Source organism: Lagenorhynchus albirostris, chromosome 2 (genome assembly GCF_949774975.1).
Source record: "Lagenorhynchus albirostris chromosome 2, mLagAlb1.1, whole genome shotgun sequence".
Classification (NCBI taxonomy): Eukaryota; Metazoa; Chordata; class Mammalia; order Artiodactyla; family Delphinidae; genus Lagenorhynchus; species Lagenorhynchus albirostris.
The window spans coordinates 67,650,782-67,722,870 of record NC_083096.1 but is presented as its reverse complement, the minus strand read 5'-3'; the positions used below and the strand labels follow the sequence as shown (position 1 = coordinate 67,722,870).

Here is a 72,089-nt window from a genome sequence, read left to right as displayed (position 1 = left end):
TAAACAAGCCTCAACAAAAGAAAGTCAATCTGCCAGCAAATTAGCTACCTGCCAGTAAAATCTCAACACTTTTGAAAAGAAGACAACATAATTCAGAGTATCAAAAATGTAGTATTCACAATGATAAGCAAACACCTAGGCTACAAGTAATGATAAAAAGGAAAAAGAAAAGATAAAGCAATACCATTTGTCCATTTACAGTTTTGCTTGATTAGATAGATTTTTGTATGTTGTGTTCTTTTTTTCTATCCCTTGGCAAATGGTGTGCATCATCTATTTTGTTCCAAGGGTTATCCTGCACTGTTGTTTCTTAATTTCTAAGTAGGTAAGACACTGTTGGTAAGGTTTTCGTAATTTATTTCCAATTTCATTTGATTCATGATAAAAGCATAATGTATCAATATATTTCTTTCTCTTGAATATGTATCATATGTGTGTGTATTCAAGAAAAGATACTTTACGTACAGGAGAACAAAGATAAGGTTGACTGTTGTTTTCTTATAAGAAGTTAAGTAACCAAAAGTCAATGCAAAAAATAATTACAACCTAGAGTTCTCTTTCAAGAGAAAATACCTATCGAAAATAAAGGTTTAGGGCTTCCCTGGTGGCGCAGTGGTTGAGAGTCCGCCTGCCGATGCAGGGGACATGGGTTCCCACATGCCTTGGAGCGGCTGGGACCATGAGCCATGGCCACTGAGTCTGTGTGTCCGGAGCCTGTGCTCTGCAACGGGAGAGGCCACAACGGTGAGAGGCTCACGTACCGCAAAATAAATAAATAAATAAATAAAAATAAAGGTTTAATAGCCATTTTGACCGGCGGCTATTATAACCTTTATTTTTGATAGGTATTTTCTCTTGAAAGAGAACTCTAGGTTGAAATTATTTTTTGCATTGACTTTTGGTTACTTAACTTCTTATAAGAAAACAACAGTCAACCTTATCTTTGTTCTCCTACACACACACACACACACACAGAAAGTTTAAAAAAAGACATTTTAAAACAAAAGCTGACAGACTTATTATTAGCAAATACTTACTACAAGAAATGTAAAAGGAGTTCTTTGGATAACTCTTCTAAATAAAGGAATAAAGAGCATCAAAAATGATAAATATGTGAGCAAATATAAAAGTGACAGGAGGAAATAGAAAACAAAATGCAAACCCTAATCATAAGAAAGCTGGAGTGGATATGATACACAGTATATTTCAAGACAAAGAATATTAGTAGCTATAAAGAGGGACATTTCATAATGATAAAAAGGTCAAGTTTTCAAGAAGACATAGCAATCCTAAATATGTGTATACCTAATAATAAAGATTCAAATCATGAAGCGAACAATAACAGACCCAAATGTAGACAAATATAGTTTAATACTCATCACTCAGTGATTAGAATAAGTAGAAAAGAAGTCTGTAAAGGTATAGAAAGTTTAGACAATATTATCAATTAAAAATTTCTTCTCAGAAAAATATATTGTCAATGAAATAAAAGTGCAAGCTATACCCCAGGAGAAAATATTTGAAATAAATATAACTGACAAATGATTTACATATAGAATATATAAAGAACTCCTACATTTCAATAATAAAAAAAACAAACAACTCAATAAAAACAAGCAAAAGATGGACAGACATGGTGCCAAGGAATATATGCAAATGGATAATAATTACATGAAAAAAATGCTCATCATTATTAGTCATCAGCTAAATACATAAAATCACAATACATCCATTAGAATGGCTAAAATTTAAAAATAATAATACTAATTATTGCTGAGAATCTGGAGGAATGGATTCTCTCATACATTTCTGATGCACATCTTAGAACATTTAGTGAGAGTAAGGATTATTATGGGGTTAGATTTTTGCTTTTAACTACTGTGCAAGAGAATCCGGGAAAAGAAAATGATGAGCTCAGGGTTTTCAATTCCTAGCTAAATATACATATGCAAGATCTAAAAATTATGACTTCCCTGAAAGAGACCTTTACCTCCTATAGTCACAGCGCCCAAAATTCTGAAAATCAAACCTAATCTAACACTGCAGCTGGTTGAATTACAATGCAAATTGAATTTTCAACTTCACAAGTCTTTGTTGTTAAAGCTAAGGCATTTATTGGGAAGGAATGGGATTCTGAGAATTGGGATTGGAACATGAGCAGATCCTGATGAAGCCACAGACGCTGAGCATCAAAATTTCCCTGAGCCTTCTTGCTAGTAGAAACAGCTCTTCCACCCCTGCTTGAAGAATTTACTCTCTCTCTCTTAAAGAAACTGTAATTAATTATTACCTTTCAAAAGCCCATTAAAAGTGGTAAAAAAATGTTTTTAAACCTTCCTTTAGTGGTGACCTAGTGTTAAGACCTAAAAAGCCCAAAAGGAATATTTTTAATTGAGTAGAGTTGACATATAATATTATGTTACAGGTGTATAATACAGTGATTCACAATTTTTAAAGGGAATACTCCTTTTATAGTTATTAAAAAATATTTGCTACATTCCCCATGGTGTACAATATATCCTTGTAGCTTATTGTATGCCTAATAGCTTGTATCTCTTAATTCTCTAACGTAATATTGCCCCTTCTCCTTCCCCTCTTCCCACTGGTAACAACTAGTTTCTTCTCTATATCTGTGAGTCTGCTTCTTTTTTGTTATATTCACTAGTTGGTTGTATTTTTTAGTGTCCATCAACAGATGGATGGATAAAGAAGATGTGATATATATATATGTATATATGAATGCTAACAACTATCTCATGTTTATTTCTTGAGGTTATTATGATAATGGACAGAAAGCTGTCTAGCAAATAATTATTTTATTATTATTAATATTTTTGAAAGGAAATGCTAAGCAAAAGGAATTTATCTTACTTTGTAAGGGGTATGGTCATAATATCTCCATTAATAATTGGCCCTCAAGCTGAGTCTTTTAAAAATGGCTCAGTTGGGTAAAGATGGGGAAAGGTCATGCAGGTAAAGAGAAGACATACCACTAGGAGTGAAGAGGATGGATGTGGTTGTCTGCAGTGTAGCACCTGAGGTTTGATTACCTCATTCAGGTAGGAGATAAAAGATGCCGACAGTGTGGTGTGAATATTCACCCACTGTGCTCTACCATACAAAGGTGGAGGCTCCTTCCTCTAGGATTCTACGTTCGTTCGTGAGCTATATCATGTCACTTGTCACCTCCTTTGGGAACTCTGTGTATGCATATATCCCCTCAACTAGATTCCAGGCCCTTTGGAGGGCAGGGGCTGGGTTTAATTCACTTTTTTTTTTTCTGAGTCTACAACTCAGACCCATTTCCTGAGTTTTGAGTGGGGTCCAGGGAGGGGCCAGCTCTGCAGCGGGCTCAGGCTGCAGTACAAATGGCTCCATCACTTGGGCCTTTTATGATCCAACCATAGAAGCCCTGATAAAGAGTCACAGCACACGCACGTAAGCTCTTGGAGGAATTCTATGCTGTGTTCTGCAGAGAACGACTTTTCCTTCTGATTTAGCTGCAAGCTTGCTTCTAGGACCTGGTAGAGACCGAACGTTTGGCCATGGGCCTTCGAGTGGCCATGTGATCTGGCAGTCTGTATTCCTAACTAGCATATTACCTGGCACATAGGATTCAATAAATAAGTGTATATTAAACAACAGTAGTGAGTGCTGTAATCAAGTTCAGAGCAACGTTAATGTGCAGAGAGGCAGGGAGCTGCTGACTCTGCTGAGAGTGCTGCCAAAGGCTTCATAAACAGGAATGTCCATAAGCATTTTACCAGGATTTTTGTGTTTATGCTACTAGATCACCATTCTCAAAGAGAAAGTTTCTTAGACAGTATGTGACTTGTTTCAGTGATCCCTCAGGATCTAGAAATTTTAACTGTTTGTCCCTCGAAGTTTAGGAATGAATGTTTCTACAGCTGCTGATTTATTAACATTACTAAGGTTATACAAACCTGGTGTGTCTGGGCTGAATTGCAGCTTATCTCGACTAAATATATTTTCTAACCCCAAAACCAGAACACATAGTCTGACAAGTAAACTTTTGGGAAAAACAGAATACGATATTTGAAATGGCAACTGTCTTGGAAAATCTCTGTAATCTCTGGTTGCTGTTAGCATAGCCTGTTACTTCCTCGCGCATAAAGAATGTGTGAACTACTGAGGGACCCATAGGTGACGGTCTGTGGTTGATAAAGAGAACTGGATGTGAGTAGAATTCAGTGGGATTCTACAGAAGTGTGGGGCATCCACAAAAAGTGGACGTGGTAGGAAGAGGAAATGGAAGATGCACTCTGCACTTAGAATTAGATGCCTCTGAAGAAGTCAAACAGAAAATCCAGGCTTTCTACAACCTGGTTTGTAGTTAAAAGGAGGGAAAAGAAAACGAAAGAGGGAAGGAAAAGGAAAACACCAAGCTCAGTATTGATAGATACCATGTATTCCAACATGTCACCTTTCTAGCTGTGTGGCCACGAGCTCATCACTGACTCCCTTTGAGTGTTAGCTCCTCATAGAATATAATGGAGTAAAAGTTCTGGTATCATAAAATCATGTGTGTATCCACCAAGAATATAAGCAAATTAAATTTGGAGTAAGAAGGAAGCTGTATTATATTGTATTTTTAAAATATTTTTATTGAAATATAGTTGATTTACAATGTTAAGTTTCAGGTGCACAGCAATGTGATTTAGTTATATTCTTTTCCATTACATGTTATTGCAAAAAACTGAGTAGAGTTTAGTTTAGAGTTTTCTTTTCCATTACAGGTTATTGAAAAAAAACTGAGTGGAGTTTAGTTTAGAGTTTAGTACTGTATAGTTCCCTGTACTATACAGTAGGTCCCTGTTGGTTATCTATTTTATATATAGTAGCATGTATGTGTTAATTCCAACCTCCTAATTTATCCCTCCCCCACCCCTTTCCCCTTTGGTAACCATAAGTTTGTTTTCTATGTCTGTGGATCTATTTCTGTTTTGTAAATAAGTTCATTTGTACCGTTTTTTTTTTTTTAGGTTCCACAAATAAATGATATTTGTCTTTGTCTGTCTGGCTTACTTCACTTAGTATGATAACCTCTAAGTCCATCCTTGTTGCTGCAAAAGGCATTATTTCACTTTTTTACAGCTGAGTAATATTCCACAGTGTATATATACATTGTGTATATATCGTATATATTGATATATATACCACATCTTCTTATCCATTCATCTGTCAATGGACATTTAGGTTGGAAAGCTGCATTGTAGAAATTAAAAAGAAGTAGTAGAAAGGAGTCAAAGATGAGAAAAAAAGAGCAAGTTCAGAAAAAGATAGGAAGAAATTAATCCCAAGAATGTATGATATAATCTTACTCCAAAACAGAATTTTGTAACACCAGAGACTCTGAGGGAAGAGAAACTAGAAGTGGGAAGCTAATATAATCTCATATGTAGAAATTATTTGAAAAGTTAAAGAAAACATCCAGATGTGAGGAGTCACTAAATACTAAAGCAATGTAACCATGAGCCAATATCAGGCTTTCACAAGTGGTCATAAAAGTATAACATCAGATATCAGTCCAGAGTTCCAGATTTGGCGGAATGTGACAGATGGCCCAGCTGGCTGAAATCCGAGACCAAATACCTTTTTAAACAAAGGAACCAGGCAGACGCTTTATAAACAAGCCTGACCACAGACTACAAGAAAATATTCATGTGTGCACTCCTGTATCCTTCCCTTTTTCTTACTCACTTAGATAAACTATGACTTTATTAGTGTTAACCTCCAAAGAGAAGGATTTAAAAAGAAAAATTATATTTTTATATGCATATACTTTCATCCATGGATCTTCAATAAAGAACACAGACATTATTCAAGATTTTCACTCTATTACCAACCTCAAAAATACGCTTTAATGTAGAGTTTGTTAACAGCACACTGTAGAGTCTGGCATAAAAGAAAATGAGCTCCAAGACTAGAACCAGAAGATCCCCACTCTAGCTCAGCTGTGATGATGCTAACTGTGTGACCTTGCCAAGTTGTTCTATGTAATGTGACCATTTTAATCCTACCTACTATGACCACTTCACAGAGTTATGAAGACAGTCAAGTGAAATAAGGTTGAGAAAAGCTGTACAAACAGCAGTTATTATTAGGTCATTGAGTAGACTACCATACTAAAGAGGCCAAAATATCTCATGTAGATATCTGGTAGACCAATTAACTGTTCATGATTCTGTATCAACTGGGTTAATTTATATTCCAGACTCTCGGGACACAGATACTAAGGAATAAGATATGGCTCCAGGGCTTCCCTGGTGGCGCAGTGGTTGAGAGTCCGCCTGCCGATGCAGGGGACACGGGTTCATGCCCGGGTCTGGGAAGATCCCACATGCCGCGGAGCGGCTGGGCCCGTGAGACATGGCCACTGAGCCTGCGCGTCCGGAGCCTGTGCTCTGCAACGCGAGAGGCCGCAACAGTGAGAGGCCCGCATACCGCAAAAAAAAAAAAAAAAAAAAAAGAAAAGATATGACTCCAGCCTTTATTCAGCTCACAGTTAGGAACTGGCTGGAAGAAGGGAGCAATGCAATGGAGATTAGCACATATTATTGCTCTTTCTTCCGGTGATACCTAAAGAAGTGCTTAGTTTCTCTGCTCATGCCTCTGATGATTGACATTAGCAAGATATAACAGGGAGCAAACTGACCTGAATGATGGGAGAAAAAAGCCTTATTTTGCAGGTTACAAAATCTCTTCATACATATTATTTTATTTATTCCTCATCACCTCTTTGTGTTACAGAAAATATAGGTAGCCCCCTACTTTTGCAGACAGGAGTCTCAGGGAGTTACTACTTCTGCTGCCCAAGATGGTATAAAGGAAGATCTAGCCTACTACTCAGATTTTGTGATTCTAAACCACATATATTGGGCCAACAGGAGAGAAGTGATGGTTGTAACTAGAAAAGCCATTTTTTTCATCTCTAAAGCCTAATATTATCTACACATGATTTTCTGGAGTCTGCACTTACAGTTCAAAAAGACATTGATTTAGTTTTTACCAAAATATGCCACCTGTACCTTTAAAACCTCTTGCACATCTGTTGGCTGTCTTGAGGAACTAAGATCTGAGTAAATACTTTCATTTGGATTTCAAACGCCTTTATCTTCATGATGCAGACACTCGAGAGGTGGACGATAAATAAAATGGAAGGTCCCTCACACAAGCTAAAAATATACACTCTTTTGCTTCTTCTACCTATTCTTATTCATTCTAGAAGGAAAATTTCTCATTCTAGCCTGGGAAATTTTGTCAAGATAAGAAACATGCAATCCCCAAATACCACTAAACTTTTTTAGAGGAATAAAGTGTACTTTTAAAGGGGTAAGATTAGCTCCCTATTCCTGCTTACTTCCTAAAGTGAAAGAAATGCCATTAGAATGAAAAGTCACAATAGCTACCCACCGGAAAAAATCAATAATTATATCTTTTCTCTATTTTTTTAATGGTTAGCAAGTTGTCTGGAATTGTGCAGGGATAAAGAACCTGAGAGTTGTCTGACCTACTTATACAGAAAATGAGCAAAACCAAAGAGTCAAGGAAATTCAGTGCACAGCTACTTTGAAGGAGGTGAGTAAGTGGCTACCTGCCTGGAGGAGTCTGAGATGACTGAGGTCCCTCAAGCCTCCTGATTGGTGCCAGACTCCCCTCCTCTCAGGAATGGTATTTATCACATTGGACAGCAAAAGTGGTGGGTTGTGGGAAGGATATTTTTTCCTGAGGGCATAGTTAAAAGCCACAATAATTTCCTTTCATGGCCTGTCCTAGGAACTTGGGAAGAAAGGGGTATCTGGAATTTTTCATGTCCAGACTTCTTCAGAAGTTAAAATACCAGACCTTTGTTTTTCTAACACTTGTCAAAGAAGTGAATTCCTTAACTGTTCCACATAATTATCCTATCCAATGGGCAGGGACATGTCTTTAGTGAAAACATACCAGAGGAGAGGAATGTCACCCACGTTAGTTAGGTGGAGTCTGATGGGTGTAAAGGAAGTCCCCCAGGGAAGATGATATCTCTGCCCTAATTTTGTAAAAATGTGTAGGTGTTAGCTAGGTGATAAAGAGGGAATGTAGTGAAAAGAACTACCTCATGCAAGGCCTACAGCATGAGGAAGCATGGCACATTGGAGTTCTGCAAGATGTCACCTAAGGCTGGCTGGTATAGAGAATTTTGCATATAGGGATTCAGGGTGCTATTCTCTAGGAGAGTGGCAAACCAAATTTTAGAGTTAAAACAAATTTTTAAGAGTAATTTTGAGGTCATCCATATGAGAGTAGATGTAATATCACTGCATATTAATAGAAAATATTTGAAATGATAAGCTAATAAAAATTCAGGAATGTTTTTAAGTGAATTTGTATTTGCTTTTAAAACTTGAATATTTAAAATAGTACATGGATTTGGAGGTGTTATTCAATCAATGGGTAGTGAACAGTGTCTATGTGTCTTTACAACTCTACAAGACTCCCTTTGTAACCTGGGACAGGAACCTATCAAGACCATGGAAACTCATCAAAGGGTTTTAAAGAGGGGAATAGCATGATCAGATAAGTCACGAGAGAAGTAACATGATCAGATAAACACTCTAAGCTGTTGAAGATTTTGTGTTACTCCTCCTAGGCGAATTTACGTTTAAGAAAGAACAATGATAGGCAATGCTTAACAAAAATTGAAAGTTGAAAATGGTAGTTTGCAATTGGTAGTTAAGGAATTTAGCATGAGAACTTTTCAAGTTCTTCAAATCCCAGTAAAGAGTAAAACAATACCTAATAGTTGCTAGAATAATATGTAGGATAAAAGACTGTTCTATGTCCATAAATCTTTATTTATTATTCAGTGCTGTCAGGGAATGAGGCCATATATAATGTATACGGATGATCAGTTTTCAAAAAATAAGGTTACAATAGACAGACCACTATTTCCCTCAATGCTATCATCCCCTCAGTCGAAACACCCGCTCCCTCTGGCTGTCTTCAGGAAAGTCTTAAGAATTAAGCAATGTGTATCATCCTGCTAGATTTAGTCACATTAAAGTATGAATAGCTAATAACTTTCTAACAGGATATTTTACTTTTAAATGCATAGTTTGTTAAACATGAAGGATATCTAATTGGGAAAATTATTAGAGGGATAGTGGACAGGAGTACACTTTTGAGAAGCACAGTTTTTCTTGGCCATCCCTACCCTACCATTTCTCTAGTATCTTACATTCTTTGATATCAACTTTCAGAACACCTATTATTATAGATATGTGAATAAGGCATAACACGAATATTGTTCCAAAGAAAAAATACCACAGAATGGGAATCAGATCATTGGTAAGAAGCATGCTGTTATCCAGACATATAACTTTGGACAAATCATTTTGGCTCAATGAGTCCCAATTTCCTTATCTTTAAAATGAAGACAGGGAAGAATAATTTCTAAGGATGGCAGAGTGGGTTTTTGTGTGTGACTGTGTTGCTGGACTGATCAGGGCAGTTTGCTGATCTGACTGGCCAGGCAAGTGGGTGCCTCCTTTGCTCCCACGGCCTCAGGTGTTTTCAACCCCCATACCCCCTAGATGCTGGTATCTCAGCTGAAGAGAACCTTTGCAGAGAGCGAAGGACTGGACTATCATCCTAGGCATATGAGAGCATTTGTGATGTGTATTCCAGCTCTGACATTTTCTGAATCTGGATTTTTCTTATCACCTACTGCCCCATAGACATAACAGAAGCCGGCGGATAACAGGAATTCTTGAGCTCATCTTGCAGAACAACAGATAGGGGAACAGCTTGTTAACACCCCTCTGTCTGTAAACTACCTTTCCTGATTAAGCTCACTTTAGGTTAATTTTTCCTTCTTTCTCCACCCACCCCTTTAATTGTATACCTTCCCAGCTTCCTATAACTTCAGGAACTAGGAGTCAGCTCTTGTCCAGTGTGAGCCACTTAAGGCTGGTTGGGGCCACCGATCCTAAAACTGGGCCTGAACAGCTGTCTAAGCAATGGCATTTTGACATCAGAGGGCTGGAAAACTCCAGCTTCAGATCATGCTAGGTACCTCCATCTTGAACATGCAGACACATGTAAACAAGATGCACCTGTGCAGAACACCGATTCCCTCACCTTTTCTCTACATCCAGCCAACTTTCCCCATGTCTAAGACCACCCTGCTTATCCCATAAATATCCCAACCCCCTCACTTTCAGGGAGATAGATCTGAGACATGTTCTCCCATTTCATCGCTTGGCCGCTTTGAGAATAAACTGTTTCTCTGCCACAAACCTTGGCATGTCAGCCTTTGGCTTACTAAGTGCCAGGCGAACAGACCTGATTCTGTAACAACCCCTGTTCTCGTTGTCAGTAGAAATGTTAGTGAAACCCAAGTAGACATATTATGGCTTTCACTGATAAATTAAAAAGTAGTCAAAATAAATATTCAGTTAACAGAAATACAGGAATATCCGTCTTCATTCATCCTTCTTCATTAATGACCCTGGACTCCAGTTCCTATTTAAATATCTGTGATGTTCCATAAGGATTCTACTTAGAAGCCAAGAGGCTTTGGGCTTTTAGTGACTCAATCTGAGGCAAAGCATCTATTCGTCACAGGTCACAGACAGGTCCTTCTAGCGGCAGACAAGGCACCACTTCTTCAAAACATAACTAAGACTTCCAAAGTCACCTGTGGGAGAGCATACCCACCCCTGTCTGTCTGTCACACACTCTGCATCCTCGCAAGGTGGGAGTGCTTTGGAAATGTGACTTTAACTAAGAGACCCGGCGGCCTGGCCATGAGGCCTGGCTCCCAAGGATTGAGTGAAGACTGCCTCCTCATAAGCTTGGCTTTCTGGTACAATTTCCATCCACATTTCAAATTGTTTTTAATGAGTTTAAACATTGAGAAGGTAGAAATAGACTAAAAAGTGGAAAAGCATGGAATTTGGACCAGGAATTTGCTAGATGACACTAATTTAAATGTAGAATACACTGAGGCATTGGGAAGCCATCTGAAGAGTTAAGGTATTTGGAAAGTGGTTTGTGAACAAAATAATTTTCAAGATACAGCTGATCTAGAAAATGTAAAATTAGCAAAAGACACTTTGTAGATTGGAGAGCTTGGAGAACATGGCTTACATCACTAACATGATAGAATGGACTCCCACTAGGGCAGGGGTGGATTTAACCTGTTTTACTCAAATTAGAACCAGTAATCTTAATATTTGAGGGATCACGTGTGGTTCATTTTTTTTTTTGGCAGTACGCGGGCCTCTCACTGCTGTGGCCTCTCCCGTTGCGGAGCACAGGCTCCGGAAGCGCAGGCTCAGCGGCCATGTCTCACGGGCCCAGCCGCTCCGCGGCCCGTGGGACCTTCCCGGACCGGGGTACGAACCCGCGTCCCGTGCATCTGCAGGCGGACTCTCAACCAATGCACCACCAGGGAAGCCCAGTGTGTGGTTCCTTTGGTTGAATGGATCAACAGCAGTCTGAGAGGCAATCTGACCTGTAAGCTTTATTCTGCCACTGATTCACACAATGACCTCGAGGCATCACTTCTCTGTGGAGGAGATAAAAGTGTTAGTGATCTTTGATTTAATAATGCTTCTTGGTGGAAACTGTCAGAAAATCATCCAAGATAATTCAAATAAAGAGGAGAATAGAATAGATGGTACTGAAATGATCCATGGTGATTGCATCTACATTAAATATACCTAGGCTTCATGGGAACTGTGAATGAGAACTTAGAAACTGTCACAGGCCAAGCAGACATTCTCTAATCTCTCAATTCCTCTCTCCCATTCTCCCTTCACATGGATTCTCATCATTGTTTCTCTCTGTAAACTGATTCTATTCATGCCTCTTTCTGTATCCAAACTTTCCCTTTCATCCAATCCCAACCCCACTAGTTGTATAATCTGAGGCCATTACCTAAGCTCTCTGAGCACCAAATCTAAGGTCGTAGAATTGAGTTGCTTGCAGTGGCACATGGTTTTCAGATCTTTCACGAGTGAAGGAAGAGAAGGGAATAACTATACTCACTGAATATTGCAGGGTCCAAATGGTATAATGTGCTCAGTCAGTGCTAACAGTGAATACCTGCATCAATAAGGTGTTGCCATCTGAATCCAAGGGAAAGTAGTAAACAGAGTGTATGAATATCGGGCACTTTGTATCTCCCTTTCTGAGTGTAGCTTGTCAGGCTGTATTACAGTTGATATTTATTAGGAGAGGGATCCTCCCAATTGATCAAGGGCTCACCTGGTATAAGGAGCGAAGTGAATAACAAGCCTACCTTAAGATAGAGTTTCATATCAAGAATGTTCAGGAGTCAAGAAGGACTCATATGAAGTTATTATATAGATATATATTTAATATAATATATGTGATTGTGGTTACAGATACATATTTGGTGCTTTATCAAGAAGTATGAGTTACATAGTATACAACATATTGGTTACAAAATTAGAAGATAAACACATTGTTTCTAAATGAAAAACTTATAGGATAAATGCTGACAAATGGATTTCCAAACCTTTCATTTCTACACTTTTCTCTGGGCTGGTCTCCTGAAGATGAGTTGCGAGTTGCAGCATTCTTAAAAAATTTAGTCCCCCCAAATTCTAATAACGTATGACATGAAAAGAACTTTTGGCAAAAATTATCCAGATTACTTCTCTCCATTGGAAAAGTTTTCAGCATTTCCCATTGTTTTGTCTATGCCTTAGTTTATACATTTTCCTAGATAGTGAGTTAAATGCTTTTAATTGTATTCATTATTAGATAACAGTGGTTAGACTCAACTATTTAAAATGTATCCTCATACTGGGGGAGAAAAGAAATGGAGATATAGGTGTGAGACAGAAAGGAAAATTGTCTCAGGTGAAAAAACAAGAGGCTTATCAAACTGGTTATAAATGTTGGTTTTGTAGCTTCTCTACTAGAAATGATTATTATTAAACTGTGAGGTGAGGATAATATTCCAAAGTTCGGGTTGTCTGTCTTTTTCCCTTTACTCTCTGCTATGAGTTTCCATTCAAAGCTACAAATGTCTCTGTTGGAAGTCTTGATCTTTTCAGTTCCAGTATGCTGGGGAGAGCCTTTCTTTGGATATCTATTGCTTTGGTCGGCCATATAACCTATTTGAATGAAAATATGTTTAGCACAATGAGTAGTTGCTAAATTGCTAAAGAGCCTTATCCAAGGCAAGAATTGAACACACTCTTATAGAATGGAGAGCCTGGAAAACCCATACACTGAGATGTATCAAGACATCGTGTCCAGAACCTACAGAGAGTTGCCTGGCCCTTGGGTTTGGACATTTGGATGTTAGAAACTGGGTTCTCCGTGCTCTGCTCTCTGGCACATGCAAGCCCACTGGGGAAAGAAAATCTTCCATGTTTCTTCTTTTATCTAATCAAGAATCCCTAGGATATTAAAATGGATTTTCACATCAATCTGCATTGTTAGTCAAGAAAAGCCTTCCTGCAAGTCTTGATGGTGACAGCAGAAACTATTTGATTTTCAATCAAGTGGAGCTGCTCTTAAATGTCTCCTAGTGAATGGTCTCACTTTGTAGGTCTGGGCACTTACTTCTTTACCACTTCCCATCTCTCCTTTCCCCCCTTTCTTTTCTCATGACCCTATTTCTCACAAACTTGCTAAATTACCAGGAAACAAGGAAAATACCCTGCTAGAGAGAATGATTTCAGGGATAAAAATGATTCCTCTGAAATATGATAGCCTTTGAAATGATTCTCAAATTATCAAATTTGTGATGGGATGGATAGCTTGACAGAGCCCTGGCAGAGAATGTTTATTAGTTTACCAATTGATTTACTAATGGTCAAGTTTTTATTGAAACTTCTGGATATCTATTATTCTTTGGGAAATAATAACAAGTCCACCCTGTTGAAAGGGAGTGTATACAGAGAGCACATCAAGCAAGCATAATCCGTGGCTTTGTAGAGGACAAAAGTAAAAACAATTTCTTTAACAACTTCTTCTCTTTATGCACTAAAAACTGAAATCTGCTTAAAGCATAATTTATACCATAGAGAATTAGAGTACATAGGTGGTATGGGGAGTGGGGCACAAAATGTTTTCATAAATTTGATTCTATTGATTTGAAAGCAAAGTTACTGAAACACCTCAGTTCTGCATTTCAGAAGATGTCTATCTGAGAGAAAGAAAATGTGTATGTGTGTGCATGTGGGCGTGTGTGTGTAGGGAGTTGTTCACATAAACAAGCATTGCTTTAGCAGATGAACATGGAACACAGCCTCCTAATTTACTCTGAGAGTCTGTCTCTTTCTTCTGGTCAAGTTTAGATCCTAATCAGACACCAACCACAACCACAGACTATATCAAACCCAGGCAGAAAAACAGGTTATGGTGGTTACCTGACCTACCTGCCAATCTTAGGTTTCTCTCAAGGATGAGAAGCATATACTCCTATTCCCATTGACTACCTCTCTACATTCCAGATTCACTTATGACTGTTACATTTTCACAAGGGAGGAAAATGTCAGCACCACAGGGCTCTCTCCTGCATTGAGTTTCATACTTTCCCAGGCAATTTACTCAAGGGAGAGTGGGGAGGAAGGGGAGGAGGCAAAGGGAGTGATAAACAGATGTTACACATTTTCTTTCCTGGAAAGTTCATCCCAGTTTTCCTAATTTCCCAAAATTTAAAAGAATGTTTATTTTTTTTGTGTTACTATGGCAACTTCTAGCAGCTCAGTTTTTTTTCTAAGTTTAAAAACACCAAAGATTTCAAAGAATTTTCTAGGGCAATTTTTATACATTTGCTTTTTCATTTTGGGCTGTGATATTTGTACTCCTTTTAATTTTATTATTTAGAAGAGTGTGTGTGTGTGTGTGTGTGTGTGTGTGTGTGTGTGTGTGTACTGCTTTAAATTTAAAATCATATTTACATATATATTACATGTCACCGGTTGACTGCAAGGCATTCATGCTTCTTGTAGCCTTTACAGCATTGTCCTCCTGGTGCTTTTCCTGCCCTCTGCCTCCTGGGTTCAGCTTATGAAAAGGTGAAGGTCCTTCTTATCCTCCACTGACAATTCTACCCACTTACATAGGATGTGCAGTCAGTTTGTGAATACAGTCAGTCCGAGTCTTTGTCATATCAACCATCTTGGTGAACTCTGTAATCTCTAGTTAATTCTCTGGGTATTTTCAAACATTTTGTTGTTTCAAATAATATGAATAAAATATTTGAAATATTAATGACATCAAAATTTTTCTTAAAAATGTTTTGGCATTCAAGAAAAACATAACTCACCTAGATTCTTCAGTTCTTAAATTTTCTAGCTGCATTAGCAAGTAAAGGATTGGTGATTTTATACTGATTTGGGGCAGCATAGACAGATGCTGAGGATGGTTGTGCTGGGAATTCTTGTTGTGAGTTGCTTGTCACTCCTACACGAATAGACATGGTGAGAACTTCTTTTTCATGCTCACAATGTTGGTCTGGCCTAGCTGTCGACTGCTTGATGACGGAGTTTCTTTGAAGTGAGCAATACTGACAAATATGAATGAACTCATACCAGACTAGCAAGAGTTGGCAGTAGACCCAGTCACTCCGACCCACTTTCAGAGTTTGAAATGGCAAGTATTCAGGAAGGGCACAGTAGCCTTTGAAATACAAAAAAAAAAAAAAAAAAAAAAAAGGAAAACCCAACAAATACAGTCAGTGTTTACTCAAAGAATACAGTCATATAGTTGCTTTGCTTTCAATACTCTTAGGAATTAAGTGAATAAATGGGCTACAAACATGTGAAACTAGGAGTGTATGAAAGAAAAAAAGAAACAAAAGGAGTAAATACAAGACTAAACAATGTAGTCTTCTATTTAAACATTTCAGATTTTTATTAGTCCTTTAAAAATTACTTGTTTAGTTAACTCTGTGTCCTCACCTTGGTTATATTCATACATAGTTTGACTCTATTACTAGATTATGTAAATCACTGTTTAATCAAATCTACTAAAGATAAGAAAAAAATTCTAGCAAGACTTATAGTAAGGAAATACAGAATTAAAAGTTTAAACCTGCTAAAAGTACCATGGCTTATCAATTGGTTGTGTGTAAGGCATGTTAGGGGTATAAATGTGCATTTTGACTATAAATACAATTCATTAATGCAGGGAGCAAAATAGGGAGGGAAGTGAGGGGTTGCTAAAAGATCAGATTATTTTGCAAAATGCAGGGTACTTTAAAATTTTATCTCACTTAGAACGTCTCTGCCTTTAGTCAAATTAAGTTTTTCAAAGATAATTTGGTGTTTTAAAGATAATCGTCTTTTACTAAACAAACTGATGGCATCATAGAAAAACTAACCATTTTAGGCTTGACGAGATTTTCCCATCTTAGTGTACAGCCCTCTTGATATTGAGGTGGGAGACCACTGCAATGAGTAGCAACTGTTTTATATGATTGGAGTCAGAAATTTTGGAATTTTATACTCACACGAATTTTAAATAATTTGAAAACTGAAACTTTGTGCCTACATACTAGAGGCATAGATACCTGTATAAAGTAGTCCCTTGTCAATCTCAGGTCATTGATTTAATACAGAATTTGGTAACTTTATGCACGGGAAGGTATGAGGGAAGTATAGGGAAAGAAGTTATATGGATGGCGTTCAGATCGATTTTATATAAACACAGCATATTTATGTATCTATATCTCTTGTTTATAATCTCTAGCTAACACAAAGATGCTCTCAGAAGATCAATATTTTTTAACAGCGTATTTGCTTAAAAAATCCAATAGTGGCTCTGCCTCATAAAATTCTTAGCAACTTTTACTAACCAAGTTCAGAAATAATGAGAGGGGTGACCCCCTCATGGATCAGAATTTTTTTAAAAATGAGATCAATTAGTTTCAGTTGAAACTGGTCTTTCCACATCCACATTCTTTTTCATACCAATTTAGGGGGAGATCCATTACCTAAACCAAATGGACCTACATTCAATGATATCATATTCTTATCTTATATTTCCTTTGATAGATTTTTTTCTGTCATTCTGATTGAGTTTCACAACAACATACAAGAGTAGAGCTTAATTAAGAATGGGGGCAGGAAGAGGAAATTGGAAAAGGAAGGCATTTGGGCAATAGATAAACATCCAAAACAATGTGGGCAAAGGAGGAAGCAACACTCTCTGGGGTTTTCCATTTGAGAGTTTTTGAGCAAAAGCTGCTATAGGAAAATATGTGGGTTGCTGGAAAGTGCAGGGTTATTGTGGAGGAAATAACTGTCAGGATGATTCTCACAGACCAACTACATTGCTACTTGATGAACTCCTGATAAAACCCAGAGCGCACAAAGCGAGGCAGTGAATCCTTTTCCATCAGGGCATGGATTCTTTTCTGGGCCACATCAAAGCTGCTTGGGGAAGGTTCCGCCAGGTTCTTCACTGTGATGTCCTTCGTGAAATGATCAATATTCACCTATGAGACAGGAAACAGGGTCACTGAGTCAGCCAGGTTATGGGATTTGAGGAGGGGTTGGGAGAGAAGTGGAATTTCTCACCAGTATAACACACAAGGGGAAGAGAGTCATAGCAAGTGAGAAATATCATTTCTACTTTATACGCAGTGGGGTAAGGCAACTTCAACAAATGCTTCAACAAATGCATGACTCAGATTAAGATCAACCAGTGATAGACACCCACTGTTAGAAACAAGCAGCCAACACATGCAGACCTCATATAATCCTCACAATAACCCTAAGAATGAGTCTTTCCTTTTGTAGGGGAAAGATAGATAGATAGATAGATAGGTAGATAGATTGATAGATAGATATAGATAGAGACTTCTTCAAGATCACAGAACTAATAAATGTATTTGAATGCAGAGACTCTGAATTTGAATCCAAGTATCCTGATGCCTAATCCCACAATCCTCCTACCACAGCATTTTGTTTCACACCTAGTGGGGAGAATGAAGAGAGAGAAAGAACTTCTGACCAGGAATCCAAGAACTTTTGCATGGTTCTCGAAGAATAAAGAAATTTGGTCTTTTCCTGAAACTAAGTGGGAAACAATGGTTCTAGTGCAACAGTAATAACAATAGCAGCTAATACTTCATGAGTGCGGAGAGCTTAAATTTTACAGGCACTGTGCTATGAATTCATTGAATCTTACAACTCTAGGAGGCAATACTGACACCTACATTTGACACCTGAGGGACAGAACTGTTAAGTGACTTGCCCAAGATCATAAGTGGTAGAGAGAAAACTCAAAAGCCCAGCAATGTTGCTTTTACCCGGTAGACTGCAGTGTTGGAAGGCATTATGGCGTATTTGTCCTGAATGCAGGGCTACTACATCGAGCCATTCCCAGGGACACCATTCATGTTAGGGTCCGTGTAAATGGCCCCTGGAGTTGTACAGTGTACAACCTGCCTGGGCTTGTCTGAGTATGATTTGAGAGAAATCACTGTACAACACGTAGTATGTTTCAATGACTCTTAAGGTGTCTGCATGTAAAAGAGAAAGAAACAAATCAACCAATATTTTGAATTGGAACATGAGAAAATGTTTTAGGTCTCTCCTGGCCTGCTAGAAGTTCTTGATACTGAGAAAAGCTATTTGGGCTCAGAGAATTATGAAGCAGCTTTAGGTCAGAGTCAGGGACAAAGACATGATTGGGGAGTACCAGGCCAGAACACACAGGAGTGACTGTGACTGAAGGTCCAGGATGAAGTGAGTTGAGGCTATGACATGTTTTCCACAGGTGAGAGGGGCCTGTGTGCTTTATGCAGGAATGGCGGAAGACTACACAGACAGCACAGGAAACAGCCCCAGAGGTGAGGTAGTCTGACTCCTGCCTTCACAGGTGAAGACTCCGAGACCTAGAGAGGTCATTACAAGCCCACAAACAGCTAGTGAGGGACAGAGGTGAGGCTATCATGTATATTTCTCTATTCTCAGTCTGTTATTCTTCTCACCACACGAAAGCGATATTTCTTCCTGCTTTTAAATATATACGGAGCTAGGTGGCAGCCTTACTCAAATAGTTACATTTCTAAAAATTATAGAATTATCTCCTAATCCTATTTTTTAAAGAAGTGATGTATTTAAAACTTTCTAACACATTGTATGCACCAGCAAAAGCAGCTATTTATCTTATAAGTTTTATGTGCATGGGCTCCTCTAATGAATCATTTTGATATATACTCATCCGTTTACTAGAGAGCCAAGAAAATATTTTTCATTAATTTAAAATATGGACAGTTGACAACCTGCGGTATACGAGTTTTCTACTTATTGAACTACGCAGGGTCACTTCTCTTTTTTTAATCTTAGTTCCAATTTTTTTACAACTGTATCTCTCCTTCAGTTCCTTATCTTAAAGAACTGAGGTGAATATTCAGAGAAAGAAAATTTAGATTACTATTTGCCTGGGTAGATTTGTTTTATAGGTCAATCTGCTGGTCACCAAAATGAAATAGTAAATTTGGGGGTCAAAATACAAGAGTTGGAGAATTTAAAAAATAACAGCTACAATTTATTAAACATCCTCTAGGTACACATACATATATGTGAGAGGATTACAGTTAAGGGAACAGAGAATTAGAGAGCTTTAGTGAGAAACTTGCCCAAAGGTACACATTGAGAAAGGTCTGGGTTGGGACATCTGCACCCATTCATCTCACAAATATTCACTGAATGTTTATTATGTGTCAGGAGTGATCCACATTCCCTCTGATGCCCAGCTCAGAGACTGGAGGCCAAGGCTATTTTATTTTGAGCTCACAGGTCCTCATAATGAGGGCCACCATTTGTGTGTTCTAGTAACACAGCCAGGGTTTTGTTTATTTTGAAACTTCATTTTTTTTTTTTTTTTTTTTGCGGTATGCGGGCCTCTCACTGTTGTGGCCTCTCCCGTTGCGGAGCACAGGCTCCGGACGCACAGGCTCAGCGACCATGACTCACGGGCCCAGCCGCTCCGCGACATGTGGGACCTTCCTGGACTGGGGCACGAACCAGTGACCCCTGCCTCAGCAGGCGGACTCTCAACCACTGCACCACCAGGGAAGCCTTTGAAACTTCATTTTTAATGTCTCATATTTTCATGATAAACACCAATGTTCTAGTAAGGAACCTCGAGAACAAAATTTTCCTGGAGCTCAAAGCAATAGTCCAGATGAGTCTCCACGATGTGCAGATATTGCAACAAATCCTAGACTTCTGTAAATAGGAATGATGTTGGTAGGAAGATAGGCTGGAAATGGGAGATCAGTTGAAGTCAGAAAATGGGTGTCAAATTTAATACTAATCTCCTTGGTAACATCACAAATAGAGATTCCACGTGGATAGAAGAATAATGTCCCAGCACAAAAGGCATCAGAAGTAGGGGAAGTTAACATATATGCATAGGGTGGGAGCCTGAGGAGTAGAACAGGAGATCTGGATAAGATTCCACAGCAAGACTAAGCCCAGTTCCATCTTAGGACTCTCACTTTCTCCACCTTGACCCATGGTGCTCTATACTCTCATGCTCCTGACCTCTACCTCCTGTGTCATGGAGGGAGCTCATCTGTTGGTATTAGGTATATAATTTGTCCATCCATTCAAACATATTTATCTTTCAAAAAGGATCAGTGATGAATAATGCATTACCAAAGGAATAAATATCAAATGGTGGGACCTCAAGAGTCTAGAGCACCTGAGAGAGAAAAAGGGTATTGGGGTTTTCCCCTCTCAAATAATCTTAAGTTAATTACTGCCTACCTAGAGGGTTTGCTCAGATCACCCCTGTGATTGACCCCAAATCTTGATGAAATGTTTGATGTCCAGATTGGATTATGGGGTGCAATGTGAAATTAGTGACCTGACCAAAACATGATGAACAGGTCTTGCTGAGCCCATCCTGAATTCCACAGAAAGCCTTTTCAATTCAGTTTCATAAACAGCAAAGGGCAGATAAACTACCCCAAATCCTCTTTGAAATCAACACACGTCTTGTCTTTAGCAGTCAGTTAATGGTACATTGTCTTCTGACATCTCTAGCACTATTATCTTGTAATCATTTGATTTTTGTAAGTAGAAACCTTGTTTTCCCTGACTAGAGTGTAAATGGAAAAGGCCTGGGGGAAACAACGGGATGGGGGAGAATAGAAGGGAAAAGAGAGAGTTTTCATAAGAAAAGAAAGGGAAGGGAGGAGAAGGGGAAGAGGAAGAGAGAAGAAATTAAGTGGTAGAAACATTCAGTAAGCATTCATTAGTTCAAATGCTGAGATATACATTTTCACGTCCGCTCTTTAATTTCATCCTCACAACAATCCTGCAAAAATAGCCTTCATTACCCTCATTTTTCCCAAAGAAAGAAACTAAGTTCAGACAGACTCAATAATTTATCTAAGATCATACAACTAGTATCATTCTGACTTGCGATCACATACTACTGAAAAGAGACCCATGATTGCTTAGAAAGTAACCTAAACAGAGTTCAAGTTCATACCTGCTCGACTGTATTGCTCTGCCTTTCCACTCAGTAGGCGCTTACGAAAGGTGGCCCACTCTCAAATAGGAATAGCCTGTGGCTGCAAAGTGTACTGCCGTTGGAAATCCTTCCTGGGAAGTTGTTGAGCTGACCACACTCACCCACCTTCCCATCAGGACCAACCTCTTTAGGAGCCTCCGCTTGGATGAATTCTTCATAAATCTTCTTTGCCTTCTCAGCCATCTTGACAGGGGACTTGATCTTCTTGTAATCCTCACAGGCCATCCAGAACTCAAGGTTTTCCTCACTAAATTCAGACCTCAGGAAACTTTTGAAACTGGCAAGTCCGTCTAGCAAGGAAAAAGGTTATTTGAGGAAATGTATTCACCCTATCTATCTATCTATCTATCTAACACTATATCCCACGTTGTAGCCTAGGTTTATTTACTATATATTCCTGTCATTTATGCCATAACCTTACCAAAGTTAACTCATTTGCTCCTCATTACGAATCTATTTTACAAATGAAGTCAGAGAGATCAAGTAACTTGCCCTTAGTTAACCAGCTGGTAAGTGGCAGAGCTGGGATTCAGATCCAGACAGTCTATACTTAGGTGATGAAGGTTTACCTGTATACAACATCCAGGGACACTGTGAACACTAATGCCATTCTGGATACTTATCAATTACCAAAAGGAAAAAAATACATTTAAAACTTGATTTGGTAGGGTAAGCAACATTAATGTTGATTCTCGTGTATGAACTACTTGCAGTCTTTTTGTTTTTCTACAGATGATTTTTGAGCAAATATCATGTTCTGGGAATTATGGTAAGTAAAATAGACATGGTTCCGGCCCTAATGAAGTTTATAGATCCTGGGGGAGGTAGAAAAGAAAATGAAGAAACACACACAAATAAATGTACACAACAAAAGAAAACCATACGAAAGATAGTAAGAGTCACAAAAGGGGTCCTAACCTCGTTTTAGGTTTAGGGAAAGCCTCCATGAGAAAGTGACATTCCATTTGAGACCTGAAGGAGGAGTGGGAAGGGGCCCAATGAAGTCACCACTTGCAGAGTAGTTACTATGCCCGTCAATTATACATCAGTCTATAAACATATTAAATTCAGTATAATTATAACTACTGTGATTCTGTTTTCAGTGCACTGTTGCTCCTGTAGAATATATTTCAGCTTATAATTTAAATATATATACATCTATATACGAATATCTATCTATCTATCTATCTATCTATCTATCTATCTATCTATTAGAGATTCTTGGGCCTGATCCTTTTGTTTTCTTTTTCTTTCCTACCCCTCCAGCTCTAACCTCCAAAGTGGTAGATAAGTAGAAGGCAAGGTCAGGATTTAGGAAGGCACTGGAGAGGAACAAAGGAAAAATCACTCTTTATCTTCAATATTTTCTTCCTTTTAAAGCTGCCTCTCTCTTTCTATCTATCTATCTATCTATCTATATATATGCTTTTTTTTAAACCCAAATTCTAACAAATGCATATGTACTGAGAGAGAATCCATGTCCATTTACTATGTAGGGAAAGTAGATTTCTAAAGGAAGGAGAGAAAATCTAGTGTTCCACAGACTGTATCACAATTACAGACATGCCTGGCATGTCATTTGCCTCTCAGGGCAGAAGGTTGGACTGACTATAACCAGTACATCAGGGTCCACCTTTCTAACTTGTTCCCCATCAGGAGACACTTCTTCAATTCATTAGTTTTACTTGCAGACATATTCATGTACTGAATTCATTTCCTTTGACCTAATTTCTATCTATTTCCCTTTCCCTTGAGTATTTCTCCCTACTCCTTTTTATGGACTCTAAATTTTCATTCATTAGTCATTGCTTAATACATCGATTTCATACAATATGCACAAAATGTGATGATTAAGCCTGAAATATATGGTTGTCTTTTTTCAATTTTCCTTCTGTGCATTTTTATTGTCTTCATACCCCTCACAGTTCCCTGAAACTGTGTTCAGTTCTAAAGAAACAGAATGACTAAGTTATAATTAATTGGATTAGGGTCACCAGTGATTCTGAATCCAAACAAGACACTTTGCATTTTAATCCCCTCTCCCTGTACTTAACCTAAAACCATTTTTTATTGATCAACACCTAAAAATACATTGGGAAGTGATGGTAGGTATGATAAACAATTTTCTCTAGAAACCCAGCTAGAAGAATTACTTTGAAACCACTTGATAATGTTTACCTGGTTAACATCAGATGTATTTTCCCTCTCTCTCTGCCCGTATTTCCCACCATATTTCCGGCACTATTTGTTATCATTTAGTGGCACGGAGTCAATGGTACATGCTGAAAGAAGAAATAACCCCCGAATTCTCTCTCTATCATTCTTAAAGTTTTCATTGTTTCTTAAGCAAAAGGTGTCAGGTAGTCTTTGTTGAAATGAGAAAGTTCCCAGGCACTTTCTAGCTACCGGGAAATGACGATAGGAATGAAGTCTTATGAGCGCCCACACAATCAGGTCTAAGATTGTAGACAAAGCAATAACTTCACAGAATAAGTCTGGGCCAATTTATTCTCATTAGCCCCATGTCCCCACAACATGGTGATTCAGGCACTCTGAATCACCCTCTCCACATCTTTGAAAAAGGTAGAGATAAAATTCTAGTCCTCAGAAACATTGTTATTTATGACCTGAGGATACATTCCAGGATTCCACGGCAATGTTAACATTTACCATACATATACCAAGTCGTCCGATACAGAAAATGCACTTGGAAAATAACTTTCCAGTGTATTGAGTCCATTTCCTGGGTACTGGTTTCATCATTCTCTTGAATCCCATGATGTTATCTCAAGGCTTTTTGTCAATGTACGCACTCTCAATCAAGACTCATAAAGTGGATTTATTATTGGTCTGGGAGATGTTTAAAGCTATTCTTTCTCTCATCTGGATTTTGAGGATTCTCTAGAGGGTCCCTTCCTAGGACCCTCTAACGCCACTCCCCAGATGATTTCTCCTCCTTAACCTCTGGTTTTCTACTGGTCCATTCCTCAGAGACCCTGAGGAATTCCCATTACCCCTGAGGAAGTCCTCTTGGGTCAGAGTCAAATCTACTCTAGGCCAAAGTCTCTATTCTGCGAGGAACACACATGTCTTCTTTGCCTCACATTATTCCCCTGCCCACTCCACACCCCAGTAGAGTCCTCAGTACACAGCCCTGAAAAATCCCTACATTATTCCTTGCTGAGCCCACACAGAGCCTCAAAATACCATTCCACACACATCTTCGGGCATCCTTTTCCTAAGAAGTAGATGAAACCCACCTGATCTTCTGGTCTGGTGGCAACACTCTGGGTTGTGACCCACATTATAATCCCAGAGCTGGCCCTAATGAGTGATGTCACTTTTGACATGCCTGTAAAATAAAATAACAACCCTGCCAAAGAACAAAATGAAACCACCTATAAAACCACTTTAAAAATAAAAAGAGTATAAGACAAATCCAAGTCCAACTGGTATAAAGGAAAAAAATGCTGAAAAGTAGATTAGCACAAATCTCTTCTCCTAGAGGAAAAATAGTGAAACGTTACTGATAGTTGATAAATACCATTTCATAGTTTACTTTCAAAGCATGGACTCTAGAGTTAAGATTGCCTGGAGGTTGATGCTTACACACCACACTACTACAGTAACTTGGGCAAGTAACCTAACCTCTCCAAGCCTCAGTTGCCACATCTGGTAAGTTGGGTACTAATGGAAACTACCTGACAGGGTGGTTATAAGGGTTAAATAATTCATGGAAAGCTCTTACATGATGTTGAACATAATGATAGCTCAATAAATGCTGACTTTCATCATTATTATTCATGCCCAATTTAAAAGTAATCTTTATCACCATTCAAAACCCAACTCAAATGTTGCCTCATATACAAGGTAGTCTTTACCCAGTACCTCCAACTTGCTGTTGAGGATTTTTAGCATCATAAGAGGAGAGATCACTTTCTCGGTTTTGGTTGGGATTATTTGCTTCTATGGCTATCTTTCCCAGGAGGCTGTTGACGATTTCAGTTCAAGGTTTGAGTTTCATTTATCTTTGCCCTTCTTTTGAAAGCATCCCACCTCCTAGTCTAAATCTGTGGGCCTAACATTTAATAGAGGTTCAAACTGAATAAAATAAGACCCATTGAGACAAAAGTTTCCTCTCAAGTCTCAAAACTGAAGAATACAAACATTAAGGAAAAATAAAATGACTGATTTTGCTATTGCTGTAGTATTTTATTTCATGGGCAAGTTACCTAAGCTCTCTATGTCTCAGTTCCCTTTTCTGAAAAAATACGGATTGTTTTTGCACCTGTTTTTGTAAGTCCTAAAATTATTGAAATCGTTAGATAAACTAATAAATGCAAAGTGCATAGGACAGTGCCTGGCACATGGTGAATAATAAATGTAAGCTATTGCTTTTATTGTTATAATTGTTGCTTTAAAGGGAATTGTGGCTACCAGTGAGTAAGATGATGATAAATGTGAGCCAGAAAATAGAAGGGAGAAAATTGGAAACAAAAGAAGAGAAGCAGAAGGAGAATGCAAAGATGGAAACAAAAAGAGGAGCCCGGAGCCAGGCTATTCCATTCCCCATGCAAGAGTCCAAATCTCAAGCGTGTCTCAAGGAAACGTTCTGACATTTTGGAACTCCTGGGGCAAAAAGATTCACATAAAAACTTTGCTACTACTGGGTTGTGTTTCATTCTTCGTCTGCTCTTAAAGACAGTCGTGTGGAAGAGTTTAATGTCACTGTCTTATTTAAACTCCCACGTGCAACCTGTTTTTGTGTTTAAAAAGCAATACAGCAGTATGTGCCCCATGGACCTTCAAAAAGAAAACAGATGGTGCCACATATAAAACTGAAGACAAGAACGTAAGGACAACTGCTGTCCTTTCAGAACAGAGTCGAATACACTGGGCTATTAAAAACTAGTTTTCATAGGTTATCAGGTAATGCCTATTAGGTTTTAGTAGGTTTAATAGGTGATTATCTTGTAATAACCTATAACAGAATATAATCTGTAAAAAAATGAATCATTCTGTACACAATGCAGTATTGCAAATCAACTATATTTCAATAAAAAAAAGATTTTTAAAAACTGAGGAAAGAAAGAGAGGAATCTTGTGGAAGAGAAGAGATTGAGAAGCAGCTTAACCATCCTTTTTTAAAGAGGTTTGGTACCAATTGATTTCATTTCCACTCAAGAAAATTTAAGAAAAATGTGGATTTAAGAAATGCTTGGGGAACTGAATCAATATCTTACATTAGCACAAGAGAATGCCAAATGTTCCTCATAAATCAGCAAATATGCCATTCCTTGAGGTTAAATGATTTAATTTATCAAATCAAACATGCAAGAAGGGATTGTGAAGTTTTAAATATGCATTTTTCAAATGTATCTTTCTTCATTACCTATTCTGCATCAATCACAGCTAATGTCAGAACTATCATAGTTCTGGTTATAGACCGTTAGATTTGCAGATTCAAATAAGAATATCTCAGAAGAACTGAGTTGCCAAAGTTTGGCTTAAAAGCTATTCACGGTGCACGAAAGCTGGTGTTTGGGGAAATAGGTCAAAAATTGTTTCTTTAGGGCTTCGCTGGTGGCGCAGTGGTTGAGAGTCTACCTGCCGATACAGGGGACACAGGTTCGTGCCCGGGTCCGGGAGGATCCCACGTGCCGCGGAGCGGCTGGGCCCGTGAGCCATGGCCGCTGAGCCTGCGCGTCCGGAGCCTGTGCTCCGCAATGGGAGAGGCCACAGCAGTGAGAGGCCCGCGTACCGCAAAAAAAAAAAATTGTTTCTTTAGGTTGACGGTGTTGGGGTAGAATTACTTGGGCATGCCTGTCATTCCACTAGTCCTCTTCTAGAAATAGCTGGACAGAGGGCAGTAGAGACAAAGTGGCAAGAGACAGACACAGCAAGAGGGAGAGTCATAGAAGCAGAGATAGAGGGCAAAATGCAAAGAGAGGAAGAGACAGAGACACAGAACAGAGAAACAGAGGCAGAGGGAGGGAGAAGCTGTCTTATTCGCTCATAGCATCACCTCCCATAGAGCATGGCACTCTTTTGTTTCTGTGAGATCTCTGTATCCATACCAGAAACCCTCTTTTCCATTCATGATAGTTTGAATGGATAGATATCTTCTCAAGGAAAGAATTTTGACTAGAACAGTTATCAAATGCTTTTCCATTTATTGCTTGGGGAAATCGCCCAAGTCTTAAAAGTGTTAATTACTTAAAAGGATAATGATGTGGAACTTAAGAACATACATATATATACAGACATATACTATATATATAGCATATATAGTATATATAATTTTAAAATATATCTAATTAAATAAAACATTGTGAATTTTATATATATTTACGCACACATGCATATACATACTTCCCCTCTAAGAAGCAGAAAATATTACTGTGAGACTCTCAGGCCTCAAGCTCACATCATGAAAATCATCTATTTACAAGCTGAAGAACTTCAGTCCCTCAACAAATGCTAAGGTGTTAACACCAACTGCCTCTGGCTTAACTTATAGTTAAGTTCTCCTGAAAGCCTGAAATATATGACATGTGGCCCTAAGGATTAGTATGACTGAAAAGGATTTTATATGGCCACATAAATATATATCCTTCTCTTTAATGGTTTTAAAAACATGGAAGTGGTTCTGCTAATTCTCAGGTTTGTTGACAATAAATACCTGTACCCAGGGTACTTAGAATTCATAATATATAATATGTCATCTGTCAGGTTGCTACTGGCCCTAAAACCACTGTGTAACACAATAAATAAGTCAATTGATAAACATAAATGTTTTTCTCCTAGTTGTCTTCATGGAATTTCTGTGTCCTAGAAGAATAATGAAATCATTCATTAACCCAGTTATTCAATAAGCATTCGTGGAACACTTTATATGTATCAGGACTGGGTACTCTGTTTAACACAAGAAATAAAAAGAAAATAAAAAATGGATAATATTGAGAAAGTTCCAAATCAGAGGCTTTGGTGTTCTGCCTCCAAATATAAGATATTGATTCTGTCACAGGTAAGCAGATTAACTCACCAAAAACAATAAAAAACGTTTGTATACCATTCAACATACATTCTTTGCTATGTAGCCTGTGTCTATTAATCTTGATGGTCCTGTGGGAAATATTTTTTAAATTCTTATTTTTGCAAAGCATTTAACAAAGTTTCGTATTCCATCTTGTGATGAAAATGGAAAAATATGGGTTAGATATCTTACATTGAATCCTATTTTTAGAGTGAACGATTCAACAAATATTTGTTTTCCTATTACCGTGCACTTCCTGTTATGAAATTATCCAGACAGAAGAAAAAGACTAAATCCCGGCTGTCAATGAGTTTATAATCTGTCATAGGAGGGAGACGGCTATGATCAGAGTACAATGTAGCAAGTAACAGCGGCATAAAAATGTGCAGGCAAATTGCACTGGAACCTCAGAGAGAGGAAAAATCATTCCGGACGGTCAAGGAAGACTGGGCATTTAGTATTTAGATTCGCTTTTATAGGAGAGGAGAATTTCAACAGACAGAGATATGAATACAAAGTATTCCAGCCAAAGGGAATACATGTAGAAATCCTATATGGAGGGGAGAACAGTTCAATTTGACTGCAGACCAGCCATATCATCATTATTATGGAGAATCCTAAACATTGGAAATTTGAACTTGATACTCTAGGCCTGGGAATCAGTAAGGATTTTGTATTGGGGAAAGGCAAACGGTGCTCAGGTATATTGGTATCAGCTTGGAGAGGGGTTCTTACTGGCACTGTTTTCATGTCTTGAATGGAGATATAAAAGGCCTGCTGCCAGAAGAGGAAACTGTGGTTAGGGGAGGTTAGCAACCCATGGCGGGTTACAAAAGCAATGAATAGCAGCTTGAACTGGGACATACACCCAATCCATTCCTCATAGTACAGGGATATGTACCCTGCTACACCGAATCCACAGCAAGCCATTATGAGGCCAAGCTGGAAGAGGCAGTATCTCTATTTTACCAATGAAAATTTTAAGAACTACACCGATCAAGCCACTAGCTCCGCTCACACAAGTAAGCAGGACAGATGGGAATACAACCTGCACTCAGGAGTCCTCAGGACACCTTATTTGCACATTCTCCCACCATGAGCTAGATAACTACACTCCCCTGGCATTCTTCCAAAATTGAAGAAACGTCAAAATTGGGGAAGAAGGACATGGGCAGCCTAAAGCGCTTTTTTTTGCCTCTGTCCTTCCCCTGACCTTTATAAAGATAATTCAGACTTACAGTTGTTCTGCAAGAGCTTGTCCAGGGAATCACGCCACTGCAGGGCCTTGTCCAATGAGGGTCTAAATCAAGTATTAAGAAAGAAAAAGGAGACAGCCATAAGAAGGGAGTTAATCACATACACCAACAATGACTTGGATTTGCTTTTCTTTGAAATGTTACAGTTGATGACCCATTCTCAGGACAAGGGAATTAGAGCTGTTTTATTCTGAACGAGTGGGTATGATGAGCTGGGTTTGCTTGCCTACGTCTATCTTGCATATTTTCATCTCTTGTTGAACAATTGGGTTAGGCCTCTCCCTTTTCAGAAGGGCCTATTTGTCATGAAGCCACGTCTTGATATTCTTGTGTTTCCCATAACAGTGCCTCCAGTTGTGGTCTTTTTTTCCAAGAGTAACTGAATAAAATCCAGTTGTCCCATTATAGGGCTTGAACTCATGTTCCCTGCTTCACTAGTGCTGCACTTTAAACACCAACTTAATCTGCAAAGGGCGTCAGATTCCATATCCACAGCCCTTCGCCACCTTATTGGGATTGATGGAAGATGCAAGGTGTGAAGCTGCCTCGTGTTGGGAATGTGCTCACAGGAAGTCTACATTTTAAAAACTCTGGGTGCATTTTCCTGCCTAATTAGAACAGGATAATTTTTTTTTAAGATTTATTCTTTCTGAGAAGAGTTGTTAGACACTGTGCAAAGGAATGTTGTACACAAATGCTCAGGATGCTGAAGGTACTAGTCAACACATAATTCCCCCTTAGGCTGTTTTTATTTTAACGTTTATATAGGCAGAAACCCTGCAGCTCTTTCATTTTAACTACCAATTTTTCTTTCACAGCAGAATTGTGTCAAGGTGGGCTGGTATTGTCTGGGAAAAATGGCTGACTGTGCTCTCCCAGGGCTCCCCCCTCAGCCCCCGCTCTCACTCTTGTGTTACAATGTGAGTTCTTCGTTGTCAAATCAAAACAGACTAACAAGGCATTTATTAGAACATTAAGGCCAATGAAGGTGTTTTTCCTAAATTGGAATTTCCTTAGCTCTTAACTGGTTGATCAGCTGTTCAGACAACCCAGGAAAATTCCTGCTTCTGGCTTTTTAAAAAATAATATCTTAGGGCTTTAATTCTCTAGGTTATCAGTGAGATTGATAAGAGTTGCTGATTCTCCTTTTCGTTTTGCTTTTGAGGCTCAGAGTCAGCCTCACTTTATCTATGTAAGGAGTGCAGGATGGCAGTAGATTTTTTGGCTAAAATGCTGTGACTAATTCCTTCCATTCTCTATTCCTCACTGTGGAGCACGTGCAGATTTTGAGTCTTAATTATATGACTTTCCGTAAAGTTTTACGCTTTTACTATTTGAAGGTTAAAACATGCCAATACTGAGAGTAACAAACCTGGTGGAATAATCTTAAGTGGTTTCATTTTCCTGGCTGGAAACATATGTATCATAAATCAAAAACTCAACACTAATTCCTTGGAAATTTATTTTTAATGAGTGAACTACCTTCTCTTCTCCCGTTTTCTTCTGGTTAGTGTAAAGGAACACAGTGAGGAGAAATGACATGAGGAAGGAATTACAAGCATGCCCATATATTTTTCTGCCTCATTTTATTTCTAACAAGAAAAAGAGCTATTTTCTAGAGGTCAATAACTCCTTTTGGCTCTTCTATATTACTTCATGCTGAGAATTTTTCCTATGTATATATTATTTTGTACCAACGTTTTTAGCACAGTCTTACGAATCTTAATTTCTTCACTACTGTGGGTTCCATATTGTACATATGACACCCGCCAAGTCTTTATTGTTGACAGAAACAACAAGACATTAAATAATTGAACAAAAGAAACAGAGCAAGGGGAAGGCTGAATCGCCTTCTGATTTTGTAAATACCCCTCGTAAAATGAAATCACCTTCCTGCCTTCCATTTCCTCTGGCTAGTATGGAGGGGCACAGGAAGAAGAAATGGCAAGAGCAGGTGCACCGAACTTAAGCATGTTACCAGATCCAAGCTGTCCCAAATGGTCTTGTTAGAACCAGACTAATGGTCACAATCAGCAGTGCCTCACAGCCAAGATTAAATTCCTGAAAAGGATATGTGCAGAACCCGCTTGGGGGTAATATTAGTCCAAATTGTTTCAAGGACACAATCAAGCAGAACACATCCTCCACACCTCGAAGCCCAGTATTCTGATTCCCAGCCTAGGAGGTGCCACAGGTTCATCCCGTCCTGATTCTCAGAATCTGCCATTAAGTCTGAATTCTTTGAAATGAGATAGATGCAGATCTAAATGACCAATAAGTGTCCTCGTTTGCAAGGTCGTAGCTACCCACAGGGAGTTGGCATGGAGTTTCTGTGTGTGGGTGTGGAGGGAAAGAGGAACCCAGGTCCAATGAAAGGCAAAATAAACATGTATAGAGATGATTAACTGTTTTATAATGGCCAGTGTAAATGCCACTTGGTCCAGGAAGTGATGATCTCAGCTGGAAGTGTTCTCTCCCTCTTTACTGTACTCTTACCACATTTACATCTTGAATCTCCTACAAGGCAATGATGCACTCACTGCCTGGAGGTATAGCTTGTCAGCCATGGAGAACTTTTCCCATTCTACCCTGTCCTACAGTGCGTTCCCTGCAGCGTTCATCTACCCAGCAATATGCATGTCAGATTAATGTGTAAATTAATAACGGTTCAGTTTGCTCAGAGTTAGTCTGGTTGATGAAAGCCACAAATAACCCAACACTTAGAGTACAGAAGTTTTAGCCCCATGAACCATGACTACAGCTATAAGCAACTCTGGCATTTACTAGCTCTCACCTTGGGAGATTATTTTAACCTCTCTAAGCACCGGTGGTTTTCTTTTTTGTTTTCTTCCTTTTTAAAAATATCTACACAGTCCCTGGCATACATTTAAACACTCCTGATAATGTTTTCACGTGCTCTTGCCCTTGACAAGGAAAGTAAATCCAAGTTATTTATTGGCACTTAAGTGCCTGTTCAGTTCTCCCTTCCTTCCTGCAACGTGTCTGCTCATGTCCAGTCTCAAGTTCATGGACATTTATTGAGCCCTCCCCCCAGGGCCAACAGTGACTTGGGCACCATGGATGGGAATGCAGATAAATATACCTGCCACTTTTTTTGTTTCTGTTTTTGTTTTAACATCTTTATTGGGGTATAATTGCTTTACAATGGTGTGTTAGTCTCTGCTTTATAACAAAGTGAATCAGTTATACATATGTTCCCATATCTCTTCCCTCTTGCGTCTCCCTCCCTCCCACCCTCCCTATCCCACCCCTCCAGGCGGTCACAAAGCACTGAACTGATCTCCCTGTGCTATGCGGCTGCTTCCCACTAGCTATCTACCTTACGTTTGGTAGTGTATATATGTCCATGCCTCTCTCACGCTTTGTCACAGCTTACCCTTCCCCATCCCCATATCCTCAAGTCCATTCTCTAGTAGATCTGCGTCTTTATTCCTGTCTTACCCCTAGGTTCTTCATGACATATTTTTTCTTAAATTCCATATATATGTGTTAGCATACGGTATTTGTCTTTCTCGTTCTGACTTACTTCACTCTGTATGACAGACTCTAGGTCTATCCAGCTCATTACAAATAGCTCAATTTCGTTTCTTTTTATGGCTGAGTAATATTCCATTGTATATATGTGCCACATCTTCTTTATCCATTCATCCAATGATGGGCACTTAGGTTGTTTCCATCTCCGGGCTATTGTAAATAGAGCTGCAATGAACATTTTGGTACATGACTCTTTTTGAATTTTGGTTTTCTCAGGGTATATGCCCAGTAGTGGGATTGCTGGGTCATATGGTAGTTCCATTTGTAGTTTTTTAAGGAACCTCCATACTGTTCTCCATAGTGGCTGTACCAATTCACATTCCCACCAGCCACTTTTTGATGTCTATCCATGGGCCAAACATTGTGCGTCCATCTTTAATCCCCACAGTAAGGCTCACTCTGCAGTTTACCAGGCCGGAGTGTATGTAGGCCAACAGTTTGTAGTGGTTCTCCCCCGTGCACAGGCTAGGGACTGTTTATGTGTGGAGGTCATTCTAGAGTTATAAAGTGGCAAAACAACAGCAACAACAAAAGATAGTTAAAATTAGTGACATCAACAGAGAGTAAATGAACATCTAGAATATAAAATAAACTATAAAAATATCTACACCAGGTCTTGAGTATTTTGCAATTGATTATATTATGAGCCATGATAATAGTTACTGTAAACTAAATTTACATGGTCTTGTAACATCTTTATTTTTCATTATGAGGACCTATAGCAGAGCCTTAGGGAATGCTCACATATAGAAGGTGGACAAAAGTGAGAGCCCTTAGAGAGAGAGAAGGCAGTGGGAGAATTCAAAATTAGAAGTTAAGGTGGAGAGTTTTAAGGTGGCCAACTGGTGAGCAGAGTCAAATGCTGTCCACGAGTCAGGAGTTAGCCCTTGGTGATGATGGTTTCAGTTAGGCAGTAAGGTTTAGACCCAACGAAAGGAGTTAAAGAAGAAATTGAAAGCAGTGACTTTCCAGTTCTAGAGTTTTCCAGCATAAGCAAGAGGAAGAGATATGAGTAGAAGGGGTGAGGGGCTGGGAGGGTGTTTTTCAGAGTGGAATACGGTACTTGTTTGTTCTAGTGGAAGAGGGTCTAGAGGGAAAAAGGACAGTTAAGAATACTAAAATGGTAACAGAGGCTGGCCTTGAGTGGTAGGGATATAGGCAACTTTTATCTATTTTTTTAAATGGTTCAATTTTTTTCCTAACGAGAAGAATAAAAATATATTTTAAAAAGAGAAAATGCTTTTTTAAAAAGGGATTGCTTTTTTTAAAAAGATGAGAGGAGTTAAAAATACCTTCCATCCGGAGAAGGTCTATTTTCTCCTCTGAGATTTATTTTCTTCTCCTTGAGAAGAATGTGGGTAAAAAAAATACGGAGAAACTTTTAAGTGAGGAGAAGCGAGATCAGCTGAGTTCCTGCAGAACACAGTCTTCTCCTGCTTGTTAAAAAGCATGGAAATTTGCCAAATATGAGTGAAATGGGGTTTACGAGTTTGGAAGAGGATAGGAAAGATTTGTAATGGTCACTGTTAAAAATGCAGTAGAGATGCACAAATATTCTCTAGGGATAAGAAAGATTTTTCCAAAACAATTCAAACTTCTGGACGAAAAAGGGGGCTAGAAGACAAGAGAAGAAAATAATCCAATGAGTGTCAGCCCCAAGTTATCTTCCAAAACTGCTTCTCTCCAAATCCTTGTTAAACCAAATAGTTCAAGTGTCTGTGTGGGATATTAAAGCAGAGAATCAAAGGAGGAAATGTAGCACTGTATTTATTTTTTAAAAGTTAATTCCAACAGATCAATAACCACCACAATGCTTATTTCAAAATAGACTTTTTGATCTTTTGCTATTATGAAATGTGGTTCTTATTCTCTCCCAGTGCCTGGTGCCTGCCACTCCACATTGAATTAACTTCCCTTTTCTAAGCACAGAAAACTCAATTATGCCTCATTTCCGGTTTGGGATCACTTTGAAGTAATATAAGTAGAGTGGAAACATCCACTTAGATTGATGAAAAAAATTTAAAAGGAATAACCTGTCTCTCTATCCCCCAACCAATCCAGCTATATTAATTTGAAGGTCATTTGGAGAAAAGATTGGCCAATTTATACAAATATTAAATTTTAAAAGAAATGGAGATTAAAAGGGATTCCTATATTTTTACCACACTTCTATGATCTCTTCAAAGATTTTAGGTAGTAGAGTGAAGGGGTTTGAATACATATGGCTTTTCTTCTTCCCACTTTCCTTTCTTGATTTTAGTGGTGTCTCTGTTTTAAAGGGAAGATGGAGTGTATCTGTCTAGTCAATGTCGGGCTGTGTAGCTAGTGGAACAACGGTAAACACCATGAATGCTGTGAGTATTGTTATTAAGTTAGAGTAATGCCAATGAAATTGTGGGCTACGTTCACTGCCATAACATCGTGAATATTGAGAATTATAGCTTCCCTCCATGCCTAAATTGATAGAAGTATGTTGGTGCGTGGTTAGGGACTGCAGAAGTCCTGTCAGGACTATTAATTTATGGACTGGGGAAAAATTGCTTGGCGTGCATTAAATAGGAGTATCTGGTCAAGTATTCATTCCTCCACCAGGGAACAGTCCTCTGCTCCTCTTTTAGACCTTGAAGGGACAATATCTTGGAGAAGAAACCTTTAGGCTTAATAGTCTGCCTTGAACTTAGCCTCTTTTTGAGGGAAATGTCACCACTTATATCTCCCTGCTGAGGAAGTAGCCCTCAAGATATTTCCTGAGCAGGTGAGCATCCAGGGATCATAATTAATTGGATCAGCGATGCTCATCTGACCCAAGGACAGCAAGTGAGCAGGTATCTTTAACCACACTTCTGTGTGATGAGGTGGCTGGTGCCATTTTATAAGACACGGCCTGTTTCTCCAATGATGTCCCAATATGTGGCCTTATCTCCATTTTTTAAGCATCCTGCCAGTAAGCAATATTATGCTCCATACACGAGAGAGTGAAAAAAAATCCTATTCACAAACCAAGTCTCTGAGTACTCTTATGATCTTCAATGAGTCACTGAAGGGGGGAGTTCTACAGAGGAAGGATGGTGCTATACACTTGAAGAATAGCCATCCTCTGGAGGAAACGAGTGGAATCCATAATCATGACTCACTTCTGGGTCTTGGCTGGTTTCTCCGCCTTCTCAGGGTATGGAATGACAAGGTCAGCAGCAGACTCCGGCTTCTGGAGGAGAATTCCCAACTTGATCTTAATCTCCTTGGCCCTGAAAGAAGAGATGTATGAGGGGGAAATGGACAGCATATTAGCATAAAGATCTAAAAAAGGGATTTCATTCCGTGTCAAAGAAACAAAAATGAGCAAAATCATATTTCACTGTTGTGGCAGAAAGAATACTAATGTAGAAATTGGGACACGTGAGTTCTAATAACATTTATCATGCTCTTAACAAGTCCCTGGCTAATATGCATTATCTCATTTTAATCTTAATTATTGTTTTATATGTATTCTTTCATGTTATATATGGCAGATACTATAGTAGTCCTATTTTACAGGTGAAGAAACTAATGACAGAGAATCCAAATAACTTAATTAAGGTAACCCAGCCAGTATGTGGTGGAAATGGACTTGACCCCAAGCTGTCTGACTTTAAGTTCACAGGTGGAACTCACTGTATTGCCTACCAGTCTTCTGAGGGCTCTGGTCCCAGCTCTGCCATTAATTAGGCATATAATGTTTGAAAAAATAATCATGTTTTATTGCCAGACCTCCGTTGCCTCATCTGTAAGATGACAGAGTTAACCTAGATGTTTTTTTCAGTCATTTGCACCTATAAAATTAAATTATTCTGATTGATGATTACTCCTCTGTAAACTGTTCTTCTTTTATACGGATTTGACTTTTTTCCAACCCCTTGCCCATTGTTCCACAATGGCTATTGTAGTATCTTACACGCAGTAAGCCTTCAATAGATGAGTATTAATTACCAACAGACTGACAGAATCATATTACTCCTTTCTATCTTCAACATTTTAGTGAACAGACATGGTCAGAATTCTGGGCACTTCTCCACCCTAGAATGCAACTGTTTTCATGCCCAGTTCAAAACTAATCTCCTAAGTTACCCATCATTTTATCACAAGTCTGAATTCAAAAACACTAAGCAAATCTTAAGCATTAATCCATAAGACAAGCCATTGTATACTGAGAGACCCAAAAAGCTGTCCTTTCACTGTCCCCTTGGCACTTCCTACATACTTTTAAGATAGGGCTTATCATACTGCATTATGGCTACTGATTTATGTGTCTGTTTTCCAAGCTGGATATAAGAACTTTTTGCAGGTGGGAATTGAGTCTTAAATACCTTTTCAACCCTGTGCATAGCACAAAGCTTGGCAGCATAGTCAATATTCAAAAATATTTGCCAAAGTGAACTAAAAATATCTTGATTTTTGTTCCTCACAAATCTGCTGACATTTATTTCCCAGTCAATGCTGATCATAACCGAAGCCTTACAGAGCTGTGTCGGGATTAGGATATCATGCTGTTGCCAGATAGAGTTTTGTTACTATAAACACACTTTCCTCATCCATTCACACGGAGACAGTGATGAGACAATTTAAATAAATAAAATGTGTGACATTAGCAATTATGGATATTAGGGAGAAAAAGTTAAGGACATATACTGTATAACTTAAAAAAACATAAATATTCAATCATATCGTAGGTTCCTTTAGTATAGTAAAGTTATTTTGAAACTCTGATTTAGAATTAGTAACCTCCACAATGTCTTTTCCTTTTCGTTTCTTCCTGCCTCTGTTCTCTCCCGAGGGCCCGCTCTCCAGCTTAAGACAACTCAGGTACCACATTACAGCAGATCAAGCTCCGCTGAGCACATTACAGCTGAAACAGAATGTTCTGCTGAGGGAGCTTATATAAAACATGAGAATAAGAATAAGTGTACTTTGATTCCAGGCTCTGCAATTTGCTTAAACTATCTAATGTTAAGTTTTCTCACCTAGAAAGTGGGACTGATAAAATAGTACATACTTATACAATTTTTGTGATGATTAAATATGTTAATGTATGTGAATCACTTAAAGCAGCAGTTGGCATATAATACTGCTTCTTCCAAGTTAGTTCTAACTGCATAATAATTTTTTTCCAGCCAAAATCAAGCCATGTTCCCTAGCTTTGACTACCAAATTAAAACATTCAGAAATTTCCCACATGTTACTAAGAATTAATATACCCACTGCCTCCCATATTCTACCTCTGGAGACAAGAACTGCCAACTTTATATTTATCTGAAGGATGAAGAAAACAGTATTTGGGGGGAAAAATGCATGCAATAGATGTGGCTACCCTCTGCTGGCCAGTGTATAGTACTACAGCCAGAAGCAGCAGGTTCATCTTTTCCATCAAGACACGCTATCCCACCCAGAACTTTAAGAACTCCATCCATAATACCTCTTCTGCTTGCTCTACATGCCCCTCAGTTCCTGCCCATAAGGGGAAGTCGTGAAGCAACTGTTTGAGTTTCACTTGACCCAATAGTTCACTCACCAATATTTAGCTAAAGATTATCTAATGAATGTCTAATGAATGTTTCTCCTGTGCTTGGTATTTTGGTTGGTTCTTTAGATTTTTGTTTTGCATTTTTTTCCCCATCTCAACTTCTGTTTCTTTTTTCTTTTCCTCTTTTGTTCCATTTGAGCCATTTGCTTTTGTAAAAGGCAGAGAGATATTTGTGTTTGATTGCCTAGTGAAAGAGTAAGTTGGACATGAACAGGTTATTAGAATGAAGGGGTTGAGCATTTTAAAATTTCATTTATTCATACTACTTTACTCCTTGATCATGTTACTGTGTCATCAGTACACAGTAAACAGACAAACACTCACAGGGTTTTGTCTTTGCCTGCAGGGTACTTATAGCCTATTGAAGTCTCAGGCTTGTGAGCAATCACAAGCAGGTATTAAAGAAGAAGATGCCCAGAAAGCAGCATCTCTCTGGGCATCCAGTGTCCACAAAGGTGAACAACAGAGCACTGGGGGAGGACCCCAATGTCCACAAGGGTGAGTCAGTGGGGCTTCTCAGAAGAGGCAGGGGTAGAATAGCAGTTAGCCAGGTAGACAAGAAAAGTCTGGGACTTCCGGGTAGGAAGAGGATAATGTGCGTATCATTTGAAGGGATGCAAAAGTGGTTCTGCATTGCCTGAGTGTAAAGTGTGACTGGAGAGAGAAGAATGCCATGTTAGATGAAGCCTGCTCACTCTGCCTCCCCTTCCTGATGGAAAGGTGGATGATGGAGGACCTCTGTATAGTATGCAGCCTTCAGCAAATTTGGTATGAAAACCAAAAAGAGGTAAAACTATTGAAAGGTGCCTTCAAAGACTGTCTCTACATGAAGAAGTGGCAGCCTGTCCTACAAATCTATTTCAAATTTTTCTTTTGCTAATTCTTTCAGGATGCATTTTCCCATGAAAACACTGTCTATACATGGTGGTTAAATTCTCCAAGACATCCCACAAAAGACTTTTAAAACCAGAATGAACCAGAATCCTCGTATAATTTTATCTATATCACTATTTAAATTGTCTTTTTGTGGGATAATCTAGAAATCAACCATTTATAACACTGCCCATAGAAAATCAGATTTCACTTCCTCAAAGTAGAGAAACATGCCAGAACACCAGATTACTCTTTTCCTCATACTTGCCCTGCGGTTGTAAGGGAGAAAGGAAATGCAGTGCTTCAGAAAATACTTCTGTCTATGGTTTACTATAGGTTCAAACATAGGACGTTAAAATGTTAACGCACATAAGTCGGGAAGACCATTCGGTTGAATTAGGAGTTTGACAGCATATAGGGAGTGAATAACATTATTGTCTCTCTTATAAAACAGTGAATGTTTAAAAGCTGAAGAGTTGACCAGTGCTGAGATTGAAACTACTTGAAACATTTTACTCTTTCTGTAGGAATAAACTGTGTTACTACGTTTGTTTTTCTCCTTAAGAGTTCCTGGAATAATATTTCATTCCCCCCTCTCCCCTTCCTCCCCACCATACGGACATATCCAAATATGGGAATGAAAAAAGAAACAACAACAAATGGAAAATGAAGCAAAACAAAAGCTCAAAGCTTCCATTTTATTTTCTCCTTTAAAAATAAGCTTGAATGTATCTGACATTCATTTAATGTCAAAAACAAACCCATCCAGAGAAGAAAACTTTTTAATGTGTTTATGATTTCAACTCAGTCCTTGGCTCTGTTTGACCACCCACCAGGCAGTTTTCCTGGCTATATTACATTAATGCCTGTTAACAAGAAATGATTCGTATCTCTTCTCATCACACCCCCAACCCTGTTATCCTTTGGTTTTACAAAGAAAAACTTGTTTTGAAATAAAATCAGTGGAAATGCCTGGGTGAAATTTTAATTAAGGCTTCAGAGGAAGATAATCCTTTCACTAGATGGCTCACATTAGTGATTTCAAACTGAAAAGAGTTTGAATAATTGTAGGGTTGTGCAATTTTAAATCTGTGCCCTGTGTGGGTATGCTTTCAAAAGGCCCTGGACCACCTCTGTCCTTCCAACTAATTGGTGAATTGAGTGAAAATTATTACCTTAGGGTGAATAAGTGTGGAAAACAGTACAAGCAATCACTAAAACAAACACATAGCAGAATTTTTCAAAATACAATTATATTCAAGTAAAATTTATCAGTAACCAGCTATATATAAAGTCCTGTGCTAGGTGTTTCAAGGACTACAAAGATGTTCCTTGCTTCAGAGACACGTGGAACTAAGGAAATGTAGGACATATACATGTAAACTATATGCTAGATATTTTTCTACTCATTGATAAAAGTGGAGGGGATATATTAATAAAAGAACATAGACCCTAGCCTCAAGGAGCTCAAACGTGATAACACGAAGATAGTGTAATAGGAGACACATGCTTTAACAGCTGCCCCTACTATATTCGCAGAGGCCTCTGTATTTTTCCTTCATGGTCCTTATCAATTTGCATTATGTCTCTGTGTATTTATTTGAGTCCTGTCTGTCTCTCCCATTAGAATGTCAGGTCCCCGAGAGCAGGGTCAATATCTGTTTTGTTCACAGCTCCAGTCTCAGCACTTAGCCCAGGGCCTGGCACTTAACAGACATGCAATAAATATTTACTATATAAATTGATGAATCAGCAAACGAATGAATGAATTGAATTGCTAGGTTAGAGTAAAACTGCATTTTGGGGCGGGTGGGTGAAATATTGGGGTGTAGCACCAAATAAGCCGTCGAGGACTTAGATGTCTCTGATTTGGTTAACTGCAGAGAGGTAGTGTCATTAAATGACTGCAAGGACTCTGACTGAACTCGATTTCTGTCTGTTAGAGAAGTTGGAAATAGACGAATGGGGGCTGAAACGGAGTATGCTCTTCAGTCCCTCACACCAGATAGGACACACTCTGATGAGAGGAGGCAGGGAGGGTAATTACAATCACTCAGTCTAATCAGAATCCATCATGAGACCAAAATTTATCAGGATTTACTTAAACAAAATTATTCCTGAGGCACAGACTAGTTCTGAGATTGGACATATGTCGGGAACAGCCAGGAAGGAAGACAGGAAGGAGAAAAATTGGGAAGTATAGGACAGGGTATTTAGGACACATTTCTGAAAGAGGTGTTCCAACCTGTCCCCTGTCAAGGACAATCCAATTTAAATCCAATCCAACTTAAATCTGTGTTGCAGATGCCCCCTGCTGGACATGGGAAATTGTGAGCATCAGTGAAAAAGAGCAGATCTGTTGCAGGCTGCTGCCTTTTGAAGAAATACCACAAACCTTGTTTATACAGGAGCAAAAAGGACATGCCTTTTCTTGGCTCCAAAAAGTGTGATAAATACCCATTAAAGATAAATAAAAGTTCCTAAAACACTTGTTAGCAACAAGATTCCACAGCTGGAGAGTACTACAGCCGGATCTGAAAAGCAGAGGAAGAAATGAGCTTTCTAAGTTCTTTCAGCCAAGATCTGAGTCACGTAGACAGAACCCCAGCAGATGTTCATGGACAGAAGGGAGCCCAGAGGACTTATGTCCACTGTGCTGGACCCATCTAGAGAGGTTCATTTGGTTCAAGAGTGGAAAACCTTCTTGTTGACTGCTCATTGAAAACTTGAGATCGATGGAGTTTGTTACTGATAGATGGCTCCTGAGACACAGGGGTGATCTTGAAAACCCTTAGTAGAGTATAAGGAAACATCTGTGGAAAATCAGGTCAATTCTAGAACTGAAATTCTCAACTCCCCACGATCCTCCATGCATGGCCCCTTAAAATCAAGACTGACTCTCAAGTGCAGGGGGAAGTCCCTCCAGGGTCATTTTGGTGGAGAGAGAATGTATGAGTTTGGCATCTACCATTTTCCTGAATTAACCTTCTTCTACTTGAACCAAAGAAAGTCCACCCATTGCTTATGTTTTAGCAGAAAATGAAAAAGTAGTTTACTAATGCAATGTGATACCATGTTAAAGTCTGTATTTTTTTATCTGACACATATTAATATATGATACATTATGGAAAATGACTCTAGGTTAGTTAATATGAAATACTACTCAGTGGTCCAAATGATAGAAAAATGAAGAAAATGCTAAAGAATATACGGTATTATTATTATTTATGCATTAGGATATAACGCCAGAAATCTGTTTCCAAACACAATTGAATCATTCCCTGGTAGAGCTTTAGGTTTTCACTTATATTAATCATGAATTAAATAACAAGCCATGTCAAACTGTAAGATGGCTGGAAAAAATGGAATTGATGAGGACTTCCCTGGTGGTGCAGTGGTTAAGAATCCACCTGCCAGTTCAGGGGACACAGGTTCGATCCCTGGGCCAGGAAGATAGCACATGTCACGGAGTGACTAAGCCCGTGCGCCACAACTACTGAGCCTGTGCTCTAGAGCCCGTGAGCCACAACTACTGAGCCCACGTGCCACAACTACTGAAGCCCGTGTGCCTAGAGCCCATGCTCCACAACAAGAGAAGCCACCGCAATGAGAAGCCCACATACCGCAAGGAAGAGTAGCCCCCGCTCGCTGCAACTAGAGAAAACTGCATGCAGCAATGAAGATCCAATGCAGCCAAAAATAAAAATAAATTCGTTTAAAAAAAATGGAATTGACAATGTCAGTTGTGTCAAATGTGTGCATAGAAGTCACTTTTGTCTATTATAACCTTCCAACACAGTATTTTCTAACCTCTTCTTTCAGTAAGTTCTCTTAATGATAGCTATTTTCATTATGTTCAAGCTCTTACCTCAACTACCCCAGGTTGATTCATCACCAGGGCCCCTCACAGGCAACCTGCTATAAAAGACTAAGGATTCTGTCTACAAGTTTACTGACTTGGTTTCATAGGATCACAGTTGAGATTGAAAAGACTGGCCTCAATAGCTTCTCCTCTTGCTCACTTATTTTTTCAACAAATTAAAAGTATGCTTATTAAATGCTTGCCATGTGCCGTAGACTATTACAGGTTTTGAAATCCCCAGTGAAACAAAAAGACAAGATCCTCTCATGGAGTTTATATTTCAGTTGGGCAAGACAAACACAAAATAAGGAATCCAAACAATGAAATGAAAAATTTCAGCTGCTTGTAATTGCTACAGTGTGACACTGGGTAAGTGTTAGCTTCTGCTACTTGCTCTAATCACAGTGGCAGTCAGCAGGCTTGTGAAAAAGGCCCCACTCCAGAGGTGGCTGCTAAGTGCCTCAGCTGTCTTTATAGAGAGCAATACCAGTTGCTTTGTCAATTAGCAGAGCACGTTAGAAGTGAGTTTTTACATGTAGGTTTGTTCAATAGGGAATGGGCTCTCTCCAGTCATAATAATGATATTCAAGTCATTTGTGCTAGAGACACTATTGTGCAAACTCACACCCACTCCATAGAAAGGTTGTAAGAATGTAAATAGCTCTTTACTCTTAGAGATGGCACCTGTGGCTCGATCCCTAAGTAGCCCTATATCTAGGCCTTGATACAGAGATTTCTTTTTGCCTGATACCAGCTACAAAGGTATTAGAATCCAACCTCAGAATATTAGTGTCAGAGTAAAATTTTCCTACACGTTATAGTCGGAGCACAAAGAATTGTGCCTTTATTGAGATTACAGAGCCAGTTGTATAAATATTTTGCGCCAACTTGTTAGTAACTATCTGCCTGAGTAAGTACGGAACAATTGGGTTTCATTATATATATGGTGGTCTTGCTTTCACTAGCTGGTAGTGAAGTTGTGGAGAAATAACTAATCATCACCCACCACTAACCACTAATAACTACAGTTATCTACCAAAAAGAACCTAAGAGTTGGATGTGAATACATTGGTTTAGGCTACTTTTCAGTAGCCACTTACAATCTATGGGACCTTATGCAAGCTAGATAATGTCTCTTGGTCTCAGTTCCGTCATTTGTAAAATGAAGATACAATTAGTGCCTGCTGTAAAAAGTTTCCGGGTGGAGGCATGAGATGATGCACGTGAAAGTTAGCCCGGTGTCTGGCACGTAAATAGCTGTCATACATGGTCACCATCATCATCATATCTACTTATTTAATACTATCTTATGCCACTTGGTGTTACAGTTTGTAGCAGTTTCCCTTAACATCTAGCGTATTAATATTTGATTGCATTACGCTCATTTTCTCGCTTGGTTGAGTGAATTATATGCCTTAAACAGTACTTGCCTGGCGAAAAGCCAGAAGCAATTTCTGGTGACTCTGTACGGGGGAAGATAGGAGGAAAACTACATGTTAAAAGCCAGGAAGGTACTGGGCTGCAAAGCAATGACGAAAAAAGAAAGCGAGGCCCTGACTCACTTAGAAGCAGTGGGGAAAAGTCTATCTTCGCAGCATCTTTGCTCCCTGTCAGTCAAATGCAGGCTGGATGTAGGCAGGTGAATAGAGCCTGTCCCTACCTGATGATGTATCCTCTTCCTCCATCACCTGGGGGAGAAACACACTCTGTCTCCCCACATCCCTGATATTTCCAAGTGTCGAAGACCATGTGAGGTCACTGGACCTTCATTTAAATCACAAGATCCCTGAACCTAGGTGCAAGTATGCCAGCTGTGGGCAAGAGTTCACTCCTCATGGCACACAGGCAGAAAACAGGTGGCCTGTAGCAACTCTTAAAAGTAATAATAGGGCTTCCCTGGTGGCGCAGTGGTTGAGAGTCCGCCTGCCGATGCAGGGGACACGGGTTCGTGCCCTGGTCCGGGAAGATCCCACATGATGCGGAGCGGCTGGGCCCGTGAGCCATGGCCGCTGAGCCTGCGCGTCTGGAGCCTGTGCTCCGCAACGGGAGAAGCCACAACGGTGAGAGGCCCGCGTACCGCAAAAAAAAAAAAAAAAAAAAGTAATAATAATAACATATAAAATATTAAGGTATTGAGGTGTTAATTCATGTTTTCCTTTCCTCTACTTATAGTTTTTCTTCTGACTTTCAAGAAGGTAGCTAGGCATTTGTGCTTTCTTACCTCTGAGGGAGTTGTGTTGTGAGGCCAAAAGCAGGTATTGATGGAAGATGGTATCCCATTTCTGGCCTTTGTTTTCCAAGACCCTAAACTCACTGGGGAGATATGCTGGCTTCATCCGAAAGAGAAGGATTGCTTTTGATGAGTGAGTGGTAAAGGAAGAGGCAGAAAAAACAGAGAGGGAAAATAGGGAATCCCTACGACAAGGTCAGAAGACTGTGGTTTAGGGTTCTCTAACTAATTGACACCCCACTCTCCCCTGTCACACACACCTTTGTGGGACTCCAGGGAGGTGGGAGGATCACAGAGGGGGATAGTTATATGCTGCCCATAATGAGACTTTGCGCTTAGCCCCAGAGCTCCCGCTTCACCCAAGCTGATACCCAGACCCAAGCAAGAGTTCCTGGAATGACTTTAAGGCACTGTGACGCTTCAAACAAGAAAGATATAAATAATGATATATCCATTTAAAAATTGTTCAAAAGCCAGCCACCTCTAAGAGTGAAAAATCCCTCACAAAAAAAAAAACCAGGAGTGTTCAGGAGAACTTACTAACTGTATGGTGATAAAAACATGGAAATAGTGAACTAAATGTGGCCAACTTTCCATTGCTGAAGAAAATTCGTCAAGAAAAGACAAAACCAGCTGTTTTGAATAACAGCTAAGTCATATGACATCTGGATCTGTCCAGATGATTTCATAAGATACTTTCCAGATCTTGAGTCCATTATTATAGTCACAAGCAGCATGCTGGATTGTGTTCAATCTCTCCCCGACCTTGGCAGAGAAAATTCCAACTCCTAAGTGTGGCAAAACTCCCATCTCAGGTTATATAACTGGAAGAGTTTGCAAAGCAAGTAGGATTCGGGTCAAAGAGGCTGTTCCCAGAGAGAAAGTGAAGTGAAACATTGAGGTATTCCCCAGAGAATGTAGCTAATGCCAAAACTAAGCAATTTTTCCTAAAAGGCAATAGACAGTATATCACAGTGGTTAAGGGCATGAATGTTGAAGTCAAAGTAACCAGATTTATCTTACTACATGTGTGACTTTTGGCAAATTTCTAAGCCTCAGTTTTCTCATCTGTAAATTGGAGATGATAATGGTACCTACCTCAAAAGGTTCTTATGATGATGAAATTAGTTATTATATGTGAAGCACTTACAGTAATGCCTAGCACATTGACAATGCACTCCATAAATGACAGGGTGTATTATTTACTATTATTATTATTATTAATTATTATGATCTTACAGAAAATCCTGTGCCAATGAAGGAACATTTACACACAAAAAAGCCTATAACATATTATGTAACATTAGGAAGGAAATTTAGGAAAGAAACAGTAAACATGGTAACATTTGCCCTTAACTAAACCCTATTTTCAGCTCAGTCACTAATTTGCTTGGTGATCTTAAGAAAGTTATTTGAGTTCTCTTGTCTTCAGTGAAAAATAAGAAAAGAGAGAGAGGAAGGAAGGAAGGAAGGAAGGAAACAACTTTAGTGAGAAAAGCTCTAATATCTTCTCTAGCTATTATAAACTAAGACTTCAAGATCATCACAGTCCATATCTCGAGAAAATAAATGAGAAAGCGAGGACCTGAGCTGTGAAACGACTTGTAAATAGTACCACAGAGTCCTTTTCTATTCCGTCCCCCTTCCCAACATCCCATGTTTATCTGTAATTACAATATTCTCCTTCCCATAATTTATAAACTCTCTGATTCACATTAAACTGTTTGTCTTCTTCATTCCCTGTAGATACTCTATCACAAATGTTGTTCTTTCTTCCTAGAAAATTCTTTTAAATGTGCCTTTTCCTCTCCATATCTAAATTTAGCATCTTTCTCCAGGCCTGAGTTACTAGGACATCCCACCTTACCATTTCCTTCTTCCTACTTGAATACATCCTGCACTCACTACCAGAGTACAAACACTTTCCTACTTGCTTGTAATGGCTTTCTATTTACCATGAAGTTTCTCAAACTTGAATATATACCCCAATCACCAAAAGGTCTGGTTAAAACACAGATTTCTCAGCCCCATCCCAGAGTTTCTCATTCAAGAGTTCGGAAGCAGGACCGGAGAATTTATATCTCTGGTCCCAGGACCACACTTCTGAGAACTGCTGATCAACTGATTCAGTTTCAAACATCACTTTCTTGCTTCCAAAGTCCTCCACTTCTAAGCTTATTTCCCTTGGCTCCCCATAACTACTTGTATACCTAGTCCCATTGGCTTCCTCCTTAACCTGCCTCCTGACTGCCACCCATATGACAATTAAAACTATTCTAATGCTCTAGGACCAGAAAAATCTCACTTTTTTCCTGAAACCTCTGTAACTGCAAAAACCTAGAGTGCTTTCTCTCTCCTCTAACATAAGATCCTCTGTTTTGTGATCATATTTAATGGACCTTACAGAGCTTTTAATTTGCCCTGCCCTTATTTTAAAAGTAGAAAAATTGAGGTTTGTGTAAATTAGAATATTTTTCGAAGATCTCATACGATGTTATTCTTAGATTTCTAGTAAGTTGCAGAGCAAGGGATAGAATGCTTTCTTTCTGCTGAAGTTACAGACAGCACATTTTCACCCAATTACTCTACTTTCTCGTGAATGTGTGTCTAAGAGTTCCATGTGTATGTACTCCCAGTGAGATAACAAGCCCATTGAGGGTGGGTACCATATTTTACTTCTTTGATCTCCCAGAGAATCTAGAAAATAACTTTAAAGTTGCTTTAACTCCTAGGATGGTATAGAGGATAAAAGTACGGTTCTATACTGCTTTCGTTTATATTCCAACTCTTACTTACTAGTGGAGTGACTTTGGGCAAGTTACTTAAATTCTAAGCTTCCAATTGTCTATGTAAAATAGTGACAATATAGTTCCTACCTCACATATATATTATGGAGCTAAATACGTTAAGGCATTAAAGTGTTTAGAAGAGCAATTAGCACATAGTAAATATTCCTTAAAAGTTACCTATTATTATTACTGTTCTACTGTATTTGTCCTACTATCCTATCACAGCGTCTTGCACATGGGTGTTGGGTAATGTTTATTGAATAAATAGAATAGAATAGAACTCAACAAAGATCTTTTTGACTGACATGCGAGATAAGCTCCTTTCAGAAAGTCTCCACCTGGAAATAATGCAACTAATTCTGAAAGCATAGAGGATATACATTTCTGGACAGCACTCCTACAGAGAGACAAAGAAAGCAAATTTGGAGACCTCTGCTGCTGCCTAGCTCAGCTCAGAGTTACATTATAATATCACCAGCCTTGTGCTGCTATTTTAAAATGAAAAAAAAAAAAGTATTGTTTTTCCCAAGCACTGGCTACTCCCTACTCAAGGATTCCCATGGAAATTGAGATAATTCCCATGCTTTTATGGCCTGTCTCTTACATAGTCATCACTCAGAGTAGGTTATTAGGAGTAAGGAAAGAGACAGTGGAGGAACAAGACAGACAGGGTAGAAGTCTTTTTTTCCCTTTGACCTTAAAATCTGTGTCTTATTCAAAATATTGTTGGCAGGATTTCTGGACTTTCTGTAATTCAGTTTGGAAGCCAGATAATGAACAGTGGGAAACTGGTCTTCAAGTTGAGGAAGACAGAAATTTGTGGTTTATTTTGAGCTCCAAATGTGGAGAGGTCAGAAGGCATTCCCATGAGAGCCTCTCTGAACACGGGTGTGACCCATAGCCTTTGAACATCTCCATCTCATTTGTGTTAAATTATAAAGAAGGACCTTCTAGAATGAAGTTTCTAGTTGTACATGGACTCTAATTGTTTTATATCTTATAAAAGCAGGAAATAAAGGTGGTAATAAAGGGTATCGGAAAAGAGGGAAAGAAAGAGTAGTAAAGTAAAATTTACCTAAACCTTAATCAACGTGAACATATATTACATCACTTAATAAAACTACAGTTCCCAAAACTTAACGTGTCCGCTGGCAATGAATTTATATAATAGATACAAGTTCGTTGCCTTGAATAATCAGAACACTTGGTCAACATTTATCTTTGCCAAATTATTATGTGTTGAGCAAAATAATGACATAACGATGAAGAATAAGAGGACCTTTACTTGTCTGAAGTACAGAATTATATTTCAAACCATTTCTTCTCTCCCTCCCTTAACATAATGTAACAATACCTTATTATTCTCAAGATTTCTATTTTCAAGAATTATCTATTTATTGCTTCATAAATTCACTTATCCATTCACTTATCAGACTCTAATAGAGCAACCACTGTTTGTCAGGCACTGTACCAGATAGTATGGGGAGTGCTTTACAAAATTAATAAGAGATTGTTCCAGACCTCAAGTAGTTCCCATTTTATAAAGAAGATATATGTACAGTTGTCACTCAGTATACGTAGAAGATTGGTTCCAGGACCCTTACTCCCCACAGATATAAAAATCTGCAAATGCTCAAACATTTTATTTTCATATAAAAGGGTGTAGTACTTGCATATAACCTACACACATCCTCCTATGTACTTTAAATCATCTCTAGATTATGTATACTACCTAATACAATATGCATGCCATGTAAATAGTTGTAAATACAATGTAAATGCTATCAAAATTGTTGCCAGCGCTTAGCAGATCCAAGTTTTGCTTTTTGGAGCTTTCTTGATTTTTTTTCGCATGCCTTTGATCCCTGGTTGGTTGAATCTGCAGAACCCCCAGGGATGACGGGCCAACTACATACATAGTTTTCTTTGGATGCGGCTATGACAGATAGAATGAGTCCCAGGTTTGAAATTGGCACCCCAGAACTCAGGCATGTGGAGTGTATTGTCTGACCTTGGGCTGGATATTTAACTTATCTGTGCTTCTTTATCGGTAAAATAGTAATGTTGAAAACATCTACCTTGCAGGGTTAGACTAAGAATTAAATTAGATAATGTCAAATACCTAACCAAAGTTGAATCTGAGGGAAGTTGGTTAAGAAGTGATAAGAAATACAGGGACGATGAAAAAATTCTGTGAGAGTTCAAGGGATGCATTGTTAGCTTCTCCATGAAGGAGAAAAGAGAAGGCTTCTCGGAAGGGTTGAGATTTGGGGATGTATGATTTGGTTGGAATCCTGTGTGCGCAGGGAGGAGAGGGTATTGGTTGGATCCCAAAGCAGCTGCTCTCTTCCTGTCTTTCTCCCAGCTCCCCAGGGATCCTTCCAAAAGTTTAATATGGAAGTCCCCATCTTCCTAATATGTTTTCTAAAAATTCCAAAGATGCTTTCAAGGTCCATGCATATGTCACAGGTCAATGCATATGTCATTGCATTCCATGCAATGCTGGAAACTTCTCTCCAGCATTCTTATAGCATTCTCTCATGTTTCTCCCAATGAGCAATGAATTCTGACCTGTGGCACTCACACATCAAGGCTTGGTGAACAGGGATTCTTCCAATTGTGTGGTTATTGGGATAGGAGTTACTAAGTTAGAAGTCTGGGTTCTGGGTGGGGACAGGGTCCAAGAACCAAGCAGATGGTCACCTAGCTGCTGTGCTGCAAGAAAGATGCAAAGCAGCTGTCTTTGAACTGAGCTCTCTCCTCTAGATTGAACACATAGCAATCTTAGACAAATGCAAATGTAACTTTATGCATTGCAGATGCAAATCACAGCTGATAGGAGACCGTCAGCTATAAAATGGAACAAGAGAAAAAAGACCTGAGAGTTTGGGGAAGCAGGCCCAGAGAGGGTGCTAGGGACGTCCCACAGAAAAAAGAAGGAAAGAATAATGGCTTCTATAGGGCAAGTATCTAGTTAACCCTTTGAGGTGTAGCCTGCACCTGAGAAATTTTCAATTAAGATGACAGAAGAATGGTCTGCAGAGCATAGAAACAGGCATAGAAGGAGAGGGGGAGCGAGTCACATGACAGAAGTTTCATTCTCATGTCTCCCTCGGTGGTAGGCTAAATAATAACTCCCCAAGATGTCTGCATTCTAATCCCTGGGACATGTGGATATGTTGCCTTATGTGGCAAAAGGAATTTTGCAGATGTGATAAAGTTAAAGATCTTTAGGTAGAGAGATTATTCTGGATTATCTGGGTGGGCCCAGTGTAATCACAAGGGTCCTTGTAAGGGGAAGGCAAGAAGGTCAGAGTCTGAAAGCAATGTGTCAATGGAAGCAGGCTGAGAGAGATTGGAAGAAGCTACACTGCTGGCTTTGAAGGTCAAGGATGGAACCATGAGACAAGGAATGTAGCTGTCTTCCAGATGTCAGACCAAGCAAGAAAATGACTCCTTCCCTAGACCCGCCAGAAAGAATGTAGCCCTAGGACCCATTTTAGACTTCTACTTTCCGGAACTATATGAGAATAAATATGCATTGTTTTAAGCCACTAAGCTTCTGGCAGTTGTTACAGCAGCAACAGGAACCAAATATATCCTCTCTTAGCTTCTGTTTTTCAGACTTGATTCACTACAGAAAATAGACTTAAGGCAGTCAGACTGTCTTCTCATCCCCATTCTACTTTTCTATTTTCAGTTAACAGCTAATCTCAATTCTTTTCACCTTTACTGAATGGTCTATATTTCAGCTTTAGCTTTCTGAATTTCCTCCCTAGACCAGCTATTCTTTTCTAATCTTTCTCCTTCTCTCCTAGCCCCAGGAGCTCAAACCAGACACAGCATCCTATAGGCTTCGGTTTCATGGCATAGCTAGCTAGGAGTTCTTCCCTAGAGTCCTGCATTTTGCAGTTACAGTTGGGTTTTTTTTTTTTTGAAATCAAATTAATTTAGTAACTATAAAACTATCAGGAAAGTCAGAATAAGGTGTTCTGACTTGACATTACCTAAGAATTCCTAAAGGAGAAGACCTGAGTTCAGAGGAAAAAACTCATTACCTACTCCAAAAAGAATATCCCCTCTAGGCTACGAAATTCTGTCAATAGTCCATTTATTCCATCAACACCCAGGCTCAGAGGGGTTATCTGTGATCCCCCTTCTCTCCTGCTTCCTGTCACCTATTTTTCTCATTTGCTTTCTAACGTTCCACGCAATGGGCCCTTCCATTTGAGTCCCACTTCTATATGTCCTGTTTAGCTCTGTAGGGAGATGAAGGTAGTTTAGGATGCTTTCCAGTTCCCTGCTCTGGCCCCATTCTGAGACATGGCTGCAAGGGTATCCCAACATGAAAATAACTAAGAAACATCACACACTTAGAAAAAGTACATGTTCCCCAGCTAACTAAATGGTTTACTCAACCCATATAATGCATAACCCTATTTAGTGTTTATAACAACCCTGAGGGAGGTATAAATGTTATTCCCATCTTGCAGATGGGAAAACTGAGTCACAGAGAAATTAGGTGATTTGCCCAAAAATCATCCAGTAAATGACAGTGGTAGGAGTCACACCCAATCTCACTTCAGCTCCTGAGCTCTTAATTACTAGGCAACACCTCTCTCATGTGTTCAGATGTTGTAATTGGCAGTTGTAGGCATCTGGTAAATAGAAATTTTGTTCCAAATCATTTTTTTTCTTAAAGACTACTGTTTGTTTCCTAATCAAAACCTTTTGAAAGATGGTGTCTATGGAAGAATAAATATCTTAAAAGTGAAGACACAAAATTCATAAATTAATGTTCATCAGATAAAATAAAATGAAGGTGATATGGAAATCCAGAGACCTTGAATTATCTCCAACTCTAACCAGCTATGTGGTCTTGGACAAGTCACCAGACAGTTTGGACATATTTTCTCATCTATAAGAGAAGGAATTTGTCTGTGACACTGATCCTGTTCTCATTCTGTGATTCTAAGCTGGTCACCTTAGAGAAGGGGAAAAAAAAATCACGTCCCATCTCAAGGGGCAGAATCTATGATTTCGAGTCACCAGACTTTTATCGTGTGTATGTGTGTGATCAGAATTGTGCTAGGTACTCAATTCTACACTGTCACAATTGTCAATTGTCTTTGCTAATCTTGTCTTTTTCATGCTCTTAAACTGGTATCCATTTAATAAAATATTAAAATAAGTAGCTAATGAGAGTTACATATTCCTTTCCCTCAGCTGCAGTCCAGCCATCTGCACTCACATTTCCGCATAATTGCAAACATCAAGGCCCTGTCTGAACCAGGAAGGGAGACAAAGGTTAAGTTATTCTTAGAGGATCTGGAAGATAAATGTTAGAGGGCAATTAAAATTTTTTTAAAGGCTTTTTGAACTATCAAATTACAATTTTGAGAAAATCTCAACTTACAGAAAGTTTTTTTCTTCACTGTTGCCTACTAAAGGAAAAGTGTAAAATTCAATCTGTGAAGGGAGGGAAAAAAATCCCCACTGATCTACATTCATCTATATGAAAAAAAAATTGCTTCCTCCTAGCCAGCTCAGACACTTTCAAGCTGTCTGTGTGAATCTCTGATTTCAACAAACAGTCCATCTTTTTTCCAAGTTATAAAAAATATCAGGTGTGTGTGTGTGTGTACATGTGCACATGCATGCATGTGTGTGTGTTCAAGTGACATACTGTTTTAGACTTGGGGGATTCAGAAACAAAGTCCAATACTCTGAAGGCTTGTTATTCAGAAAGCACCAGACCTTAGATAGGGGGCTCTCCTGGGAAAGTCTTCAGTGTGACCTGCACTGTTGACCTTATCCTAAAGTGCACAGGTCATTCAGTCCCATGTTCCTGTAGACCCAGGTATCTCTTGTAAACTATTACTTAAAATGTTACCAAAATACAACAAACTACCTTGTTAATGAGACATCTTGATTCTTTCTAAACTTCCTGAATCCCCACAGACAAGTGCCTCATCAAGAAACAGATGGTTTGCACAAAAAAATATCAAAAAGTAGTAGCTTGACAAAAACAGCTCCACGCACTTCAGTACCAATAATGAGCACTTACACAGAAGAGCACTTCACATGTTTTTCAGGTATTTTACTTCATGTTTCATATCTTCCTCAGACTCTAATATGATAGTTCCCACAACTTTCTAGAATGTAAAATTTAGGAATCTGAGTGACATTTTGTCCAGATGGGTTAGGAATTGTCTTGAGAAGTGTCTGGGGAAGCAGTTGGAAAAGAGAAAGGAAAGCATGTAGAATACAGAATAATGGTCTTAGCCTTATTTGCTATTTGTGAAGCCAGCTGATTATCAAGTACCTACTGTCCAAAGTGTTCAAAGACTGCTTAGCTGAATCTTTTCAACCCTGAAATATTTCCTTTTTGAAGGAGAAAAAAAATGTCAGGGCAAGGTATTTTATCTCAGCATGGCAACTGAATAGAATGCTTTGCAAAGAAATACCTTGTCTGGACTTTCCAGGAGAACGATGGTCAGGGTGAGTAAGCTCGAAGTCGCGTGTGCATTAGTTGGGTTGGTGGTGCATATATCCTATGATTAGGCTGGCCACATCTACAGATTTTCTAAGAAAGACCCAATTTCTAATGCCTGGTCTAGAGGCAGGCTATATGTCCTCATTCTAGTCAGAAATTGCAGTCACTGTGCATATTTGTGTCTGACATGGATTCATGTAGTCAGAGGCAGTCTTCATGCCACTTGAGGAATTGTCTATACTCCAGTATCCACTCAACTGGTAGATGAAAATTGGTTAATTATGTAAAAGCCTAGAAACCCCAATTCACCCTTCTTATTCCAGCCTCAAGGATGGAAACTCTCACTGTTAAGTTGATGGATGAGTTTCCTTCTGGGCAGCATTCAGAAGGGCATGAGCGGACCACAGTTTCCACTGACTGAAGAAACACGGGACCTAGCGTGAAAGCAGTCAAGGCAGGCACTGCACACTCAAGGTGAGGCGTGTCTGTGTCCTTATTTCACTTTTCCTCCCTGCCCTCAAGGAAGTTATACTCTTGAGATAAGAGAGAACTAAATTAACTGTAAACAAAATACAGTGACCCTTGAACAACAGGGGTTTGACCGGCACAGGTCCACTTCTATGTGGATTTTTTCAATAGTAAATACTACAGTACTACACCATTCAGCAGATGCAGAACCATGGATACGAAGGAGCCAGTGGATTTTCCATTCCAAGGAGGGTTGGTCCCCCAATGCCCCGAGTTGTTCAAGGGTCAATTGTACAAGAATCATAGACTGTTATAATCCATGATCTTTGAACCTAATTCACCCTCGAATTTTACAAGAAACTGAAACCATCTGTTCCTTTCATGGAATTTGCCAAAATAAAAAGAGTCACCTTCCACTACTTATAAATATATGTTTTTCACAAACTGGGAGTTTAGTCTGAATTTCATATAAGCATTTTTAAGACATATAGGGTACTGAATTTAGTCCATTGAGATCCTAAGTGACTGGAAGAATATTTCACACTTTTAATCACTGCTTTCAAGCTACATCCAGAAGTTAGTTTCTGGGCCTTCCTGTAGGACTTGGGAAGAGCTGGAAAATTAAAATAAAAATACAATCTTTCTTCAGAGTACACGGTGTCCAAATCAAGAACAATGAAGTAGTGGAGCTAGAAGGAGTGAAGAGGATCATATAATTGATTTCTCACCTTTTACAAATACAGTAATGAGGCCTGGGGAAGGAACTGACTCATAACTCACCCTCTGCTATTTAGTAGAAGCCAAGTTTACAGCTCAGGACCCTGGATTCCCCATCCAGCACCTTTTCCACATGTTACATAGCCTTTTATACTTAAATCTAAAAATTCTGTGTTCTACAAATAAATTGCAAGGAAAAAAGAAATAAAAGACCGGAAGCCCATTGATTAGGAAAGATATAAGAGGCTCTGGACCAATCGAAGTGTGCGACCCTGGGGTTTATGTGTTGTTGGTGCCTGGGTGGTGACTTGGGGTTACTCTTTCAGTTTTTTTTTTTTTTTTTTTTTTTTTTTTGCGGTACGCGGGCCTCTCACTGTTGTGGCCTCTTCCGTTGCGGAGCACAGGCTCCGGACGCGCAGGCTCAGCGGCCATGGCTCACGGGCCCAGCCACTCCGCGGCAAGTGGGATCTTCCCGGACCGGGGCACGAACCCGAGTCCCCTGCATCAGCAGGCGGACTCTCAACCACTGCGCCAACAGGGAAGCCCTACTCTTTCAGTTTTAAAAGAGTAGGGTGATTGCATGTGAATCTGTTCAAGAGTGCCTCAGGGAAGACGGCTTAGTCTCCTCACTGTTGTGAAGTAAAAAAGCAGAAAAAGATCTGTGCCCCAGCGGCTTCCAGCTCCAGGCATGGTGTGCGCTGCACACAGTAGGATCTTAGTAAACATGATTTGATGTGGAGGAGCCGGTGGTTCTGCAGTCACTTAAGGGATGTGAAAGGTGGGTGAAAGGGCACTGGAGACAAACCCCTCAGGTCATCTTGTTTATGAACCGTGGATGCCTCACCACACTCTACCAAGCAGCTCCAAATTAAGATGGCTAAAGTGCCCCCACCAGATAGAAGGCACTGGTCTCTCAGTCTTTCTGGGACCTTAAAGTGCTTTTGCAATAAGTGCTTTTCCATAACTAGAGCCCAATTAATTGTAGAAAGAAGTAGAAATTGCATCTTTGGGACTGGTTATGTTCTTATCAGTCTAATAATAAAATTTAACAGTAGTCCAAAAAAAAAAATGTGTGACCCCCATTTGGACCCTGAGGGGTCAAACAATCCAACTGCAAAAAGGTCATTGAGGATATTTGGACGCTTACTATTTAAGGATATTAAAGAATTGTTAATCTTTCAGTCTAATCGTGGTTTTTAATGTCTTTTAATGTTTTGTAAAGAGCTTTTAAACGGGATACTTGCTGAAAGAATTATGGGCAAAATCGTAAAAATACTGTATTATTATACAAACTCATCATTATTATTATTTTTTTAATGAGGCTATGATGAGGAAGGAGGAAAAGAAATAAGCTTTATGAAAAGCCGTGGCTCAGGGTTTCCACCGCCTCTCCCACCACCTCTGCTGCCTCAGAACCTGCCGCCGCTGCAGCTGCTGCCGCTGCCTCCTTCTCTGGCCTCTCCGCCACCTCCACAGGACCCAGGCCTTCTGTCCTTGAGAGGAAGCCGTATTCGGTCTCCCTCGCGGGCCCGGGGGCGCAGCCATGACAGACAGCGGGGGAGGTGGAGGCACCGGCATGGTGGGTGGGTGGCGGCCCCACCCACCCGGCCTCACTGCCTCCTGGAGACCCGCAGCTCATAGCGCTCATCCTGGAGCAGCTCAAGAGCCGGGGCCTGATTGACAGATTTCACCGGGACTGCCTGGCCGACGTGGACGCCAAGCCAGCTTACCAAAACCTGAGGCAGAATGTGGATAATTTTGTGTCAACACATCTGGAGAAGCAGGAATGGAATCCTACGATGAACAAAAACCAATTGCGAAATGGTCTGAGGCAGAGTGTGGTATAGTCAGGGATGCTGGAAGCTGGAGTGGACAGAATTATTTACCAGGTGGTGGATCCCAAGCTAAACCACATCTTCAGGCCACAGACAGAACGAGCAATTCATGAGTTCCTGGCAGCCCAGAGAAAAGAAGCTGTGCCCGCACCCCCTGCAGAGCCTGAAAGCCAGGACCCTCCAGCCCCATCCCGGGACGCTTCCTAAGAATAGACCTGACACATTTTGGAAGCTCCATTGAATTAATGGTGAAGAATTGGATTCAGTTACATAAGAGTACAACTTCAGAATGAAGGCAGGCCAAGGTCATCACTGACTTCAAGATGCAACGTTGACTGTGAGGCGGTGTCCAGATAAATTAGGGAGCAAGTGGGCCAGTAGGAGAGTTGACCATGTGGGCCCCCATATTGTGCTGCCATCTGGCCAGCCTGTCCAGGGGATGACCCCCAGTAGACACTACAGATATATTAAGAAACACTACCTCAACTCGGGGTTGTCCTGAAACGAACCTTCGTACTTGAACTTAGAAACTGTGTGTGAATTTTAGGGTTTGTGCGTGGGGATAAGCAAAAGCTATAATGAAGGAACATAACCAGTTCCAAAGATGCAATTTCAAAGAATGACACTAAAGGTTCGCCAGGAGTAAACATTGGACAATGCTTATTTGATACTCTTTCTCAGAGTTGTACAAGTCATTAGCAGCAAATAGCTTTAAGATCTTTGTGACCCTCTTGTGCATGACTTTTTGTATCTTCCATTTCCTCTCCCCTGTAAGGTGTCAAAACATGGGACCTTAGAATGCATGAGAAAATGTAGACTTAGATGTACGGAAAAAACATTTGCAGGCTCTCTGTCCAAGGCTTCTTCCTATCCTACAAGGGCTAGTGAGTCTTGGGTGTGTTTATTTTATTCTCATGTTTGTGTTTTTTAGAAGGTGGATAATTAATAAGTGGCTTAAGTTGTAATTAAATCATTTGATACTCTGGGAGAAAAAAAGCCGTGGCACATAACTGAAATTTAAATGTTGTTTTTCTGACTACCTATAAAGATGGAAAGAAGGATGGAAGGAAATTAAGTATTTATAAGGGTCTGCCTACTAAAAATTAGTTACCTTATATACATTATTTCATTTATTTTTTATAGCATCTCTCCCCAACAAGATAAATATCCTCATTTATGGATAAGGAATGAAAGCCAGAGAGGTTTAGTTTCTGGAGTTTATACAACTAAGGAAGTAATAGAGGTGGAGTTACCACCTCCATGTTTTTTTCACTCCACCACATTGCTGATGTTAAGGTAGGGGATAGACTGTGAACTTACATCCTTCCTTACTCTGGGTTTTCTTTAATATCCCTAAAATGTGTAACCTTAGGAGTTACTTTCTCAGTGAAAAACAATCAGGCTTTCACTGTCTTTATCCTCTGGGTGACTCAGCCTTTAAAATAGGGGGCAGGTTTAATGTTATCTGAGACTCCATTCGAATGAACTTTAAAGGAAGAAAGAGATAGGAACCTGTTATCTTGTGGCCTCCAGCCATATTCTGGTTCCTTTTACTAATGATTGATCCTGACTGAACTAATTAAAGTTTAGTTCCTTTGCTCTCTGGCCAGCAGGACAGACAAAAGCCATTAACACACAACCCCAGAAATATAAACTCCCTCCCTAGATAGCATCTATCCCATAATAGTGTGTAGTCCTTGTTAAAGAAGGAGAAACAAATTAGATAACCTTTCAGGTTAGCTTTCCAAACTTAAGATTCTGGGATCTAAAAGCGTTTTTGAATTGATATCTGGTGTTTCAACGTAGCTCAGAGTAAATGAAAGAAAAAATAGGAAGAGGCAACAGAATACAGAATGTAATTCATCAAAGAAGCTGGGACAGTACTGCATGAGAAATAGCCAAAGTGATGTAATGTCATGAGGTTCATCTTGCATTAGAAGCAAAAAAAGACTCACCTCTTTAGCTAGGTTTTCCTGATGAAATTATAGAAAAGCTTTCTTCCTCTCCCAGTCTCTTCCATTCTGCGCCCCCAAACAGGAAGCCCTCTTTATTTTACAACATACACTCTTTATCCTATTGTAGCATAAAAAAGTCATTGCTCTTGTCCTTCCCAATCCCTTTGGAAGCAGAGAAAGCACCAGGACAACCTGGAAGCAGGTCTGTCTCCACTTGCTATAATAAATATTTGTGCATTCTTTTGACAAAGTATTTAAGTGCCTACTACGTGCCAAGTACAGATTATCTTTTTAGTAATTGAAGTCTTCAGACAAAAGGGGGGAAAATCTTCTTCATGAACAGATCTTTTCAATCCTCACAGTTGGTGTGGATGGGCACTGGACAAGTTCCAAGGAAACAGTATGCAGGACGAGGTGCATGGGAGGTTAACTGTAGCTGGAAATCCAAAGTTCCCTCCTTGCTTGCATGAGAGAGACAATACAGACTGCACAAAGATGCCATAACATCAATCCCCTCTCACCTCCCAGCCTTTGCACATGCAGACGTGCCCCTTGGCCTGGGATGACTTCCTTCTCTTTCCTCTTCCTCTCTGGACCTGACCAACTCCTCAGTCCTTTCAGGCTTAGTTCATAAACCTTAGGCATCATCCCCTGTGACTTCTTAGTTTTCCATAGCTACCCAAAGCTCTATGAGCTCCCCACCCATTCCCCCCACTTTTGTGCTTCTTAGCACTTGGAGCATTTATTCCTCTATAGTGGATCTCAACACAGAGGGCTACTTTCTTCTTATTTATCTCCTTACGTGGACTGAAATTTCCCTGAGAGTTCTTTCACCCTTATGCTTAAGGCAAGTATGGAGGTTGGAAAGGCAATCCAGAGGAACAATAGAAATTGTTTCATCAGTAAGAATTGAAACAAAGTTTTTCTTAGGAACATCCCCTTGCTATTTTATTAAATAGTTTATTCACTTCCTTAAGATTGCAGGGTTTCACTGAAATATTTGCAATTATGTCACAAGACTCTCTATCAGCAATAGCAAGCTTCAAATTCATACTTGTTCCCAGAAAGCATGATCCCAAACTCTACTATCTCTTTAGGCTTCTTTGATGATCCTGTGTCCGTTCTGATTCATTTATCACTTATTCACGTTCATTGCTACAGTCTTTAATTCACTAGGTGCTTATCTTTTCTCTATAATTGGTCCAAGGTTGTGCTCATGCCTTTGGAAAAAGCTGTATTTACTTAATCCTGTGGACTCAGGAGCCTTGACCCACTCTGTTTGTTGCTTCTGTGTGGCTTGACAACCTTACATGATTAGTTGATTAGGGACTTTTCTACTCTAAATTATCCATACTTAGACCCACATAAATTGAAGAAGATGGGGAAACATTGAATGTTTAGTAAAATGATAATAAACAACAAAACAAAACATCACTTTCCCCATTTACTTTCTATAGCTCCTGAAATTCCCAGCATTGCCACACACTTGAGGTGGCCAGAAGCCCCTGTGTGAACTATGGATTAAACACATTCCACAACTAGCAGCCTTTATAATCTTAAACAGAAATCAGATGTAGGTCAGATATCTATAGAAGAGTTTGTGACACTTTATTAACAGCCCAGGGAAAATTCTTTGTCCGTAGCTGTCTTCATTACTCCTTTACTCCCCGTTTTTAGTTTAGTAGAGACTGTAAATTTGGTATCAGGAGTGGTCAACCCCGATGGACAAAAACAATAATAATCACACTGGTTGCTTTATATAATGGTGACAGCTTTGGGGGAATCACAATGATAACACTCTTTGTTTCAGAAGACTTCCATCTTTTTCCAAAGAGCAATATTTACTTTAAAAATTAAACTTGTTCAGAGAAATTCAAGACACTTAAAATAAAATGAATTTTTTAAAAGAAGCCTAAAATTCATAGCAGAAAATCACTGGTAAAAATAAGATTTTCAATTGACTCAACTCTTTCCTTTTCCATTGACTCTAAGATTCCCACCCATACAACACAGGTTTCAATAGGCTAGAAGGTAAAAATTGTGGGGTGGGGGCCATTTATTGCCCAAATATTTAGATTATTGGTCTCTTTAAATATATAAAAAATGTGAGGTCAACTTTGAGTTTTAATGAGCAATAGTCTTAAAAATATAAATAAATAGTAAAACAATAGTTTCTACAAATACGTCAAAGTTGACTCTGGCTTAATGCTTCCGTAAACATTGAGAAAGGACTATTTTCCAAAGCTCCTCTTACATGAAGTAAATGTTGCTTTCTTGGAAGTCAGATTCTCACTGAGTAGATTGCTTCTGCCACAGCCATGATTTCAACACAGGGTTGAATTCTTGATGATTTTCATTAATTGGCTCCCAAACTTTTAGAGAGAAATAAATTAGGAAAAATTTTCCTTTACTTGCATCTCTCACTAGTCACTGAAACCAGGTGTATTTCACTTTATTTAAACTATGTTGTGATTAGAAAGGATGTCAGAGAACAGCTAATCCAACATTCATTTACTAAATAAGAAAATAAAATCCCAGGACAGTGAAATCACTTGCTCATGGACACAAATTAGTTAATGAGAAAACTAAGTCTGTTCTTTACTCCGTAACCAGTATTCTTTCCACTATGAATAGAGCCAAGGAAGGCAGGTTTGGAAGGATTTATTCAAGTATCATTTTTCCCTTAGAGTGGACAGTTTTAGGTTCTTTCCATGAGAGTGTGCTAACAGCTCCCTAGCTCTACAATTCCACTTCTCCAAATCACTCATTACAGTTATTGGAAATATGACTATATTTGCAATGGTAACAGATCATGAAAAAAAAATGTAATAGGACACAATAATCACAGGATTCTACCATATGCCTTAAAAGTTTCAGGCAATCTATGCAAAAAAGCTTGCTCCTTGGTCAGTCTATAATATACTGTATGAACATTAGTTATATCCTTGAGCAGAAGAATTTACTGTGAATTAAAAGATTTGTAAAGTGAATCAATAGCAATGTTGGTAGTGAATTAGTGAATCAGATATGAAACAGTTATAGGAATCAATGAAAGAAATGTGCAATCCATGTGCCTCAGTAAACATTATGCATATTTACAAAAACAAATAGGGCAATATTAGTAACAATGCCAAACTTTCAACAAACATTTATTGCTTTTTCGCTAAATGCCAAGCAGTGGGTCATAGGATCACAAAATGACTGGCAGACCGATGTTAACAATCATTCTGAGGCAATAGTTCACCAATTAACAAGGTTAAGATTTACCCATTACATGAAAGTACATGATTTCAAACAATAAGTGGGCTAAAGACATGTGCTAAAATTGTTGTAAAAGTCAAATCTGCAATTCTCAGAGTTGTAAAAATGGAAATGGAAAAAATTATGCATCGTCATGTTCAAGGAATTGCCTTTCACCCCTGTATTCCCCCTGTTTATCAGGCTTTCTCTAGGGGGAAGGATAGGCTGATAAACAGTACCCAGCACTGAAACCTGTCTTCCCCCCTAAGGATGGTCCAATGGCCAATATTGCCCACCTAGTTACAATCTAGTCCTAGTCTAGTTACTGAAGTCCTACTTTACTTTTTTAAAACATATATACATCTTTCAAAAATAATCTGTGGTTTTGACAGCACAAAGTGAGAGAGGTCTTTATTTCCGGTCACTAGACAGTATTGTTGGAGACAAATTCCTTTGCTAGGATGTTATCTCTTTAAAAAATTATTTTGAGATTATTTCTAGGGTCGAAGTCATCAAAAAGAAAACCTGAACTTGTAAGAGACAGAAGTACAGATCCATTGAACAACACAACCTTCTTAGGCAAACATTGACAGTGCCTTTAGGGATGAAGTTAGGCTGTACGAGGATCACCTTTATTTCCTTTAAATAATGTAGGATCAAACAAAATTTAATCAAATTCATTCTTAAGAACTAAGAAGAGGAGAAATATCTCTAATTCTCTGCATCAGGTAGGGTTTCTGGGTTAAATTTTCTAACAAGTCAGATATTTGTTCTCCTCCTGTTTACTTAGTCTAGATACTTAGGATTCCCTCCAGAACATTGTCCAGTCTGAAGACAACCACAGAGCCTCAAAGATGCTCCTCTGTATCTAAAGAACAATGATAGCTAATAAATAATCTCTATGTCCCAAGGGCTGTCTTCCGTCCAGCAATCCAGCCCCTTCCATCTGATGGTATCCAGATACAAAGAACAATGAGAAGTCCTCTCTGCCTCATTGCAAATCTCGGTCTTCCTTTCTTATTCCATGTACATTAATAAAGGTTAACATTTACACATTTCTCATATGTGCCAGACAGTGTTCTGAGCATTTCACATACAGTAATTCAATCCTCATAACCAGCTAGTGAGGAAGATACTTAGTAGATCCATTTTTACCAGTAAGGAAACTGAGATACAGAGTTTAAATAAAATGTCCAACACCACACAAATAGTAAGTAATGTAGCCAGGATTCAAACCCAGGCAGTTTGATGTTGGAATCCATGCTCTTAACCATACACTTCTGAGTCTGAACAAGTGCTTATAAAATAGGCATCTCCTCAGAGGAAATGATGTTCTGGATATAAATGGTTATGATATATCTCATATTGCATCAGTCTGCTAGCTCAGATCTTTCAAAACCTTGCCATTAACAGAGAGGAGGCAATTCCCAGTCTATAATCAACCACCTGTTTTGCCACAAACTACAGTGGCCCTCTACTGCCTCTGAGTATCCTCCCCTGAGAGAAGATTCTCCTTATCTCCACCTCTTAAGTCAAAATAACTCACCTTTCCAGGCATGAGTGGGGCAAGGCTGCAAGTCCTTTACACATTTTGGCAAATGGCTTAGGTCCTCAGCTTTGAGCACAAGTCCTTATCAGCAGAGCAAGTCTTTGAAAACTTCAAATCCGTCTGGGACTGCCTTTTTCTCTGAGGAATATATAGAGGCTCTTTCCCAGCCCTCTGTCACTCTGTGGACCAATCCAGAGCCTAAGAGGAAATTGCAGGCTGGAGAACAGCAGCAATTGTGTGGGAGTTGGAGGCTGGAATCTTTTCTCTGCTGCAGGCGCTGCTGCATTAGGCTTCCAACTGCTCTTATCAGAACACTTACTCTGCCAGGGCAAGGAGAGTCCCTAAACTGTGCACAAATCATTCACGTTTTAGCTCATAATTTTGAACCAACCACAGCAAAGATGTGGGCTTTGTTATGAGGCAGAGGGCCTTGGGCTAGTTCAGATATGTCAAAGTCGTAGATTGTTAGGACTGTAAGGGTCTTTGCAGATCATATAGCCCAACGTTGTTTCACAGTGGAGGAAACAGTGTTAGAGAAGTTCAGGGGACATGTACATGAGTCCCTATGATGTGCCAGGCACTCAGGTGGATGCTAGGAATTCAAAGAAGAAGGTACTCTCTGCTCTCAAGATCCCCAAACATCATATCAGTACGATATAAGTGAGCAATAGAGGCAGGTCCAGGATATTGTGTTTTCAAGCACCACAAGGGAAGATGTTTTTTGGAGGCAATAACCCCTGAGCTGAGTGATGAAAGAGACAAAATACCTTACATGATTCTATCTACTAGATTTTAGCCCCCAAGTTCCCCTAATTCTATAAGTGGTATTCTGATTGATCTTTATTTGATGACTAGGTTAGGTAATTCTTCAGAGCACCACCCCCACCAAGTCACTCATCCTTGGCTAGATTTGTCATGCTTTCTCCTTCAACATTTCCCTGCGTCCCACCATTCAAGGATTATTTTCACCAAAATTTATTTTATTTGTGTTTCATCCTCTCAGGACCCAAGGGGCTGATAAATTAATATGTAAATGCAAATGCCTAAGGGGTAGGCATGAATCCTAGCTAAAAATAAAGAACATCACATAAGCTGTAAGAAAAGCTCTAAATTTGGAATTAAATATGATGCTCATAAGGTTCCTTGTTATTTGAAATTATTTGTTTTAAACTGTTTTAACTGTTGATCAGGAACTGTAAAGTCAATATAGTGTATTATGACCTCGTGCTTTACATTAAATAAATAGAGGATAATAGGCAAATATCCAATTACATTGCATGAAGAAAGTTAGACATTGTTTTCCGAAATTTTGCTTTAATTATCCATATATATGTGTGAACATGGTCATTAGATAAATTGTATTTCTAACTATAAATCATAATCAAAAAGACTTGAAAGCTATAGCTCTATACTATACATTTGTTTTAACATCTTTATTGGGGTATAATTGCTTTACAATGGTGTGTTAGTTTCTGCTTTATAACAAAGTGAATCAGTTATACATATACATATGTTCCCATGTCTTTTCCCTATTGCGTCTCCCTCCCTCCCACCCTCCCTATCCCACCTCTCCAGGCGGTCACAAAGCACCGAGCTGATCTCCCTGTGCTATGTGGCTGCTTCCCACAAGCTATCTACCTTACGTTTGTTAGTGTATATATGTCCATGACTCTCTCTCGCCCTGTCACAGCTCACCCTTCCCCCTCCCCATATCCTTAAGTCTGTTCTCCAGTAGGTCTGTGTCTTTATTCCTGTGTTACCCCTAGGTTCTTCATGACATTTTTTTTCTTAAATTCCATATATATGTGTTAGCATACGGTATTTGTCTTTTTCATTCTGACTTACTTCACTCTGTATGAAAGACTCTAGGTCTATCCACCTCATTACAAATAGCTCAATTTCGTTTCTTTTTATGGCTGAGTAATATTCCATTGTATATATGTGCCACATCTTCTTTATTCATTCATCCAATGATGGGCACTTAGGTTGTTTCCATCTCCGGGCTATTGTAAATAGAGCTGCAATGAACATTTTGGTACATGACTCTTTTTGAATTTTGGTTTTCTCAGGGTATATGCCCAGTAGTGGGATTGCTGGGTCATATGGTAGTTCTATTTGTAGTTTTTTAAGGAACCTCCATACTCTTCTCCATAGTGGCTGAACCAATTCACATTCCCACCAGCAGTGCAAGAGTGTTCTCTTTTCTCCACACCCTCTCCAGCATTTATTGTTTCTAGATTTTTTAATGATGGTCATTCTGACTGGTGTGAGGTGATACCTCATTGTAGTTTTGATTTGCATTTCTCTAATGATTAATGATGTTGAGCATTCTTTCATGTGTTTGTTGGCAGTCTGTATATCTTCTTTGGAGAAATGTCTATTTAGGTCTTCTGCCCATTTTTGGATTGGGTTGTTTGTTTTTTTGTTATTGAGCTGCATGAGCTGCTTATAAATTTTGGAGATTAATCCTTTCTCAGTTGCTTCATTTGCAAATATTTTCTCCCATTCTGAGGGTTGTCTTTTGGTCTTGTTTATGGTTTCCTTTGCTGTGCAAAAGCTTTGAAGTTTCATTAGGTCCCATTTGTTTATTTTTGTTTTTATTTCCATTACTCTAGGAGGTGGGTCAAAAAGGATCTTGCTGTGATTTATGTCACAGAGTGTTCTGCCTCTCTTTTCCTCTAAGCGTTTGATAGTTTCTGGCCTTACATTTAGGTCTTTAATCCATTTTGAGCTTATTTTTCTGTATGGTTTTAGGGAGTGATCTAATCTCATACTTTTACATGTACTTGTCCAGTTTTCCCAGCACCACTTATCGAAGAGGCTGTCCTTTCTCCACTGTACATTCCTGTCACCTTTATCAAAGATAAGGTGTCCATATGTGCATGGGTTTATCTCTGGGCTTTCTATCCTGTTCCATTGATCAATCTTTCTGTTTTTGTGCCAGTACCATACTGTCTTGATTACTGTAGCTTTATAGTATAGTCTTAAATCAGGGAGCCTGATTCCTCCAGCTCCTTTTTTCGTTCTCAAGATTGCTTTGGCTATTCGGGGTCTTTTGTGTTTCCATACAAATTGCGAAATTTTTTGCTCTAGTTCTGTGAAAAATGCCAGTGGTAGTTTGATAGGGATTGCATTGAATCTATAGGTTGCTTTGGGTCGTAGAGTCATTTTCACAATGTTGATTCTTCCAATCCAAGAACGTGGTATATCTCTCCATCTATTTGTATCATCTTTAATTTCCTTCATCAGTGTCTTATAATTTTCTGCATACAGGTCTTTTGTCTCCTTAGGTAGGTTTATTCCTAGATATTTTATTCTTTTTGTTGCAGTGGTAAATGAGAGTGTTTTCTTGATTTCACTTTCAGATTTTTCATCATTAGTGTATAGGAATGCCAGAGATGTCTGTGCATTAATTTTGTATCCTGCTACTTTACCAAATTCATTGATTAGCTCTAGTAGTTTTCTGAGCATCTTTAGGATTCTCTATGTATAGTATCATGTCATCTGCAAACAGTGACAGTTTTACTTCTTCTTTTCCGATTTGGATTCCTTTTATTTCCTTTTCTTCTCTGATTGCTGTGGCTAAAACTTCCAAAACTATGTTGAATAAGAGTGGTGAGAGTGGGCAACCTTGTCTTGTTCCTGATCTTAGTGGAAATGCTTTCAGTGTTTCACCATTGAGGATGATGTTGGCTGTGGGCTTGTCACATATGGCCTTTATTATCTTGAAGAAAATTCCCTCTATGCCTACTTTTGCAGGGTTTTTATCATAAATGGGTGTTGAATTTTGTCAAATGCTTTCTCTGCATCTATTGAGATGATCATGTGGTTTTTCTCCTTCAATTTGTTAATATGGTTTATCACATTGATAGATTTGCGTATATTGAAGAATCCTTGCATTCCTGGAATAAACCCCACTTGATCATGGTGTATGATCCTTTTAATGTGCTGTTGGATTCTGTTTGCTAGTATTTTGTTGAGGATTTTTGCATCTATGTTCATCAGTGATATTGGCCTGTAGTTTTCTTTCTTTGTGACATCCGTGTCTGGTTTTGGTATTAAGGTGATGGTGGCCTCGTAGAAGGAATTTGGGAGTGTTCCTCCCTCTGCTATATTTTGGAAGAGTTTGAGAAGGATAGGTGTTAGCTCTTCTCTAAATGTTTGATATAATTCGCCTGTGAAGCCATCTGGTCCTGGGCTTTTGTTTGTTGGAAGATTTTTAATCACAGTTTCAATTTCAGTGCTTGTGATTGGTCTGTTCATATTTTCTATTTCTTCCTGCTTCAGTCTTGGCAGGTTGTGCATTTCTAAGAATTTGTCCATTTCTTCCAGATTGTCCATTTTATTGGCATAGAGTTGCTTATAGTAATCTCTCATGATCTTTTTTATTTCTGCAGTGTCAGTTGTTACTTCTCCTTTTTCATTTCTAATTCTATTGATTTGAGTCTTCTCCCTTTTTTTCTTGATGAGTCTGGCTAGTGGTTTATCTATTTTGTTTATCTTCTTAAAGAACCAGCTTTTAGTTTTATTGCTCTTTGTTATTGTTTTCTTCATTTCTTTTTCATTTATTTCTGATCTGATTTTTATGATTTCTTTCCTTCTGCTAGCTTTGGGGTTTTTTTGTTCTTCTTTCTCTAATTGCTTGAGGTGCATGGTTAGGTTGTTTATTCGAGATGTTTCCTGCTTCTTAAGATGGGCTTATATTGCTATGAACTTCCCCCTTAGAACTGCTTTTGCTGCATCCCATAGGTTTTGGGTCGCTGTGTCTCCATTGTCATTTGTTTCTAGGTATTTTTTGATTTCCTCTTTGATTTCTTCAGTGATCTCTTCATTATTAAGTAGTGTATTGTTTAGCCTCCATGTGTTTGTATTTTTTACAGATCTTTTCCTGTAATTGATATCTAGTCTCATGGCACTGTGGTCGGAAAAGATACTTGATACAATTTCAATTTTCTTAAATTTACCAAGGCTTGATTTGTGACCCAAGATATGATCTATCCTGGAGAATGTTCCATGAGCACTTGAGAAAAATGTGTATTCTGTTGTTTTTGGATGGAGTGTCCTATAAATATCAATTAAGTCCATCTTGTTTAATGTATCATTTAAAGCTTGTGTTTCCTTATTTATTTTCATTTTGGATGATCTGTCCATTGGTGAAAGTGGGGTGTTAAAGTCCCCTACAATGAATGTGTTACTGTCGATGTCCCCTTTTATGGCTGTTAGTTTTTGCCTTACGTATTGAGGTGCTCCTATGTTGGGTGCATAAATATTTACAATTGTTATATCTTCTTCTTGGATCGATCCCTTGATCATTATGTAGTGTCCTTCTTTGTCTCTTCTAATAGTCCTTATTTTAAAGTCTATTTTGTCTAATATGAGAATTGCTACTCCAGCTTTCTTTTGGTTTCCATTTGCATGGAATATCTTTTTCCATCCCCTTACTTTCAGTCTGTATGTGTCTCTAGGTCTGAAGTGGGTCTCTTGTAGACAGCATATATAAGGGTCTTGTTTTTGTATCCATTCAGCCAATCTGTGTCTTTTGGTGGGAACATTTAGTCCATTTACATTTAAGGTAATTATCGATATGTATGTTCCTATTCCCATTTTCTAAATTGTTTTGGGTTCATTATTATAGGTCTTTTCCTTCTCTTGTGTTTCTTGCCTACAGAAGTTCCTTTAGCATTTGTTGTAAAGCTGATTTGGTGGTGCTGAACTCTCTCAGCTTTTGCTTGTCTGTAAAGGTTTTAATTTCTCCATCAAATCTGAATGAGATCCTTGCTGGGTAGAGTAGTCTTGGTTGCAGGTTTTTCTCCTTCATCACTTTCAGTATGTCCTGCCACTCCCTTCTGGCTTGTAGGGTTTCTGCTGAGAGATCAGCTGTTAACTTTATGGGGATTCCCTTGTGTGTTATTTGTTGTTTTTCCCTTGCTGCTTTTAATATGTTTTCTTTGTATTTAATTTTTGACAGTTTGATTAATATGTGTCTTGGCGTATTTCTCCTTGGATTTATCCTGTATGGAACTCTCTGTGCTTCCTGGACTTGATTAACTATTTCCTTTCCCATATTAGGGAAGTTTTCAACTATAATTTCTTCAAATATTTTCTCAGTCCCTTTCTTGTTCTCTTTTTCTTCTGGAACCCCTATAATTTGAATGTTGGTGTGTTTAATGTTGTCCCAGAGGTCTCTGAGACTGTCCTCAGTTCTTTTCATTCTTTTTTCTTTATTCTGCTCTGCAGTAGTTATTTCCACTATTTTATCTTCCAGGTCACTTATCCGTTCTTCTGCCTCAGTTATTCTGCTATTGATCCCATCTAGAGTACTTTTAATTGCATTTATTGTGTTGTTCATCGTTGCTTGTTTCATCTTTATTTCTTCTAGGTCCTTGTTAACTGTTTCTTGCATTTTGTCCATTCTATTTCCAAGATTTTGGATCATCCTTACTATCATTATTCTGAATACTTTTTCAGGTAGACTGCCTATTTCCTCTTCATTTGTTAGGTCTGGTGCATTTTTATCTTGCTCTTTCATGTGCTGTGTGCTTTTCTGTCTTCTCATTTTGCTTATCTTACTGTGTTTGGGGTCTCCTTTTTGCAGGCTGCAGGTTCGTAGTTCCCGCTGTTTTTGATGTCTGTCTCCAGTGGCTAATGTTGGTTCAGTGGGTTGTGTAGGCTTCCTGGTGGAGGGGACTAGTGCCTGTGTTGTGGTGGATGAGGCTGGATCTTGTCTCTCTAGTGGGCAGGTTCACGTCTGGTGGTGTGTTTTGGGGTGTCTGTGGCCTTATTATGATTTTAGGCAGCCTCTCTGCTAATGGGTGGGGTTGTGTTCCTGTTTTGCTAGTTGTTTGGCATAGGTTGTCCAGCACTGTAGCTTGCTGGTCGTTGAGTGAAGCTGGGTGCTGGTGTTAAGATGGAGGTCTCTGGGAGATTTTTGCCATTTGATATTATGTGGAGCTGGGAGGTCTCTTGTTGACCAGTGTCCTGAAGTTGGCTCTCCCACCTCAGAGGCAGAGCCCTGACTCCTGGCTGGAGAACCAAGAGCCTTTCATCCACACGGCTCAGAATAAAAGGGAGAAAAATTAGAGAGAATTAGTAGAAGTAGGAAGAAAGAAAGGAAGAAAGGAGGGA

General features: G+C 39.1%; 1 protein-coding gene and 1 pseudogene across 1 annotated transcript; one reads left to right on the top strand and one right to left on the bottom strand.

Moving 5' to 3' along the window:
- Positions 1-12,364: 12,364 nt before the first annotated feature.
- On the bottom strand, positions 12,365-65,119 carry RGS5 (regulator of G protein signaling 5). Its single transcript, XM_060134291.1, has 5 exons — positions 64,962-65,119; positions 36,528-36,638; positions 29,821-29,882; positions 21,670-21,836; positions 12,365-17,488 (listed from the first exon to the last, which is right to left on the bottom strand). Exons 1-5 carry the CDS (start codon positions 65,003-65,005, stop codon positions 17,327-17,329), a joined length of 546 nt encoding a protein of 181 aa, XP_059990274.1. The 5' UTR covers positions 65,006-65,119; the 3' UTR covers positions 12,365-17,326.
- LOC132516436 (biorientation of chromosomes in cell division protein 1-like) lies at positions 55,197-58,598 on the top strand (annotated as a pseudogene).
- Positions 65,120-72,089: the final 6,970 nt, after the last annotated feature.

What these genes read in the sequence shown, in the direction of transcription:
- RGS5 (XM_060134291.1), bottom strand. Translation starts at nt 65,005, where the DNA reads ATGTGTAAAGGACTTGCAGCCTTGCCCCACTCATGCCTGGAAAG. An exon ending in CCCCACTCATGCCTGGAAAG is followed by an intron (nt 36,639 to 64,961) that starts GTGAGTTATTTT and finishes CTCTTCTTTCAG; the next exon opens with GGCCAAGGAGATTAAGATCA. An exon ending in AAGCGGAGGCTCCTAAAGAG is followed by an intron (nt 17,489 to 21,669) that starts GTTGGTCCTGAT and finishes CCTGTCTCATAG; the next exon opens with GTGAATATTGATCATTTCAC.